The sequence below is a fragment of the Pteronotus mesoamericanus genome, unplaced genomic scaffold (assembly GCF_021234165.1).
Source record: "Pteronotus mesoamericanus isolate MK-2021 breed Mesoamerican mustached bat unplaced genomic scaffold, CSHL_Meso_final contig_65, whole genome shotgun sequence".
In the NCBI taxonomy this organism is placed as follows: Eukaryota; Metazoa; Chordata; class Mammalia; order Chiroptera; family Mormoopidae; genus Pteronotus; species Pteronotus mesoamericanus.
This window is the reverse complement of record NW_026555228.1, coordinates 5,777,312-5,849,400: the sequence shown is the minus strand read 5'-3', so window position 1 is coordinate 5,849,400 and position 72,089 is coordinate 5,777,312. Positions and strand designations below refer to the sequence as shown.

Genomic DNA, 72,089 nt, shown 5'->3' with positions numbered 1-72,089 from the left:
AATACTTTTGCCTATATAATTGAATTTTTCAAGGTAATACAATTTAACAATTATGAGAATACAGGTAAAACCTTATAATGTATTCTCATGTAGTTAACTACATTTAACTACTATTAAATGTAGTTATATGAAACTACATTTAAGCATGTAGTTTCAACACAAGCTTAAAACTATGGCACATGTGTTGAGGGTCCCCCTGTTATTGGGGTTCCCTGATTCTGCCAGATCCCTGCTCTTTTCAGCAGCAGTTGCATCCCTTTCACTGGCGGTTGGGTCTTGTTTCCCAGACCCTGATGGGTAAGAGCATGAGACCCGGGTTTGTGTCTTGGCTCTGCCACTTGCCGAGTGGTCAAGTCACTCTCTCTGGGCTTCTGTTTTTGCCATTGAAAAATGAGGATGTTGATAGTACTTAATAATACAGTTGTTCTAAAGAATAAATGAAGTGATGTGTATAAATTTTTATAAGAGTCATGGCATGTGTTAAACACTTAATAGTGCTGGTTATCATCGTCATCATCACCGTGGTTATGGTTTCTGCCTTCTCTCCTTTGCGGAGGTTAGTTGGACAGTGTGTGAATCTGTCTTTTCATCATTCTCATTGTTAAAGCCAAGAGACAGGCGACCTAAGTGGTCAGCTTCTCCTTGCTCCTTCCTTGGCTCCTGTATCTCTTCTCTTAGTAGAGGGACTCTCCAAGCCCCTTTGCAACAGGCTAAAAGGGGAGAGGCATAAAGAAAGGGATCCATGAAGAGGAAGAGAATCTCTTCAATGACTCTAACAAACACCTTGCTCTCCAGGATAGGATGAGGGCCACAGCCACATGGTGTGTTATTAATAACTCATGGCTCTCTCCCCATATCCCCAAGCTCTGCTTCTGCATGAAGAGTGCAATTGTGATGGTTGCAAGGTCTGTTAATGAAAATAAAGCTTGCTACTGTAAGAAATCACAAAATGTGGAATGGCTCGCACACAAAAGAAGTCTATTTCTCCATGAAGTCCAAGAGAGGTGTTCCTAACTGGCAGGAAGCTCCCCTTCCGCCATGTGGCTCTGCCATCTGCAACACGTGGCTTCCAAGTAGCTAAGCTCGTTTGCATCAAGCTGACAGAGAGCAAAGTGCTCGGAAGATCACATAGGGAGAGGTTTCTGTGGGCCAGGTCTGCATGCGGCACACATCATTTCTACTACATTCCATTGGTTAAAACCCAGTCATGTGACTATATCTAACAGCAAAGGAGGCTGGGATGGGTAGACTAGTTAGTTAGGGAGAAGATGATTGGATTCAGTGAACAGCTCTAGCATGGGAAGGAAGAGGAGGGATGTGCCCAATGCAAATCACGTTTTGCGCAGTTTCTGTGGTTCAGGGAGAGGGGAATGCATGATTACTTGGAAAATCATTTGCAAGGCTTAGCCCAAGGCATGGCATTCGGAAGAATAGTTTGTCCTCTGAAAACTGACTTCACTGAGCAACGCTAAACATAGGATTGCTGAGGGTTTAATGAATCCAACAGTCTATGCAGAAAGATCCAGTATGCTGCTCTAGAAAATCTGGGAGCATTTCGTGTAGCGAGGCTAGGCATGAAATACTAGAATTTCAGCTGTTTCTGGAGCTCCCTTGACTCCTCATCAGAGACTGAATATTAACACTCTGAATGGTGCTGAATAGCAGACATTCCCTTCATATTATCTGGTGCTTGCTAAGACTGGGCAAGAGGGTGGGGCTTGGCAGTAGGAGAATTTTGCATTCAATGCAGCACCTCTTTGCCAGTCGCTGTAGCTATTTTTCTTACACCTGTGATACATGGCAGCATCAGCACCATCTAGGAGCTCGTTAGAAATGCAGAATCTCAGCCCCTCATCCCAGACCTACTGAGTCATGATCTGTATTTTAGCATCATCCCTGGGGGAACTCTGCAATTTAAAATTTCAGACGTGCTGCTTTAGAACACTGACTTAAAGCTGGCTGCACAATGGGAAGCTTCAGAAATGCCAATCTTGGGTCCGCCTTTAGAGATTCTGCTCTAACTGGGTTGGTCTATGGCCTTGGCATCAGGACGCGTAAAAGCTGCCCAGGTGGTGCCATTTTGCAGTTAAGTTTGAGAACCACCACTTTAAATGGCCACTCTTTCTTCCCAAAGATTCCTCCTTGGTCAGTGTGGGTGTTTGTTTCAAGGATTGTTGCAGTTTGTGTTTGATGTCGAATCTGACACTCCAGATCCATTCAGCTTAAACTGAGAAAGACTAGGGGTATTGTGTGGACCTTGGCCAGCAGAGTGGCTGCTGACCATGATGTCACAGCTGCGGGCAGGTTATGGTCTTGCAAAAGGCTTGGGCTGGTAAACAATGCCCGTGTTATTTTTTTCCTTGAAGGCCACTCCAGGTACCCCCCACAACCACCACCTTCTTTCTTATTGGCACAGGCTTGGATACAAAAGAGGAGTTTCAAATCAATTTTTTTCTGTTCCCCTGTGTCATTTTCTCAGAACACACAATTGACACGATGCTCTGCTTCTGAGAAAAGCTGAAAGTGTGCACAGGAAAAGCGAACTTCACTGGCATTTTTTTCCTGTGTAACCTAATGAAAGGTTCTAACAATGCTAGAGGATGTTTCTTCCTTTAATTTCAGTGTCTGCCCTGATCCTATCATATGCTCAGTAAATGATGAGAGAGTAAACCTGAGTCGCCCATGTCTGCTTGGTAAAAATGGAAAACGTGCGAGAATGACCCGCAGTGCATAAAACTTGGCTGACATTTTTTTCTCATGTTGTGTTGCTCCGTGTTCATTTTATCCACTCCAAGCCAACAGAGCCTAGAGCAGCGGTCACCTGTAGACTATGAGCCAGCATCATCATTATCCCCTGAGAACTTACGAGAAATGCAAACTACACATCCCGCCCTAGGTGTTTTAACAAGCTCTCCGGGTGATTCTCGTAAACACTCAAGTTTGAGAAATGCTGCCCTAGAGGTTAAAAACTTAGCTCAGGACACAGACCAGTTTCTATTACCTTCTGTCCTATCCCGATGACTTTAGGTAAGTTTTATAGCCTCTGTGAGCCTCAGTTTTCTCATCTGTAAAATAGCAGTAATTATAATTGTACCGGATATGTAGAATTGCTGTGAGCTTTACGTGTGATAACACAAGGAAAGTAATTTGTAGACGTACGGCAAATGTCCTATGAGCGTTCATTATAATAACTTGCTAGTACTTATTTACGTACGTATGTATTATGTATCAATATGTATTTATAAACAATTTTCTATTGAGTACCTCCCACACACCAGTGCAGACGTCTCAGGCGATGCAGGTACAACCTGGGACAAGGCCCCACGGTCACCCCTAATGGGTATCGATCTAAAGGAATAATCAAACAAGAAAAGCAGAGAGCTCCTAACTGGTGTAAATATGAGCTTGGATGACCTTCTTTTGGGGGGGCCAAGCATAGCATGGAAGGGTGGGGAGGGGGAAAAGGGTCTCGCTTTGTGGTATACATGTTGGGGAAGAACATGAACAGGAGTGTAACATGCCACTCCAAAATGTATCTCTTGGGCATAGGGATTATCAAGCTAATTATTTTTAAGGCCCAGCAGACACAGTAGAGTCTCTGAAAACCAAGTAGAAATTGCCCTTTCTTGAGTGAAATATGCATTTCTGAAGGAAATCTCCATTGGTAAGTGTGTCTCCCCCTGTGTAACAGAAAGAGGATGATGATTATAAATTTCTAGAAACTCTTATCAATGGAGAAAACAAGGACTTAAATCTGCGTAACAACCATACCCTTGTTTACTGTGCTTTTCTTGGTCTGCTGTAACTGAGCCCCGCTCCCCCCAGCTCCAACGCATTTTGTCTTTAGCTGGGGATGCTATTTAAGGTGCTGGCTTAGGCCATTTCAGAGAGTTACTCAATTTTCCTGGGTCTCTCCCATGTGTACAGGAAGTTTACATGTTATTGAACTTCTGCTTTTTTTCTTGGAGGGGGTCTTAGCAAAGAACCTAGAAAGGTAGAGGGAAATTTTTTTTTCTCCTACAAACACAACTTAGAGTCTGACAGCAGAAATTCCAATCCAGGTGGGCCCTACCTGTGAGACCCAGGAAGACTTCACTTGTCACCTTTGCGCATGGAGTCCTTGACTACAAAATAAGGGTGTGGTCCAGGCTCATTTCTGACATTCCCCCTGCTGCAGATACCTAAGTTTTAAGATTCAGAACAAAGTAACCCATAGATAATTGTAACCAGTTAAAAGAGCAATCAAAAAAATATCTATAGATCAAGAGTATTAAAATGAATGTGCAAATGGGAACTGTCATATAATAAAGAAGTGGGCTGGCCTTTGATCCAGGAGTTCTGGGGAGGGAACCTTTAAAACCTTGGAATAAAATAGGACATCTGTAATAGCATAAACGAACAAACGAACAAAAAAAACTTGGCGTAGAAATGTCTCTGTTGTGCAAGGTGGGCCGTTGGGCCACACCTGAGATTATGTTAAAGCGATGACTTGGGATGGGGGCCAATCGTGTGATTATACCAAGCATAGGATTCGGGGGTTGTGGCTTTAAGACACGTGATATAAGTGCAACCTCCAGGGAGGGGAGGGGCACTGGATATTGGGTTCAGTCATGTAGCCAATGATCTCATCAATCGTGCTTCTGTAATGAGACCTTAGTAAAAACTCAAGACACCAGGTTTTGAAGGGCTTCCTGGTTGGGAAACACGCACGCGTCGAGAGGAAGCGTGCCCTGACTCCCCAGGGAGAGGGCCTGGTAGGTCTGCATTTGAGACCTTCCCAGACCTCACCCTCTGCCTCTTTATTTGACTGGTCCTCATTTGTATCCTTTATAACAAAACTGTGGTCATAAATCTAGAGGTTTCCTGGGTTCTGTAAGTCATTTTAGTGAATTATACAATGTGGAGGGGTAGTGGGAAATCCCTGAATTTGTAGCCAGTTGGTCAGAAGGGCAGGTGACTTCCTCTGAGGTCAGAAGTGAGGGCAATTGCCGGGACTGTGACTTTAACCTACAGAGTCTGCATTAATTCCAGGTGGTTGGCATCAAAATGGTATTGGTGAATTTTAGAGACCAAACCGTTCTTCCAAGGAGAAAGGGAAGTTAATGGAACTTTCACAGGGCAGAATTTGCCTGTCCATAGACAAGAATTGTTTTGCTATCAGTTATACACTAGCTCTCATATACTCAAGATGAGGTGCTGGGGAAAGGTGAGCTATAGATAACGCATAGCTTCTCAACAAGGCACTACTTTTTCTTTACATACTTTCTTTACATAAAGGAGACATGCAACTTGAGATGTCATTAAATCCCTTCCCCTCAGTCTGCCTAAAACCAGCCCAGGCTGACCAATAAACAATGGCCAAGTCCCAAATTTACAACATCAGAGAAGACAAACTCCATGTCCGCTGGCAGCCTATCCCAACCTCACAAACGTCCCGGCTAGGACATTGTTTCAAATGTGTACCTCAGCACAACCCCCTGCACCCTGTGAACACTAATAATCATGAAATTAGTAAATAACCCAAGCCCTCCTGATCAGTTCCTCAAGGGTAATCTGTCCTCCGTATTGAAGATTAGCATCTCATTCACTAAATGACCTTCCTTCATCTTCCCAGTCTCCCCTCCCCCGACACACATACTGCTCTCTGCATTGGGGTTTGTTTCCCTTTATGCTCCCAACAGTTTATCTACATTCTTTTTCTTGTTTTGCAGTCAGCTGCTGTTTTATATGTGGAACCAGAAGTTCCTGTCATGCGACTCACATCATGGGCATCCGAAGTCAGCATCTTCCATGTGACTGCAAGTCCCATGCTGACTTGACCTACTGGGGATTCAAACATCTACACAGAAAGAGGTACTTGCGTATAAGTCCCCAGAGTCATATGTAAGTCATCCTTTAAGGTTTAAAAATACCCAGAGTTTCCCTCGGAGCAGTGGTTCTCAGAGCCTGGTCCGTGGCCCGTTCGCATCTTCTGGGAACTTGTTAGAGATGAAAGTTCTCAGGCGCCACCCCACGTAGACCTGCGGAGCCTGGCACGCTGGGGGTGTGTTTCAACAGCCCCTCCAGGGACTTCCGATGCTCACTGAAGTGTGAGAACTACTATATAGATTTTTAATTTTACTGGTATTTGAAGCAGTCTGGAAAAGCCAATGTGCATAATGAAATGGAATCGCTTCTCGTTTCTGTGTTTGGCCGTGACCTGGATACACAGCATTGCTGGCAGACTTGCCTGAGGTTTTAGGCTGAACCTAAAGAGTCGTTCTCCCAGGTTTAGTCATCTCTTCACCCCAGGACTGTGACTGCCCCTTGGGCAGGAAAAGGCCCCTGTAGAACCAATGGGCAGTTTAGAAATACCATTTTCATTCTAACATACATTTTGGCTGGCCTGATGTCTCTATCTGCCTGTGCAGTGAGCTTCCGGTGGACCCAGCTGAGCGAAACCACCACAGTGTCTCCCAGGTGTTTTCCCGGCTTGCTTCCAGATCGCTGGACCCAAGAAAGTGTAGGGCAACAGGCTCATCCCACTTGTTTGCCTGCCTTTAGCCACGGTTCAGAGGGCCATGGTCCCATACTGTTGCTTGCTGTTAGCGTCCCGCCCCCTTCGTTGGTGTGACTCATCTTCTGGCACTTGTACCTTTCAACAAAAAGATGAACTTTTAATTATAGCCGAAAGCATATGATCCTCTCCTATGACATTTATTTAAACTTCTTTTCCAAATCTCCCTAAAGAGTGCTGCCAGGGTGGTGACTCTTCTCAGATGCTCATTTTGAAACTGGAAGTGCCCTCTAATGGCGGGGGTGGGGGATATTTTTAACCTGGGAAAATGTCTTCCACTACTGTGGAATCTGGAAATCAATGCAGGAGGCTGTCTTCCAACCGAGGCTGTGTAATGAGGCACTTCAGATGGAAACGACAGTCCACAGGTGGCATACCACTTCGAGGTAGCATCACCAACACCGGCCCCCTCAGGATAGAAGGTGGAGGGAGGCCTTTAGTACTTAAATTAGTTTATCTTTAATTTGCTTTTGATGTGGGTGTAACGTTTGCCCACCAGGAGGCAGAGAGTTGATGAGTTGAGAGTCACTGTTCTGCATAAGAGGTACTTGCCCGTCAGCAAATCTGTAGAACTGGCATGTCCGTGAACTCTGCATAATTCACATGGGGGACTGGGATACACTATAGCGATCTCAGCTGTGGGAGAGGGCATTTGGATTTGGAATACTGGTGTTGTCAGGAATGAGTCATTTACAAACATTCTCCCTCACACATATAAACACTTCCTGGTACAGAGAGAGAGACACCCTTACAATTAGAGATTTCCCTTATAAATATAACTCTCTTACAAAAAGGTAAGTTCTACTGTTTTCGGAGACTCTCCTATGTCTGCTGTCTTTTAAAATAGTTGGCTCAAAATAATCATCATGCCAAAAAGGCACATTTGGGGATACCATATTCTGCCCTCCCTCACTGTGTATTAGAATCCCACAAATTTGAACACTGGTGGGGAAGGAGAGAGAAGAACATGGGAAGCCATCACATTGCATCTACCTGGTCAATTTGCCCAAATCATGTTCCTCCCAGTGAATACAAATTGCTGAATCTCTGGCTAGGCATTATGCTGGAACATAAAACATTCTGAGAACAGGCTGCATTTTCTTCTGTGGTGATTGACTGTGGAGCCAGCCCTCGATCAGAAAGCCCAAAGTGAGCCCCTTCCCTTATCTGCCTCCGGGCTTTGCTTTATACATTCCTGCTAAGCTATACCCTTTATCCTGGAAGAACTGTTCGTAACTTTGGCTGAATATTCACATCATGAGGGGAAATTTTAAACCCTCAAAGCCCAGGCCACACTCCAGTCCATTGAAATCTGGAGGAGTTGGGAGATAGGACAGGGTGGTTGTGGAGTTTTTTAGATTGAGGTTTGTGTTGAGATAATTATGGAGTCATGTGCAGTGATTTTATTTGTATTTCCCTAATGACTAATGATGGTGAACATCTTTTCATGTGTTCATTTGCCATAGATATAGATATAATCTCAGTGAAATAGCAGAAAATGTCTTTTGCCTATATTCTAATTAAATATTTGTATTTTTATTGTTAAGTTTGAGCATTCAGGGGTATGCAGTCTGCAGCCCGCGGGCCACAGGATGGCTATGAACGTGACCCAATACAAATTCGTGCATTTACTTAAAACATTAGGAGTTTTGTTTTGGGTTTTTTTTGGTGATTATGTGTTGCAATGTATTTAATGGATGGCTCATGACAACTCTTTTCCTTCTAGTGGGGCCGAGAGATGCCAAAAGGTTGGTCGCCTGATAGTCTAGTTACTTTGTTAAGGTTTGCCAATATTTTCTGCCAGTCCATGGTTTGTCTTATCTCTTCACAGGGCTTTCCCAGAATGCAAACTTTTAATTTTAATGAAGTCTGGTATACCCATTTTCCCTGTCATTGCTTGTGCTTCTGGTATGAAGTCTAAGCACCTGCTACCTAGCCCTAGATCCTTGAAGAACTTCCCCCTTTGCTTTCTCCTAAAAGCTTATAGGTTTACATGCTACAGTTAAAACAGTGATCCAGCCCTGGTTGGTGTGGCTTAGTGGACTGAGTGCCAGCCTGTAAACCAAAGGGTTGCTGGTTCGATTCCCAGTGAGGGCACATGCCTGGGCTACAGGCCAGGTTCCCAGTTGGGGACACGTGAGCGGTAACCACACATGGATGCTTCTCTCCCTCTCTTTCTTCCTCCCGTCGCCTCTCTTTTAAAAATAAATAAACACAATCTTAAAAAAAAATAAAAATAAATAAAACTGTGATCCATTTTGAGTTAATTTTTGTACAGGATGTGGGACTTAGGTCTAGGGTTTTTGTTTTGTTTCTAGCTATGGATGTCCAAGCATCAGTATTTTTTTAAACAGCTCTCCAAGGTGACTTCAGTGTACAGTCAAGGTTGCGAACCGGTAGCCTGAAGGATACCTGGTAGAAATCTGAACCCTAAGATCTTTCCATGAGCATCACATAAGATTAAAAAAGAATGACAGAAATGCATGCATTTATAATAGCACTATCTAATAGAGATACATAATATATATTTATATTATATATGTAATTTTAAATTTTCTAGTAGCTCCATTAAAAATAAAACTAGGTAAAATTAATTTTAATATATTTTATTTAACCCAATATATCATACAATTATTTCAACCTATAATCAAAATACAAATACCTGAGACATTTCCCATTCTGTGTTCTGGAATAAGTCTTTTGAAAAAATTTTTATTGTTATTCTATTACAGTTGTCCCAATTTTTCCTTCTTTGCCCTCTGCCCAGCCCACCCTCTGCTCCCACAGTCAGTCCCCACACCATTGCCCGTGTCCATGGGTCATTCATACATGTTCTTTGAGTAGTCCCTTCCCCTTCCTTCCCTCCTTATTCCCCCCCCTCCTCTCTGGTCACTGGCAGTCTGTTCTATGTTTCCATGCCTCTGGCTCTATTTTGCCCGTCAGTTTATTTTTGTTCCTTAGGTTCCTCTTACTGGTGAGATCATATGAGCCAGTCGGTGGAATAAATCTTAATTGAACTCACCACATTTCAAGCACTCAGCAGCCACATGTGGTCTTGGCTACCAAATTGAAAAATAGTTTTAGACCAAGCCAGTCTCGTTTCCTACCCTCTTTTCTTTGCATGTTTTCTGACTCAGTATTAAATTTCTGGACCATCCTACCTGGTACAAATGTAAGGCTATTCACTCCAAATAATAGAGACTGTATTTAGAAAACCCATTTCTGCTTACGGCAGTATGAAACCATTCTCTTCCTGACAAATGCACTTATGGTGGAATATGCTGGTATAAACGTTGATGTTGGACTGACAGTGATGGGCTCACAGCCTTGGAGCCATGACGTCCTTCCCCAAGTAAAGCTACTCAATTCACATGAGCTTGCGCAGAGTTCTAAATTCACGAGGGCCTCGTCTATAGATGGAACTGTACGGCAGTAAGGGTGGGACAAGGTAAATCTTACATGTCGTCATTTAGACTGTCGAAGGAGCAAAAAGCTGAGCAGGCCTGATTTTCATCCACCAATGAAAGGATGCCAGTTTAAATAAATGAACTTGTAGCCACATGGCATGGACTGGAGCAGAATTGCTCATCCTCAGCGCTGATGCCATTTTGGATCGGGCCATTTGTTGCTGTGGAGTGTTGTCGTGTGCACTGCAGTATGTTTAGTATAATCTCTGGTTTCTAGTATCCACATATTCTACAGTGTCACAACCCCCAATGTCTTAAGACATTGGCAGATGTCCCCTGGAGGTCAAAATCCCCCTTGCTGAGAATCACTAGGCTAGAATAAAATCGATTTCTGATTCATATGTGTTTTAAAAAAAATTTTAATGTTTTGTTTTCGTAGAGGGTATTTTTGTCCTAATTTGAAATTTGACACAACTAACTGCACTTGAACTCTTAAAAATAAATGGAGGTAATTCAAGATGGATAAAAGACTTAAATATAAGTTGCAACCCATAAGAGTCCTAGAGGAGAACATAGGCAGGGAAATTTCAGATATTCCACGCAGCAATATTTTCACTGACATGTCCCCTAGAACAAAGGATATAAAGGAAAGAATAAACAAATGGGACTTCATCAAATTAAAAAGCTTCTGCAAAGCTAAAGAAAACATCAGCAAAATAAAAAGGGAAACATTCGTATGGGAAAATATATTTGCCAATGATACCTCAGACAAAGGTTTGATCTCCAGAATATATAAAGAACTCACAGGACTCCACACCAGGAAGACAAACAATCCAATTAAAAAATGGGCAGAGGACCTGAACAGACACTTCTCCAAGGAGGACATACACAGGGCTCAGAAACATATGAAAGGATGCTCAGCATCACTAGCCATCAGAGAGATGGAAATTAAAACCACAGAGAGATACCACTTCACACCAGTCAGAATGGCCTCATAAACAAATCAACGAACATGTGCTGGCTAGGTTGTGGAGAAAAGGGAACCCTACTACACAGTTGGTGGGAATGTGGACTGGTGCAACCTCTATGGGAAAATGTATGGAATTTCCTCGAAAATTAAAACTGGAACTGCTTTTCGACCCAGCAATTCCACTGCTGGCATTATACCCTAAGAATCCCAAAACACCAATTCAGAAGAACCTATGCATCCCAATGTTGATAGCAGCATTATTTACAATAGCCACATGCTGGAAACAGCCTAAGTGCCCATCAGTAAATGAATAGATCAAAAAACTGGTACATTTACACAATGGAATACTACACAGCAGACAGAAAGAAAGAGCTCCTACCCTTTTTGACAGCATGGATGGAACTAGAGAGCATTATGCTAAGAGAAATAAGCCAGGTGGTCAAAAACAAATACCATATGTTCTCACCTATAAGTGGAACCTAATCAGCAAAACAAACAGTGAGCAAAATAGAACCAGAGACATAGAAATAAAGAACAAACTGACAGTGACCAGAGGGGAGGGGAGAGGGGGACAACAGGGGCAAGAAGGGGAAGGGTTGTCAAGGAACGTGGACAAAGACAATGGTGGGGAGGGGGAGGATTGAATGTGGAAGATGGGAGGAAGGTAGGGCAAGGGAGAGTAATGGGAAAAATGAGAATAACTAACTGAACAGCACTTAATAAAAAAATTTAAAAAATGGAGTCATATTAAACATTTTTAAGAGTTTATTTGAGGAAAAATCAACTCAAATTGTGCAGTGTCCAATGTAGCAGATAGAAAAGGGCTCCAAGGAGCTGTACAAAATGAAAGACTTTTATAGGCAGAAGGGAGCAGAAACAAGGAAGTTATTCAAGGCCCCCCAAAAAAGGCAGGTCAGTTTCTGCAAGGTCATTTCCCTTTAGGGGATGGCAGAGGTCTATCAGTCAGGTGGCCTAACTAGTGCTGATCTGGTGATTCATGATTGACTGGATTCCACTTCTGAGAGAGTTGGAGCCGTGATTAAGTCAAGGTTTGGGGATGTGGGCCTTAGCATAAGCTACTCCATTTTGGGCCTGTTGTCTTGCTTTCTTTTTAACCCTTCAACATTATGGTATATTTTACTCTTCAATTTGTTTTCCTTATTGGGGGGAAATTAATGCTTCTCCAGTGCTGTGACAATCTTTAATCAATTAGAAAATGTCACCCTTAGGTCCAGGCTATGGTACTTTAAACTCCTTGAGACAGAAATAAGACACAGAAATTCTCATCCATTCTTTGATACAAGATTTATTTTCGAAATAGACCTCTATTCTCTGCTTGATGGATTCCCACTCCTCCAGTAAGGCCAACTCAGATGCCTCCTCATTTGTAAAGTCTTTGCTAATTTGCCAAGAAAAATGATACCTTTGTTAGAGGCCTCCTTACTTTTTGCAGAAGCTCCACTAAAAGCATCTATTCATTATGACTGTCATCCCTGCATAGTGAGTGAACAAATGAACGATTACAAGTGACATTACAGGTAGAAGCTGGAGGTTGAGGCATAGCCAAATCTTATTAAACCAAAAAGCACATTTCACGTACAACGGACAGACCAAAAGTAACCAGTAAATGGATAATGCTTTGAACATGGCCAGGGAAGCTCTCCAAAAATTTTTAAAAATTAATAAAGGGGACTGACAACATCTGTAAAGAGAACACTAAAGAGCAGAGTAGTTATGAAAAATGGTACTGCTCATAACATTAAGCAAACTGGAATCAGTGTTGTAAACTCATCTGATCCTGTGATCAGTGACTTTCAAGATGTATGAAGCATTCATAGTAAATGTCCTTTGTAGTCAAGCGTCTGGCAGGAAAAAATTATTAGGTAGCTGCTGCTGGTTTAGAGACCGCTTTTTGAGGCTATCTTGTGAGGGACCGACAAGTAACTGACTCTTTGATGTCATTCTGTTCTGCCATTTAATTTTGGGGGGGTCTGCTAAGCTACAAATAGCACTGATGACATGAAGAAGGAAAGAATCTTTAGATACTTTTCCTTAAAGAAAAGAATGAAATGCTCAGCAGGACAATCATAACCCTTGTTCAGCCTTCCTCCCCTCTTCTTCCCAAAGGGGAGCCTAAGGTTTTCCACCCCAGAGCTGACCTGCAAAGCTGTTCTGGGTTTTATCATTTAATTTACCTTGAACTTAAGCTCTCACTCTTCCTTGCCAAAGATGAGGAGGCATGTAGAGACAGAGACTACAGCACAGATGTGTGACTGGCTCATGGGATGGCATCAGAGGCTATTCAGGGAGAAAATGCATGATTTTGCAGCAGCTGGTTCCAGAGCAGATGTACGAATCAGAGGGGTGAACATGGGGCAAGTGGAGGAGGACGGGTATGTGGGTGCCCAGCTTTAGTATGGGGCAAATCTACCAAAACCCACTGACCTCTCGTTCTATGAGAGGTGCGGTAGTGAAACACTACAAGCCTGCGGGAGAAACAAGGATAGGTAAGATATAGTCCCTAAAGATACAGAACTTACTTATGTTAATTTCCACATGGCTCTTCTTGTGACCAGTCTGACAGCAAACAAATGAGAGTTTTCCCTTTCCTGCTCTACTTGCATTTCTTGTTTACCTATCTTTACAAGAGAGTGAGCGTGGGTAGGATCACAGCTTTTGGATCCAGCAGTCTTGGGTTTGGATCTTAGCCTTGCTGCTCATGACTTTTATAACCTTGGCTGAGTGACGTGACCTCAATGTGCCTCACTTTCCTCACCTGTAAAGGGAGGACAATGATAGTACCTATTGTGCAGGTTTGTCATAAAGATTAAATGAGATAATATATTTAAAGTACTTAGAACAGTTGCTAGTACATAGTAAGCGCTCAAAAAGTATTAGCTCTTATTGTATATACTGATCAGCATTTTTACTTTGGAATAGAAGCTTTATAACCAGCATTTTATTAAATTAGCACAATAAAAACAATCATCTTTTTTTTTTTTTAATAAAAAATACCAGGCAACAGCAGGAGAAGGAAGGTTATTTTTAAGAACGGCTTCAATAAATATTGCAAGGACCTCATTTACAAGATGTTCAGGAAATATATTGGGTTCAATTCATTGTTCACATGCGGATATTATAGTAGCCTAGTTGCCACTGAGCGTGTGGATCTGCAAAGAGCCAGCTGACCCTGCCAAAATGAAGAAAAGGATCAGGTCATGGAATGAAAACTAATGGAAATTAAATGATTTCTAGTAGCAATGCAAATGCAAATAAGCAAAAACAATAATAAACACATGGCTTTATATTTTTTTCTCCAGCAAAACTCATTCGAACTTGTTTACATGTGTTTGAAAAGTTATCGTCAAGAAGCTTGAACAGCAACTTCAAGTCCAACAAGAAAAGAACTTTAATTTAGTCCTCTTACAGATGGTTGCCAGAAGGGTCAGCAGAGAAGTTTTGATATGTGACCATCTCAGCATTGCTTTCAAATGAGTGCTATACCGTGTTCTAAATGCGAGGAATCAAAGAACCAGCTGTCAGAAAACTGACGAAAGGGGAAAAAGGTCATGAGACCCTCTTGCAGCAAAGTAATCATAGTGCGCATCTCTTTTTGTTCCGCCATGAAGGAATCAAGAGTGTTAGGAGGAAGAGGGGACGGCTCTTTGTCCTGAAGGGGAAGAGCAGAATGTTCATATCTATCAAATCTGTGTAAGCCTGGGAGCATGTGACTTTTCTTTTTGTGGTTCTGATGGGAAGAAGCAACTCATCAGCTGAAAAGAGGCAAAAGAAAAAAATCATTTAGTTCTCCATTGGCTGCAGAATACGAGTTTACATCTTTAGGTCAGGGTTTCGCAAACTCAGCCCTATGGACATTTGGGGCTGGGTGATTCTTTGTTGTAGGGGCTGTCCTGTGCGTTGTGGGACGTTGAACACTTTCTCCGGTGTCTACTCACTGGATGCCAATGGAACCTGCCCTGACTTTTTAATTGTGAGGATCAAAAATGTTGCTAGACATTGAGAAATGTCTCCTTAGTGGGGGACAAAAATCCCAGCCAGTTGAAAACCACTGCTTTAGGTGGTCTGACTCAGATCAGAAGGTTTAGAGCAGTGCTTATCAAATTATCTGTAGGGAAATAAAATTTTGAAAAAATTTCCTGATCTGTTGTGAACTGGTACATTTTGAAACCCAAGAAAAATGAATTACTTAAAGAATAAAGTAAAAAAGGACATAAAATACAAACAATTTTTTTGGTTATATTCAAATGAACTAAAATTACCCTGTAAAGATGGCAAAAGGTTTCCAAATGCTTACTTTCCGTTTCTATGCTTACGTGGACCAGCAATGAACAGTAGACTGGCCCAGTCCTCAGTACCACTAATTTGGAGGACATCAGCCTTAAAGAGAGAGAAAACAATGCATTAAATCAAGGAATACTTGCAGCACGCAGCAGTCCCCCCTTATCCATGAGGGATACATTCTAAAAAAACACCCAGTGGATGCCTGAAACTGAAGATAGTATGGAACTCTATATATTCTGGTTTTTCCTATACAAACATGTTTATGATAAAGTTTAATGTGTAGATTAGGGACAGTAAGAGATTATACTAATAGCTAATGATAAAATAGAACAATTATAATAATATACTGTAATAAATGTTATGTGAATGTGGTCTCTCTCTTCCCCTCAAAATATCTTATTGTACGGTACTTACCCTCCTTCCTGTGATAATGTGAGATGATAAAATGCCTATGAGATGAAGTGAGGTGAATGACATAGCATTGTGACATAGTGTTCGGTTCCTATTGACCTTCTGACTGTACATCATGGGAGATTATCTGCTTCAGGCCATGATGATGTTGATAGTTGGATGTCAAGAGCAGACAATGTTGATGTTTGGGGAGATTGAATATTTTGGGACCAGGGTGGACAATGAGTAACTGAAAAGGGAAAAAAATGAAACCACAGCTAAAGGTGGCCTACTGTAGTAAGAAATTACGTTTTTATATTTTGTTCAACGTCTTGTCATCTTTCTATTACATAATTTAGGTTCATTTTAGTGGTTTTATTGGTGGCTTTTACTGAATTGTTAAAAGGAATACATGCCTTTGGAAAAGCATAATCATTTATAGCTGTTGTAGACGGCAGCGCTGGCTATGAGGACTCCAGCTGAGATACGGCATTTGGATTTTAGACAGTGCATCATTTCTTTGATTCACTTATCAATTCATTAATTCAGCTTGTATTTGTTCAACAGTCTATGCCTTACCAGGCGCTGGTCTGGGCCCTGGGGATCCAAAGATGAGTGAGGGAGAACTTTAGCCTATAAGGGAGAGTAGTGGTGTCTGGAGAACCTTCCTGGAGGAAGTGATACCCGGGAGACCCAAGGCATGAAAAACAATCCACATGGTGAAGCACAGGAGCTGAGCGTGTGTTTCTGGCAGAGAGTACAACATGGGAAATGGTCAGCAGTTAGTCATGACCCTTCCAGGGAACTGAAAGTAAAGAATGGCTGGAGCTGAGAATGGAAGGGGAAGAGGCAAAGATGATGCTGTAGAAATAATGCAGAGGTCAAATCATGAAGCTCTTGTCAGCCTTTGCTATGCCAGGTATGGCGCCAAGGTCTAGTACTATTAGCATCAGCTGGGAGCTTTTTGTAAATACAGACGCTCAGGCCTGAGAAGCACTGCTCTGAGACACATGAAGGCTGCATTGTTTATTGGAGCCTTTATTCTGAGGGATGTGGGCAACTATTACATGGATTTTAGGCACTGAAAGTTGGCTAAACCAATATCTCCTGGTGCCCTTGCCTGCCTTTGCCATAGGTGCAAGATAGGTGAGCATGTAGCTCAATATTGACCTTCCCAGACTCCTTTGCAGTGGCAGAAAGGGCAGAGCACCTCAGTGGAAATCTATTGGAGTGGTTTTTGAGAAAGCGACTGCTTTCCCAATTAAAATAACAGGTGTGATTGGCAGATCCATTTGCCATTTCTTCCTGCCTTCAATGGGGATGTGATTCCCAGAGCTGTGGCAGCCATCTTGATGATGGCAAAAAAAGGTCAGTGCTAGCCTTGATTTGTTGGATTTTAGAGGTTCATCCAGGAGCCACTCCCTGCAGACGCCATTTGTTGGGTTTTTTTGTTGGCTTGCCACTGAAAACACTCCTGTGACAAGTCCAGAATGATAGATCCTTACAATATCAGTTAGTGTTATGTTTGTACACACACACACACACACACACACACACACACACACACACCCGCCCCAAAACGACATTTGTTTGAACAAGAGAGATATTTACTACCCTCTCACATACAGAAAAAATTAGCAGTACAGAGTCTAGACTATATTGGCAGTTACCACAAAACACCAGGAACTCTGCTCTTTTTGCCGTTGTCAGTGTATAACTTCCAGCCTCATGATAGTTGTTGGAATTCCACGCATCCCTTCTGCACTCCAGGTCAATGGGCTGTGGAGGAGGAAGAAACTTTCCTCTACCCTCAAGGTTCTTTTGTCTGGTCTGATGATTAAATCTACATGAGACAGATCAACAAGGGAAAATAAACATTTAATTACATACATACCTTTACATACATGAGAGGCCCAGAGACAGAAAGGGAAAATGAGGTATAGATGGCATTCAGAGCTAAGGATGAGGTAAGGTGCCTTGCAGCGTCAGAAGGAAGGAAGGTCATTGCAGGGTGATAAGAGCAGATGTCATAAAAAGTTATTTCTGGCAATGGCCCTTATTATGGGCCAAGCCCCTAATTTAAATTCCTTAAGGGAGAGGTAAAAGTTTCATGTGAGCCTGCAGGGTCTCGGTTGCCTTTAGGTCAAAAGAACCTGCATACCACAAGGGTACATCTTGGGGTGACTCATTCTGAACCCCCACAAGGCCACTTCCTAGTTTTTAATGAGCCTTCCTTGAAATCCCGCACCACACTAATACATACAGTTCATGACTTGTTACATATTTACACTTTGCTGGGAAGGAGGCTAAGGAATGTGTTTTTTTTCTGTGTTGCCATGTCCGAAACTAAAAACCAGAACTCTATGACAAAAGTAAGTGGGAAAGAATAGACATTTAACATCCACGTTTCTCTGGAAGATTCCACCACAATCAGGTTTGCATTTCAGAAAGATCATTCTGATAGTAGTGTGGAAAGCAGGTTGCAGGGAAGAAGTCAAGTGGTAGGCAGACCAATGATGAGGCAATGGAATATTCCAGGACTGAGATTGGGAACTACAGACCATAAGCTAAATCTGGCCTGCCACTTGTTTTTGTAAATAGTTTTATTGCAATGTAGGTCACACATTTAGATATTGTCTATGGCTGTGTAGAGCAGGAAAAATCATTTTCCTTCTACCCTTCTAGGTTCTCGACCAAGATCCCTCCTGTAATCAAAGACAGATTAATAGGAAAAAAACAAACTGAAGTTTAATAACATGGAACTGCCTGTGTATAAGGGAGAGACCCAGGAAAACTGAGCAACTCCCTGAGCTGGCCCAAGCCAGCACCTAATTACCACCCCCAACTAAAGTCAAAAGAAGTTGTTCAGGAAGGGGGGGGGGGCCCCGCTGGTAGGGCGATGACCTGACCACAAAAGGGAAAAAACAAAGGCAAGGTTGTTATGCAGATTTACGTCCTTGCCTTCTCCACTGATAGGAGGTCTTGAAGACCCAGCATCACCTTGTTCTTCCTGGTAAGAGAGGGAGACAAAAATGGGATTGCCCTTAGAAATGTAAATGTCTTACAAAAGGGTAACCTCTACTCTGTTTACAGAGATTCTCCTGTGTCTGCTGTTTCTCAAAAATAATCAGGTCAAATGTCCTCACCACAACTATGACCAAAAAGATGTTAATTGTGTAATGTCATGGATGTGTTAAAAAAAACTTACTGTGATAATCATTTCAAAATATATATGTGTATCAAATCATCGCATTGGATACCTTAAATTTACCGAATGTTATATGTCAATTATAGCTCAATAACCTGGGAAAAATAGAATATGTTTCTATTAAGTGTATTAAATGCATTTTTGAATTAAGATATTTCCAACTTACAAGGGGTTTATTGGGATGTAAAGCTGTCATAAGTCGATGCACATCTGCCCTCTGGCAGGAAGTGCAGCACTCAGCAGAATTTCTGTCTTCATAGAAACATCAAGATGGAAAATAAGATGCAAAAAGGAAATTGCCATTAACACAGAGAGAGAGTTGGGCTGAGATGAAAGGATTATATGTAGTTATATCCAAGTCTGCCAATACTTTAACTTTAAACATACTTACATGCGATAAAATCCCCTAAGTTAAGATTCTCATACTGCCCTTGAGGTCTGCTTGGATTTGCCCTTTGTGAAGGAAAGCCAACAAAGGCAGTGTGTTTTCCAGAGGTAGTAACTGCTTACTGGCCAGGAGCTCAGGCTCAAAGCTGCTCCTGCGGAGCAGAGAGCAATAAAGCTGGCTCTCATGGTGAGCTTTCATCTCAGGGAATGGCAAAAGTGTTTCACATATTTAGCTGATCCACAGATAACACAGATAAATATTTGCCCAGATAGGAATAAGAAGGAAGAGTCAGACATATGCGATCTGGCCATGACTAAAATATAAACTAGCCGTAGGAGGTAAAATAGGATATGGGAAATGCAAATCTACAGAAAGTTCTTTGAGACTGCATGCATCTTTTATTTTTAAATTTTTAAAATTGATCAGGGAGAGAGTGGGGGTGGGGGGAGAGAAACAAAGAAACACTGATTTGTTGTTCCACTTCGTTATGCATTCATTGGTCGCTTCTTCTATGTGCCCTGACTAGATATTGAACCCGCAACTTTGGTGCATCGGGATGACTCTCTAACCAACTAAGCTATACACGCTCTGTCATATTCAATTAATTTTATAAATGGAATTTAGAAAATGAGAATATAAAGATCTATACTGGGCTTTATCAGTAAACCCCTTCTTCCTTTATTTACAAGGATCTTGGCATTTTAACTTTGAAACATCATCTTTGGCTCTGACTTAAATTCCTGTTGCAGGCTGGCTTTACAGGCAGGTACACAGCATCCCTTGAACGTGTATTAAAACTCCCTCCACAATGTTTTCCAAAATGAGTTCTCAGTATACCTAGTCCTCAAATGTATTGCTTGGAAAGAGATTCCATGGTTTTAGAAATTTGGGAAATACAATACATAATATTCTTGGAGATTTGTCATGCATATTAGTACATTAAAGATTCTGAGAAATCTCTCAGGGGAAACTTTAATTTTGTTTAAGAGTGCTTCTCAAAATTATATGACGATGGAAGCCCATTGGCCCAGAATAAACTATAGAATTGGTATTGTAAGGGATCTCTTTGGGGAAAATGCAGACGTTTAGAGATAGAAAATGGCCCTTGAGAAGCCTCTCGGTCATGATATTCACAAAGTCATAGCGTTCTCTGCTCTGAGGTGAGGAGAGGAAGAAAAGCTGGGGACGCTCCATTTGACATGTGGGTGAGCCTGCGCCCTGCCTGCTCTAGCATCCATGACAAATGACAGAGGGAGCATCTTTCCTGCTGGCCTGTAATTCCTACTGGGGCTGCGGACCAGGTAGTCTAGGTTCTTCGAGAACAACCACTGTTTCTTTTGCCTGCTATTTTTTTTTCCCTACAGTACCAAGAGCTATGCTTGGTTAATGTTACTTGAGTGACGTGCATGAGGAAAAAAGGTAGAAACAAAGAAGAAGGCTAGAACCTCAGAATAGTCTGTTTTTTAAATCCCAGGAATGAATTCCTTCAACACATAGGCTCTACCTATTTGGCACATATGTGTTAGGGGATGGACACTTGATAGTAAACACCACCCCTTCCCATTTGGCATTTATAGTTTAATGGGGAGAAAGAGAGAAAGACATCAATTTAAAAAATCCACAAATATCTCAATATATGCTGCAGTAAGTGCTATGAAGAAAATGTGGTGGCATCATGAGAACATCTAATAGTGGGACCTGATCACGTCCTTGGAATGAGAGATACTTAACCTTTTTAAAAAAATTGAGACATAATTGACGTAGAGTATTGTATTAGCTTCTGATATACAACGTACTGGTTCGATGTTTGTATCGCAAAGTGGTCACCACAATAAGTCTAGTTAATATCTATCACCTCACAGAGTTACAATTTTTCTTTTCTTGGGATGAGAACATTTAAGTTTACTCTCTTAGCAACTTTCAAATATGCAATACAGTGTTAGTAACTATAGTCACCATACTGTATGTTACATCCCTAGCTTTATAACTAGAAATTTATACCTTTTTGGTATAAAAATTCGTGCCTTTTGATTCCCTTTCACTCATTTGGCCTACCCTTCTCCCTCTGCTTCTAGCAACCACCAATCTGCCCTCTGAATCTATGAGCTTGTTTTGTTTATTTTAGATTCCACATATAAATGAGATCATATAGTATTTGTCATTCTCTGTCTGATTTATTTCACTTAGCATAATGTTCTCAAGGTCATCCATGTTGTTACAAATAGTAAGATTATTTTTTTATGGCTGAATAATATTCCATTGTGTGTGTGTGTCCGTTGGTAGACACATAGGTTATTTCCATGCCTTGGCTATGGTAAGTAATGCTGTAATGAACATGGGAGTACATATATTTTTTTCAACTAGTGTTTTTATTTTCTTCAGGAAGCAGAATTGCTGGGTCATAGGGTAGTTCTATTTTTAATTTTTTTGAGGAACTTCTATACTGTTTTCCACAGTCACTGCACTAATTTACTTTCCCACCAACAGGGCCCTTTTCTCCACATCCTTGTTGTCTCTTGTCTTTTTGATAATAGCCATTGTAACAGATATGAGGTGTTATTTCACTGTGGCTTAGGTTTGCATTTCCCTGATGATGAGTGATGTTGAGCATCTTTTCATGTACCTCTTGGCTACTTGTGTGTCTTTCTTTGGAAGACAGTCTATTCCGGGAGTGTCCAGCCTGTAGCCCGCGGGCTGCATGAGGCCTGGGATGACTATGAATCCAACACAAAATTTTAAATTTTCTTAAAACATTATGAGATTTTTTGCTTTTGTTAGTGTTTGTGTATTTAACGTGTGGCCCAAGACAACACTCCTACTTCAATGTGGCCCAGAGATGCCAAAAGGTTGGACATCCCTGGTCTGCCCATTTTTTAATATCTTTTGTTTCCTTTTGTTTTGCTTTGCTAGTTAGCTGTATGAGTTCTTTTTAAAACCATTTTTTAATTGAATTTATTGGGATGACATTGTTTAATAAAATTACATACATTTCAGGTATACAATTCTGTAATACATCATATATATATTGTATTGCGTGTTTATCATCCTGTCAAAGCTTACAGTATCAAATCCAAAAAAAAAAAAAAATCATTGTCAAGACTGATGTTAAAGAGCTTACTGCCTATGTTTTTGTCTAGGACTTTTATGGTTTCAGGTCTTACATTTTGGTCATTAATCAACTTTGAGTTAATTTGTGTATGTTGTAAGATAGTGGTCCAGTTTCATTCTTTTGCATGTGGCTGTCCAGTTTTGCAAACACCATTTATTGAAGAGACTATTCTTTCCCCATTGTGTATTCTTGGCTCCTTTGTTGTAAATTAATTGATGATACGTGCATGTTTATTTGTGAGTTCTCTTTTCTGTTACATTTATCTATATGTTTGTTTTTATGCCAGTACCATGCTGTTTTGATTACTATAGCTTTGTAATATAGTTTGAAATCAGGGCACATGATGCCATCAGCTTTGTTCTTCTTTCTCAAGTTTGCTTTGGCTATTTAGGGTCTTTTGTGATACCATACAAATTCTAAGATTTTTTTTTCTATTTCTGTGAAAAAAATGCCCTTGGAATTTGGTATGGATTGCATTGAATCTATAGATTGTTTTGGATAGTGTGGCATTTTAACAATATTAATTTTTCCAATTAATGAGCACAGAATATCTTTCTATTTATTTGTGTCTTCAGTTTATTTCATTAATGTCATAGTTTTCAGTGCACACGTCTTTCACTTCCTTGGTTAAATTTATTCCTAAGTACTTTATTCTTTTTGATGCAATGATAAATGGGATTTTCTTCATTTATTTTCTTTTTATTTTTTTAAGGTTTTTGTTTATTTTATTTTTAGGGAAAGGAGGGAGAAAGAGAGGGAAAGAAAAATCAGTGTGTGGTTGCCTCTTGCTCACTCCCCACTGGGGACGCAGCCTGCAACCCAGGCATGTGCCCCAGCTGGGAATTGAACCAGCGACCCCTTGCTTCACAGTCTGGTGCTCAATCCACAGAGCCACACCAACCAGGGCTCATTTATCCTTCTGATAGTTCATTATTAGTACATAGAAACAAAATTTTGCATATTGATTTTGTGTCCTGCAACTTTACTGAATTCGTTCATTAATTCTAATAGTTTTTTTTTTTTTGAGGAATCTTTAGGATTTTCTCTATATAATACCATGTTATCTGCAAATAGTGACTGTTTACTTCTTCCTTTACATTTTGGATGCCTTCCATTTTTATTTCTCGCCTAATTTCTCTGGCTAGGACTTCCAGTACAATGTTAAATGAAAGTGGTGGCAGTAGGAAGAGGGGGCCATTTTCTAAGCAAAGGATGAACTGAGAGCAGTGTGAAGAGGTGAAGGTGGGTGAAGGGAAGAGAATTACAGGCAGACAGATAGGACCAGACCGTAAGAGGAGGAGAGGGGGGGATTAATGCGACAGAAAAGGGTGAGAAGTGCCAGATCATTCAGGAGCTTGTAGGCCAAGTTAGGAAACTGAATCTGGGGAGTGATATGATAGGATGTGCATTTTCAGTGGGTCCTGAATGTCCCGAATGCAATATAGACGAAGGACTGCAGAGAGTCAAAGGGGATATCCAAACACTTTCTGAGATTATTGCAGATGTCCATGTGAGAGATACCGTGGACTGAAGAAGGGGTGCTGGCAGAGGAGAGGGAGAGAATTGGAGAGGGGAGGGCCAAGCGTGACGGTCAGGTTCGTAGATGCTGTGAATGGAAGGAGGGTGGTGCCACCCATTGAGATGGGGACCGGAAGACTTGGGTCCAGGGGAAGACCATGAGTTGTTATTGATATTTTGTGATGGATACGTGGAACTGCTGAGTTGACGGTAGATGCACATGTCTAGACTTAAAACAGGGAGGTCTGGTTTGAATATCCAAGGGTTAAAGGCTTACTGATGGTAACTGTAGCCCTGGGTGTGGAGGAGATCACCTATGGAGAGAGAGGAGAGTCCATTTCTAACTTTAACATCTTAAAGACTTGGAAGAGGAAGATGAGCAAGTAAAGGACACTAGCGAGTGTTGGTGGAAGAAGAAAAGTAGGAGTTCGTTGTCTTGGGAACCTAGTGGTTGGTATAGCCAAATGCTGCTGCAAAAAATCTCTTCAAATTTAGGCTCAAACAGGTCCATTGATGCAGTGACAAGGCGGTAACTGCTGGACTTTAGCAAGTACTGTTTTGTTAGAGTGATGGAAAGAGACATTGGAATGGATGAGTAAACGGAGAGGGATGGAAATGGAGGTACGGTGAGGACTCTTCCTAAAGAGGTTTGTCTAAGGAAGACCAGGTTTCAGTTCTGATTTTGGTCCTATATGAGCCACCATACTTATATCTGGCTCGCAATCTTAGAATCAAGAGGGTCTAATCCACTCAATTATGTAGAATGGCAAATATATGAACGCTTTTCTTTCATTGTCAATTCTTTTATGCCTCGTAAGAGACTCTTGCTGATGGTTATTCTAGTTTAAAAGACACAGTACGTATATTTATTGTACTACGTAACATCCTCCCCAAAATACAAGTCAAATACTTTATCCGGTATCAAAATTAAAGTTTGGATTCAGCTCAGGTATGGTTTACTATGTCCATCTCTGTTGTGGCATGTTCTTAATGAGTTTCCAGGGGAAATCCTCACAATATTCAAGTCTACCGTAAGCACTGACTTTAGAATGCAACTCCTCTAAAGGACATACCTCCACTTTCAATGACTGAGATGTTAAGCAATCTCAAAGGCCTCAGCTCAGTAAATGCTGGATTTGCAAGGAAGCTTTGTTTTTTGTTTTTACATCAGTTTCCTTTTACCTTTCCTTTTTAGCAACTTATCAGTCAGCCACATTTAAAAAATTAAAATTACTAGACTCTGTCATACTGTTCTTATTGCCCCTAATAATAACCTCGTCTCTGTCCACCCTGCTAGTAGCTGGAGTCACAGTTAGATTATTGGAAAAGTACTCCAAACACACTTTTGACATTTACTTTATGACTGAGAGGAGTGATTTGGTATTTGACTCAGGTTGCTTAAGCACATTTGTCTCTTAGTGAGTGAAAACAGTACAGGACAAATTGAACTGCAAATAGTAAGGTATCATACATAGACTGAATCTGTATGATAGCATTAGAGTGGAGGCTTGATGTAGGAAAAGATAGCAGAATATTGGAATGAAAAAGACAAATGATTCACTTTTTTGTTTTTATAGTCCCAGGCCCAGCAACAGGGGACAGGCATACTGTTAGGAGTTTTGAATCTTCTTGCAGTTAGAAACAAGAATACAAATCTGAATTTGTTGGGCCATAAGAACATGCAGGACAGTTTGGGATGACTTTTAAAAACTAGTGAGATTTTCAACACACATACGTATATATAGAACTCTAGAACGACCTGACAATTTGCAGGGGACTTTCTGGAGAAATTCAAGGCACTGGCATTTGGTCCAGAGTACATTGGGCTGTATAAATGCTGGAAATCATGACGCAAGTCTCTGTAAGTATTTTTTTCTTTTCTTACAGTTCTAAACTGTTTCTTTAGCTACCTTCACAGGGCCTATTTTTGTCTGAGAAAACTAATTTAAACAAACTAACTAAAGTGAACGGATTATTCCAACAGAAAAGGGAAAGTTTAAAAAAACTGTTTTTCATTAGAGCTTTGTTTACAAAAGCACATAATTAGTGGAAGTCCCCTTCGCCCCAGCACATCTACTTATCACGAGAATGGTTTTGAAGCGATCTTTATGATTAAATAAACATTTAAAATAGTGGTGGCATACTTTTTGTTAATAGTTTATTTACAAAAGTTTGAATACTTGTGCGCACCGACCTATGAGACTGAAGAAAGCCAACTGCGATAGAGACATACTGTTCAGCATGCCTGTCATTTGGTGCTTAACATAGACATTCCAGGGTACTTCCTCTCCTGTGGAGGACATTGGCGAATTCCAAGCAGGAAATCAGATTGGGTAAAAAGTTGGGGCCAGCTCTCTGACCCTCTGTCTCCTGGTCTGTAAAATGGAGAGATGAGGCTGCATGAGCTTGCAAGTCCTCCCAACCCCCTGCATAACCGTCACCGTTTGCTTGGGGGCCACGGCTATTGAATGTGATGGGAAAGCGCTCCTACGTAGGTTACCTTATACAGCAGGAGGGATTTTGCAGAGCACATGTAATTAAGGCTCCTGATCCATTACCTTTGGAGTCATCAGAAAGAGGGTTGTTCTGGGGGAGCCTGACCCCATTAGGTCAGCCCTTAAACAGAACTGGGCCCTTTCTGAAAGAAATTTCAAGTGGGATCAGCCATGTTGTGAACTGATGATGAAAGAGTCCACAGAGCAAGGACCTGGAAGTGCCCTTTAGGAGCTGAGAGCCATCCCTGGCTAATAGCCAGCAAGCAGTTTAGGACCTCAGTCTAATGGCCACAAGAAAAGAAATTCAGCCAGCAACCAGAGGGCACTTGGCAATGGACAGTGGATCTTCATCCACTTGAGGCTTCAGAGAGGATGCCGATGGCTGACAGCTTCATTTTAGTCTTGTGTGACCTTGGGCAGAGAATCCAGGCATGTTGTTCAGGGTCAACCCACACAAATTGTAATTTGTGTTCAGGCACTAAATGTGCAGTAGTTTGTTACAAGGCAATAAAAAAACTTATGTGCTCTGATTTTAGTAAATACCATATTTTGCCGTGTAAAAGGTGTGCTTTTTTTTTTTGCCCACACTTTTGAGGGCAAAATAAGGATGTGCGTTATCCATGGGTATGATTACATACCACAGGTATAATAATGGGTCCCATGTATAATACACCCAAAAACATGGGTGTGCATTATACATTGCAAAGTATGGTACATACTTCGTTGAAGTCACTAGACTTATGACCGAGACAACTAGGAACAACACACCCTACTAGATCCCCTTCTATGGTGATGAATAAACTTCAAAGAAGGTTGATGCTGTGCTCCAAATTCCCCATCAAAGAAAACAGTAAATTAACTCATATGTTTCAAAACTTTGTCAAACTAAGGTCTATTTGTAGCTTAGAATACCAAGAAACTTATTTTTCTAGCCAAAGGTCTTGAGTGAATGTTGTGTTTTGTCACCTCCACATCTCCTCAGAGTTAGGGGTGTCAACCCCTCACACAGTTGAAAATTTGTGTATAATTTTCACTCCTTCAGAACTTAGCTACTAATAATAGCCTAGTGTTTACTGGAAGCCTTGCAGATAACATAGTTAATTAACACATATTTTGTGTTATATATATTATATACTATACTGTTACAATAAAGCAAGCTAGAGAAAAGAAAATCATGAGGAACAAAAAAATATATTTTACAGCCCTGGCTGATGTGGCTCACTGGTTTGAGTGATAACCTGAGAACTGAGGAGTCACTGGTTCGATTCCCAGTCAGGGCACATGCCTGGCTTGTGGGCTAGGTTCCTGTGTGGGGACATGTGATGGATGTATTTCTCAGATATTGATGTTTCTCCCCCTTTCTCCCTCCCTCCCCTCTCTTTAAAAATATATAAAGTCTTAAAAATATATTATTTGTTGAAAAAAATCCATGTATAACTGGACCTGTGCAGTTGATACTCGTGTTGTTCCAGGGTCAACAATAGTCTGTCTTCTTTTTTCTTCTGCTGTTTAGTGAAGGTAAAGCCTTTAGGCCTGTCCTTTCAACACTTCAACCTATTAGTCAGACGTGGCAGCTCTGGATAGTTGTAACAGACAAGTATTGGATTTGCAAACCTAGTTCGACTCTGCTTTGAAACCAACTGGCCACATGACCTTGGGAAAGAGAATTACTTCTCAGGCCCTTGAGAAATTTCTTATGTATAAAACACATCTTATGACATATTCCCAGAATTTTCAGGACAAAGGAGCGTGCACTGGTAGCTTCAAGGACACTCAAACTCTCCCTCTAGAAATACTTCAAAATGTGCACATATCTTGCTCCTATGGGTCAGGGAGCTGTTCCTCTGTATTCTTGCCGGTTGAACCAATAGTGTCAAATATTTCAACACGCACAAGAGATCAGTAAGGGATGTGATGAATAGTGTAGGGAAGGGCAGAAAATGTTTGGACATTACAGGGAGGTAATTTTATTCAATGTAAGACAAAATTATGAAGATGTGAGAGATCCTATGTGATATTTTAATTGAATTGTTAGAAACTCAAGGGGTAATGGTTACAGGTGGACTATTGCAAGATCAGTTCTGTGTATGTAGTGTTTTGAAGGGGTTGTGCTGGTACTTGAAGAAAACATCTGAAGAAAACATCTCCCTCAGACTGGAAGGGGTCCTCCTTCACTGGAGTCAAGGCAGCCAAGTGTCACTGGCCTAGGTGTGTCCCTTGGCCTAGGCAGCAGAATTCAGAGTGAGGTGCCAAGAAGGCAAGGTAGGAGTGCAAAGCAGGGTAATGTTTGGAGAACTGACCTTTGTCTCTGAATGAGGTGGGATGTTCGGGGAGATGAAGCGAAGGGAGAAAAGCTCTAGAAAGGCAGGCCGGAAGGAGGTGGAGACATCAGCAGAGCCAGGCCAACCTCTCCATGCTTTAAATGCGTTCTTTTCTGTCGACCTCACATCAGTCGCTAGATGTGGTACTATGATTAGCAGACTCACTTGGGAACAAGGAAACTGAGGCCCAAAGAGGTCAATTCGTGTTCCCAAGTCACACAGAGAGCAAGTGGCAGGCAGTCTTACTTCAGAGGCTTCCCTGCTAACCACCATTGCCTCACTTGGAACAAATGGGAGGATTTCCATTCTGCCCTCTCGGGCCAGGGAGGAGAGGGCAGCCCTATGCCAATGGGGTCCCATGTTGTGACATCAGGACACCTTGAGCTGCTGGTGAAAATCAGGAGGAGAAAGAGCTGCAGACTGTGGTCAAGTAACCAGAGCTTTCCTAGCTCTTCTGTTTCCTAGAAAACCATCTTTTGGGAAAGGAGACCACACCCGCCACAAAGACGTGGTGCTTCTTGTTGGGTTGCCTTTGTCTTTGTAGCTCCATTTTTATTTGCTCCGACGATTTTGTACCTCCACCTCTTTCTCTGTTTGGAAGATAAATTGGTCCCATTTGTTCCTAAGGAGCAGTAGCTGCCCTTTGGGCCTATTCCCTCCCACTGCACCTCGCCAGCCGGGTGGTGCGGGTGCTCCGGGGCCTCCTCACAGGGGCTGCATTCCCTGACCCAGCGGCCGGGCAGGTGTGGGGGCCTGGGGGGTTGTAGGGCCGCCCTGCTGACGGGTTGCATCTTGGAGCCCGCAGCCGTGACAGTCCAATGCTAAGTCTGAAGAAAACACAGCTTCAGGGAACAGCAGCCAGACCCTGACTCAGGCCAGGAAACGGGACACACTGTGGACAGGTCACCTGCTAACATAATCGCATCTTTGGAAGCTTGCGGGGCTGTCCTTATAAAAATGCAAAGCAAGTCTAAGAGAAATTAATGTGATCCTTAAAAGGTCAAAGTGAGGCTCAACATTGGTTTTAAGACGCTTTATCAATGAGAGACCAGAGATTTTTTCCTGATGATATTTATTTCATAAATGCAATTATTTTTCTAAAACATATTAAAATAGAAAACATGTTCTTTTGATCAATTTATACAAAGAAAATACCAATATAGTAATAAAAATACTGAAAATATATGAAAAGCACCAGAACATTAGAGAAATTACACTGACAACAATTCTAGGAATATATCTTTTGCAATTGTACAATAAAGTGCTATTAAACCCAGTCAAAATTAATGGCAAGATATAAAAAGTTATGCTATTATTATGAAATTTGAGGCTAGGTTTACCAGCAATTGCATTTTTAGGCTACTTGCAGATCAAACTAATGGTATCGCATTAATGTTTTCATGCAAAATCTATTAATTTCCATCCTTAAGTGAAAACAATCTAAATCTGTATGTCGGTTCTTGGTAATTTGGTCATAAAAGCATAATGACTTGATTCAAAATAAAACAGAGTACCAAAAATAATCAAACAAATGTAATTAAATAAACTCAAAGGAAGACAGAATAAAATCAAATGTAAATATAGTAATTAATCAAGACAAGTACAAAAGTTTAGATGCCTTTGATTTTATAGTAAATTTTCAGTAATTTCATTTAGCCACATTTAACAGACACACAAATGTTAATAAGATATGTTATTAAATTCAACTGACCAGACATTAGGGAAGAACATGTTAGTAAGTCAATGTAATTTTCATATGAAACATTAAAGGGACACTGTTAGGACAATGCATTTCCAATTTTGACTAATGATTTCCTCGTTTACTGGCCAAGGAACAGAAAGCATACATTCTGGGATTAGATTTGATTAAAGCCAGGAATCTAACATATAAGGGAAAACCGCTGTGCGCAAACACAGAGGGTTACTATGGATAGTACTTAGGGCGGACTGCAGTCACTTTCACGGCTGGAGATGGCAAACTGAAACAGAAAAACCCAAATTAAGACAAAGTAGCAGACCAGTGTCCTTTTAAGGTTTGATTTTGTAGGCCAGTTTTGAAGGGACTCTTATATGGTTCCTCATAACTCAGTTTTGGGATCATCCACCTCTCCAGATTCAAGCCACCAACACTACACTGCAGAATCAAAGAAAATCTCCAAACATGGCTCAATTGAAATTCAAAATTTATTTTACAGGAAGACTATTTTTTCTTTCATGTACAACAGGTTTATGCCTGAACCCAGATGGACTGAAACCGGTTATGTAAATGAGAACCAACTAGTTCAGTAGCCTCTGCTCCTGGCAAGGTGTTTCTTTTTAGGGGTTCGGGGACCCTCCTGGGTATTACTGTTAAAAGCGCAGAGCATCAGGCAAGTCACTGAACCCTGGTATGAAGGTTTTACAACTGATCACGAGTTGTTTCTCACTCTTAAATGGAGAACTGACACTTGAGTTTTGATTTTTCTTTTTCTCCATCCTTCTAGATACTCCAGTCTTTGTCAAGTTCCCTTTTCATAGCTGACTTTAACAAGGAACCAAAATGTAAACGAATTCTACTGCTATGAATCTCAAAAACTAACTTTTCCAAAACTTATCTAATTCCTTTCATTTAAGAAAACAGGGCAAAGACAGTGCGATACGGGATGATCAGGCCTTTAAATAAATGAAGCGAACAGGTCAGGGGCCAGGCACAGTGAGCGACATGAAACAGCGTAACAAAGGCTGAAAAGTGCGACCAGAGAGATTTTCCCCCTGGACATCACTAACAGAATTCAAAGAAAATGCAACCGAACTTAGTTTTTCAAATTCGACCTAAATGAGAGTGCTCATAAAAAAGTCCAAGGTTAATACAAGACAGGCTGTTAAGGAAGACGTAAGAAACAAAAGTGAAAGGTTGTTTGGCATTAAATAGTTTTACATTCCGAAAAATTATTGACTAGCATCTGGAAGTAGTTCTCAAAATTACAAAGTCATGATTACAGAAATTACTCTGCATGTTTTCCCCCAATATACATGTCCTATATACACAGTATAGAAAAGCTAGTAAGTCGGCTCAGCTGCTATAATCACATCATAAAAAAGCAGGTTACATTTGTTTGGCTGCAACAATGCATGTTATACTTTTCAGTTCTGCTTATATATATACACGATAAAACTTACGCTTTGGAAGTATTCAAATCAAAAGAAAAAAATAAGTTATATCGAACCTATTAATTTATACAATGGATAGGCCTTTACTTATTTTACTAACTAGCTACTCTTATCAATTTCTTCAGTGTTTCTTTTTTTTTAACAGTTTATTTTCAAGACGTGTATCTGTTCCCCTCTAAAATGCTGCACATTTCCTTTAGGAAGCACAGATATGTGACGCTGTTAGTAGCACGGTGAGGTTCTGGGTCTTACTTTTTCCAACTAATGGATGAAAGAGCCAAGTTTCCTACCGAGCACCACTTCTTTAACTGTACGACAAATAGAAGAAAGAGATGACAAAAGCAAGCGAGAGCACTGTTAAGGAAAGCAGCAGCTGCTGGAACCAGATACAACGCTGAACTTGGTCTTCAAGCTTCCTATTGCTTTCTAGTAAACGATTGAGCTAAACAGGGAGAAAAGGATGAAAGATTTTTATCAATCAACTGCACATTAATCATGTGAATGACAAACAGGAATATGAGAAACCCACACACTTCTAGGATGGGGTCCATCTACTCTGAAGGCTGGTGGCAGGAAATGCAATGAGGAATTAGATTCGTCTGGTGAACAGATGTGCATCTGCTGACTTTCATTTTGAAAAGATCTAATTTTTAGTTGAGAAAAGGAGCAAAGCAATCACTTCCTGGAAGTATCGAATCAGCTACTCAGAGGAGAGCCTTCCACCCTCTGCCTTTTTTGAATTTAAATGCACTACACAGTACCTTTTTCATGAGGTCAAATTTTTTTATTACTACCCAAAGCACCATGCCACTGTGCGATATGGTTCCTAGTTCAAATTAACATGGCCAGGGGTTTTTGAAAAGTTAGTAGATCTCCAAGAGTGACTCGCAGCTTACCATCTCTGATTTGGCTTCCCTTCGCAAAGAAGAGAGCATTTATGTTCTGGATATGCCAGAGGTTCTTATGTCAGTGGGAAAAATGGATTTCTAATGTTAATTAGCGTTAACAACACTGTATCTGGAAGAACGAGCACTTACTTGTAGACACATATCTTCACTGGCTTTATCTGACATGTTTAAAGCACCGTCTTTTAATGTAAGAGTCGTTGGTTTACTGCTCTCAACAATATGGCATCTTAACCTATGAAAATCCAAAGGAAACATAACTTTTTAAGTTTTAATTAAAAAAAAGTAAAATATAGAATGGAAAAAAAAACCTCATGAGAAGTGTATGTAACAAAAGTGAAAATATTCATTCTTCTTCCCAGATTCACCTAAGGTAGCAGCTCAATATTTTTATCTTTGAAGGGGACAGAATTTACCACCCTAAAAATATGTGTGTGTGTGTTTTTAAAGAAACAGGCACTGGAAAAGCTCTGAAAACCAAGAAGTTACCCTTTTGTAAGAGTTACTTATAAGGGAAATCTCCATTTTTAAAAAATTATTTATTTATTTTTAGAGAGGGGGAAGGGAAGGAGAAAGAGAAAGAGAGAAACATCAATGTGTGGCTGACCTAAATCTACATAACAGCCTTATAACCCTTGTTTACTACGCTTTCCTTGATAACCTCCCATAACTGGCTCCTTTACCCTGACACCTCTTTTATCTTCAGCTGGAGATGGTATTTGAGGTGGGAACTTGGGCCTTCTGGGGGGGGGCTTTACTGTTCTTTTGGGCCCCTCCCATGTATACAAGAAGGTATACATGTTATTAAACTTCGGTTTTTCTCCTGTTATCCGTCTTTGAGAGGCAGGGAGGAGGCTCAGCCAAGAACCTAGAAGGGTAAAGCAAAATTATTTTTCCTTCCCTACAGCTTGGTGGTCTACTATGGGACCTGCTGAGACACTATACTCGCTTTGGAGCCTGCAGGCTGGATCCTGGAAAACTGGCAGAAGCCGGTGAAGGGGTAAGAATTCTTACCAAAGCCAGCTCTCCCAGATGTCACTCTAGTGTCAGGCTGAGAGGGTACGGTCCTTGTCCCCTGCTTTCTAATTTAGATTCGAAAGAGAACTCTTTGGGTGAACTAGTTCCTTGGGTTTAGTGATTTCGGTAGAGATTTTTGTTGAGTACTCTTGTTTTCTATTGATCCATTTTGCTCTCAGAGAGAGATGGTCACTGTTTTCTTTTCATTTGTCGTGAGAACAAGAACCATAGGCACACTGACGTTTTCCTTTCGTCTAGTCCCATGTCCTAAGAGCTTGGTTTTGGGACCACTGAGAATCTTTTCTCTGGAAAGATGCATGCAGCTGGCAACCAGCTGAATAGCTTGGAGATCTGAGACATACAGTGACAAGCAGCTTTCTTTTTGTCTGATTGTGCCAGCTCCCATGAGAGTTTGCCATAAGAGGTCCCAGTCCATAAGGGGCCTTTGTTGTTTCAACCTTCCTTGTCTTGTAAGTGCTGGAAAGGTCCCAAGCCAGTAAGCGCCTGTCTGGTGTCAGATTAGCGTGTCTGTGACTGGAGGCACCTCACATTCTCGTGGGAAACCAGAGACAAGTTTGCACTAGACCATTTTTACTGCCTGCGACAATGCACGTTTACTTTCTCATGCTAACTTTTGGAGACAGCTTGTGAGGACTGCATTTTTTGAATCCTCTTTTGGGATACCTCTTGCATCCATGTTTAAGCCAGAAAAAGGCTTATTAGTTTGAGCTGTTGTTGAGATTAATGTAAGATCCTATTCATCAATGGCCAGGTGAGAGACGCTTTGATTTGAAAAAGCTTCTATGTTTGAAAAAAATTTTTAGAGTGTTCTCATCCTCAACAATTGTCTTCTTGGTGCCTACGGAAAGACCAAGCTGAAGGGAGGACACGAATGAATATGGTGAAGTCCCTAGCCTTAGGGACTTCCTTAGGAGATGAAATTACAAGGCTCTTTCCACCTCAACTTTCACAAGGTGTCTACCAAATTTAAAGAAGAGTTAAAAAATCAGTGGTCATGCAGTCCCTACTCACAGGGACCTTGATTGGCTGCTGAGTCCTATTCTTCCCACCCGTGATTATACTGTAGCAGGCAGGATCTGGGCTTTGACACATCCAGATTCTTGCACTGGCCAGAAAGCAACTGTCTGCTGGTAGCAACCACCTTGAGAAACTGCAGGTCTCATTCACGTGGGCACTCCCACAGCCTCACAGAACTTGGCCCACACTGCATGCCTCGGTGTCTGCCAAACCCTGGAAGGAAGGTATGCCTGCCTAGCCCATGTAGGCGCATTCCTCTCTGATTTCTTCCCACCACACTGGAACGGAACGCCTGTGAGGAAGAACCATACCTGTGCTCCATCACTTTGTTTCTGGGGACTTCTTTCCAGAACTGAGTCAATTCTGCTGGGCCCGTGCCAGATGGCTGTTCCATTTCTGCAGCCATTATCAGAAACCGGTCTTGGGCAGAGACTGTTAAACCTGCATCCCAAAAGGGCAGCTGATTATAAAAAGGTTTACATATGCGGCTTAAAAGCATTATTCCAGAAAGAAATTAAGGAAAAAATAAGGATGTGGAACTACCTTAAAAGAAAAAAAAGTTCTAGAAATGAGAACTTGCTTTTTGAATTTCGATTTCAACTGGCATCAGTTTAAACAATCTTACTCGTTCAAAAACAATAAAAAATTACTTAATGCTGGGAAGGACTTCAGAGAGCCATTTGCCTCTCTCATTTTACACGTGGGAAGAGAGATGCCTGCAGCGCTGGGGCTGTCACGTGGCAGCTTACCCCCGTGGGGAGAAACGACTATATCAACCGATGCACCCGGGTCACAGCTGCTGTTGCTAGGCTTGACTCTGTATTTTTCTGGAGCAGTTGTTCTCACCTGTTTATAAACACAGCAGTCACATAATAACCTTTATGCTTTTTGGGGGAAATGGCTTAAAAAAGGGCTTTGAACAAAATCAGCAATTAATACCAACCCAATTTACAAAATAAGCTTTGGTGATTATGCATAGAACGTATCTTTCCGTGCCACTAGGAGAAAGGCATCTTAAGCTATTTAAAAAATATTTACTTATCTTTTAAGTCCAATGGTCACTTAGCCTTCCTCTTAAATAAAATAATTACTCTGTCAAATATTTATCATCTGCTAATCACCTGAATTGAATAACACGAATTCAAAAAACTGTACATGGTACAATAGTGTTCGGAAATTTAAAAAACAGCAGATAATCAAAGGACATCCAGACATCCTAGTGGTTACATTTAAATTCTATAGATGAATTAAGTAGTAATGCCTACAATGTACGGTGGTGGCAGACTCAGTCTTGTTACAAGTAATGCTCAGTATGAGGTCAGCATCCAGTATGAACTAGTGCTCCTGAATATACTACACTTGGAAGAAAATGCACATTTGATTTTATAGTTTTATTTTTCACTGTTATTAAGAATTATTCATATAATGAAGAGTGATTTTTCTTGGGTTTTTTATTTACAACAAACGTTAAACCCTGGGATTAATTTGTGCATTAGCCTATTGCTGCAAATAAAATATCAAAATACGGATCCCAGGAAAAATTTCAGATAAGCTATGCCATATGGTTAGAACTAGAAGGCAATATAACATGCCTAAAAAGATTATAAATAAATCCATTGTGCAAGTTCAAAGTTATCAACCTTTCAAGTAAAATGTCTAAAATCACTTCCCATGTCAAATTTTCACACATAATTAAATCCATCTTTCAGAAATTTACCTTAAATGCCACTATGTTTTTAGTTACATTTGTCAACACTATTAAAGTTTTCTTCTCTCCAGATTCTGCACTTCCAAAATACAGTTCTTCCGCTGGGCTAAGTGATGACAAAAACATAAAGCCTTTGTGTTACTCAGAATACATGACAATCTAATCTAGCTTGAAGAAAAACGTTTGGTTAATATTTTATGCACATTTGTATAAAGAAGCTTTATCAAAAAAAGACAAGATTACAAAAATAATTACCTAACATTTTGTATTTTAATTTTACTGATTCAATGCATGGTGTTTAAAAAGTCCTATGTTTTTCCCAAGATCAAAAGCAAAATAGGAAGGAACAGAGAGAGGGAATTAGGAAGATTATGAATTAGTCCCATAATCAGCTCCAACTTAAGATGCATTTACTTAAACTCTTTAGAAGGTTATAGATAATAATGATAGCAAAGATGGAATTGCTGCTTCAACTTCATCTAATTACAAACAGATTAGAGTGGGGCATATTTTATATACCAACAGAGAAGAGCATAACTTAAAAAGATCATTAGAGATGTATTCAAGTAACAGAATCATTTCTTACTAACACAGGCTTTTTCTGTGTAATAGGGAGGAAGAAAAATAAACCAATAAAATCTGGGGTGAGAAATGCAGGAAGAACTTGTCAAACAGTAAAATCAGAGAGCCTCAAAATGCAAATTTCACTATTCTTGACCACTGTAATGCCCATGACCTAAAATGACAACAAAAAGATTTCAGCAAAGTTTGTATAGTTTAGTTACATTGACCAAATTGAATGAGGTGGCTCCAAACAATGGAAAGAGTGTTTTTGTTTTAGATAAAAAGGTGAATTTGTGATAGAGCTCTGGAATGTGCTCTTATCAGAGATGTTTATTCATCTAGAGAACACACACTTTCAAGGAAGCGCTCTCCCAGCAGGTATTTGCCCAGCTTTGGACACGTCAGTAAATGAACAGGGTTGCTGCTTTCCTTCTCAGACTCTATCTGAAATGTGCTACAGAAAAGACAATCTGGTTTTGGATCTCAGAACTGCTCTCAGCAACAAGCACAGTATTTGTGAGAAGCGCCAGGGAGGCAGACCCAGGTTGGGTCCTTGGGTGTGTGTAGGAAGGAGCCGGTGCCTTGCCCTGGGCAGAGGCGGAGGAGGGCGGAGCCTCAAGTTCCACTTTGGCTTTTTCCCTACCAAACTCTTCTGGCCATGCCTTGATATTCATAAACCAGGACCTATGTTTTTGACAGGCCTCTAGTGAAAAAAACAGAGGCGTAAATTCCAAACCAGTTAAGGGAAAAATGGGAAACAAACTCCAAAGAGGGAAAATGGCTAAGAAAAACCATGGAAAACAGAATATGCATGTGCATTCCTGTTTCCCTCTCTCCCTCTCTCTCACAGGCACAGACATCACAAACCCAAATATATTAGTAGTCAAAACATGTGTAATCACACTAATCTTGTCCATTAGAGAATCTCAGATTCAGTTTTTAAAACTCTGGCTGTATTGTTCATAAGAGACATACCTGAAACAGTTTCAGAGAAGGTTTCAAGTAAAGGCATAGGAAGTGATATATTAGGTTATCATTAAAGAAAGATGGTATAGCAATACTAATATAAGGCTAAATAGATTTACCAACCAAAAGCATCATTAGTGAGAAAGAGGTCTTTATATCATGTTAAAGAAACAATCCTGAATCCTTTGGATTGTATAACCTAGAATCAAAAACAAGAGATGGGCTGAAATTTGGCTCCAGTAAAAAACCATTTTTCTGCTTCAGCTTTAGTTTTTGGGGGGTCAAACTGATAAATACCTACATTTCCATGTTGTGTCTGGCATCTTTGGACTTGTGCAAGTCTAACAGTATCAGTAAAATGAGAAAAATACAAGCCATTCAGATTTCCTGTTAATATATGAATATTCACTTTTATTACCTGATATGATAGGATGGCCTTTTAAACACATTCAACAGAATAAATAACGAAAAGGTAGCTAAAAGTATCCACGATGCCTGGAAACCAAGGTGTGTCTTCAGATAACCCTTAATTTTGTATTTCCCCAGTTTCAGAAACAGTATAGAAGTTTTCTTACTTTGTAGTTCCCTCAAGATGATCAAAATATATTATGAAAGCATAGCTAATAAAATCTCCCACTATTACCTGATGTGTAATAAGGGCCCTTTAAACACACTCAATGGTTTCTTGAAAGCCTTTATCTTGGAATCAGCTTTTTCACTTTCTTCTCCTTTGGAAGTAGGTTCAGATAGGTTTATCTAAAGACAAAGAAAATTATGAAGATAGAAAAGATAAAGAAATTTAGTTTCATGCTTGACAGTTGGACAGGTCATTAGGTCAAAAGTAAGCATTATATTGATTCAATCCAAATTATAATCTTTAACATAGCTTTATTATATCGAAATCGTATATTTAATATATGAACATTACATTAACATATAATTCAGTGCCTAATATAAATGTCATTGTGGAAAATATAACATGGTCCTTCCCTTAAGAGTCTTTCAGTTTGTCCTAAATTATAAGGTATTTATCAAGCCTCTGATTACAAGATGGCAACTAACTGCTTTTTAAATATGAAACAAAGAGAGGAAGCAGATGGAGGTAGTTTTAATGACTTTTATTTCAGATAAATAAAAATATTTTAGAAAAAAACAATTTCTTCCAGGTGCATTTTGCCAATTTTTATACAAAAGTATGGAAGCAGCCCGTCCGATCCTCCTTTCTTTTTACGTACAAAGATGTAGAAGGACAGAAAGTCAAGTAAATTACCCAAAATCACATAACAAGCTATTAGAATTGGGAGGCTAGGCCACAGTTTTTGACTCAATTTCATTTTATTCTTAAAATTACCTTTTTCAGAAGTGCTGTTTGTTCTTCATTGGAAATTGTTTCCAAGGTCTCTTTGCCGTCACTTTCTATATCTTCTTTACTTGAAGCTTCATCCTCACTGGCAATAGGCCCATTTTCACACAATGGTGTCTGAAAGTCATCATCTACTAGTGGTGGATAGCTATACTTGAAAGGATCCTAGAAGAAAAGAATTTAGGATCAGTCTGCTAAAAGGTGGGCAGCACAATAATTGTCTCAGCAAAATTGAAATCCATTCCTTTGGCCAAGGAAACAGACTGAATTAGACAGCAAGATTTAAAACAAACCAGAAAGGGACAAAGTCATCAGTGGTGTGGGACAACCGGCCAGCCATCTGTCAAACAACCCAGCCGGATCTTTAGCTCACGCTTTACACCAAAAAGAATTTCAGATGGATGAAAGCTTTCAGTGTGCCTGCAAGTGTGTATTTATTTTTTTAAAACTATATGCACTCCAGAACAACACATAGGAGGATTAAAAAGAAACCTAAGCAGGGATAGCCTTTCTAAGCATAGCACAAAACCTAGAAGGCGTGCAAATATTGATAAAAATTTGGGCACACAAATATTTTTTCTAAAAAGGCCACAGACTGGGAAATGACGCACCACACATATCAGAAACAAAAGGCAGCTTTTGTTAATATACACAAATCAATAAGAATAATGCAACAGAACAAGGAATAAAGCAATGATACAGTTCATTGAAACAGAATGAAGACTGCCTTTTAAATCATTAAAGCATGCTCAGTATCGCTTACAATAAAAGAAATGCAAATTAAAACTATAATGAAATTATTTTTCACCTGAGACTGGCAAAAATGAGAATACACAGTGTTGGCAAGAATATGGTTCCAGCATTCTCACACATTACTGGTAAATGGACATAGTCTCTTTAAGAGGGAAATTGGCAAGAGTTACCAAAATTAAGCACTAAATATACCCACTGACCTAATGATTTTATTTCTAGACATATTCTGGTGCACCCGTGTACCAAGGGTTATTTACAAGGATAATTACTGCAGCACTATTAGTAACAGCAAAAGATTAGAGAATAAGTAATGCACCTTCAAAAGAGAACTGATTAAATAAGTTATGTTATATCCACACAATGGAATGTCCTGCAATGGCTTAATGAATCAGGCAGATCTCTGTGAATCAATATGGGATAAACTAAAAATAACCAATGTAAAACAACACAGCAGGATATATATATGCTATGTGACCACTGTGTAAAATAGTACAATGGAAGGATATCTCCAGAAGGAGCGAGAACGTGGAAACAGTGCAGCCTCTGGGCAGCAGCGGCGGGCAGGCACCTGGAGAGCGAGATGCGCTCTTCACTGCACTGTTACACTTCTCAGTCTTTGGTACTGTTTGCTGTTTTAAAAAATCATGTGTACGTATTACTTTTTGAAAACAAAAAGAAAAAATCTGTGGAAAAATAGTAGTCCTAACTACAATTTTGACTACAATCCTGAAGAAATATACTGCTTATATCAGAGATGGGAAATAAGATGTTTTATACCTCTAAAAATAAATATAAATTTTACTAAATGCTATCAATTTTAAGATATAACAATTATATGGGAAAACTATAAAAATGGCCAGCCAATCAAATCACCATTTTAACTAAGGGTGGTACTTGAAATGAGCCATACACTGGTTTTTTGAGGTTAAAATATGAAATATAAAGTTTCAGAATAGGAAAGCAGCAAACTTCAAATTAAAAAAAAATTTGTTGAAGTTTTTTCTTAATCAAAGATAACAAAGGACATACCAAAACTTTTCATCTTGCTATCCCCTTGGTTCTGGTTGAATACAATTTTGCCAGGAAGGCAATAAACAAAGTAGATTATAAAAATCAAATAAAAATACTATCAGTCAAGCTAACCCAAAGCATACCAATTCTATAGGTTTCACAATTTATAAAGTCATTATCACAATATGTTTCATTGTTATACAGTATTAAGAATTTAACACATACCTACTTATTCCTGGTCTCTTGTTTTTAAGTAGTAAAATTACTTCTAAAACTCTTGATCGTATATATAACCTTTTAAATTAAAAAAAGATTGTCCAATAGCAAACAAATTGGAAGCAAACTAAAGACACATCAAAAGGAAACTAAATACCTAATGGTTATTAATGAAATAATTTATTGTTCATCTCTAGACACTGGAATACTATGCAGCCAGCATTAAGAGTAAGGCTGCTTGTCACATTGATTTGGAATGATCTCTGAGACATGTTGTAAAGAAAAAAGCAGGATACACAATAGTGTTTAAACATACTACTTGTTAAAAAGAGATAGGGAGAAGGAAGAATTACCTATATACTATATTTGCTTATACATATATTACACGTATTTTACAGTTGCTTATATAGGCAATAGAGATCCCTGGAAGTAAATACAAGAAATGGAACTGGAGAGAGGAACAGGGTGGTTGGGATAGCAGTCGATTTCCTGAATACTTGTTTCTGAATACTTTCTTTACTGAATACTTTTCAGTTTAGAACCATTCAAAAATAGCAATCTAACAACTTGAAAACTTAAAAAATGTAACATTGCTTGCTACTTTGGGGGGGTGGGTCTGTGATCCTTTTTTGGATGTTATGACATTGCTTTCCCTTTTTCCCTGAGGAAAGAATAGAGCCTGATGTGCCATGACCCAGTCTTATTTTAGAAACAAGTTTCAAGTAGTGTACTTACAGTTCCACCCATGTGGGGAGGCAGGTATTCTACACTGACATAGTCTTGGACTTCGTTTTTACTTGTAAACTTCAACAAACTCACTGCTTCTGGACCAAGCCAGGATTTCACAATTTTGAAAGCAGCTAAAGAAAAAACAGTCACTTTATTAAATTCTTTTCATTCTTTCTCAATTAATTTACTGTTGATACTAACCCAGGTCTTCAGTTTGGGCTAAAATTTGTTAATATGGTTTTGACTTGAACTTCTTTAATGACTCATTTTGTGCATCCAGGTATATGAATTGTAAAGACTTTATTTCATTCTGAGAGCTGTCTTTTCACCTTCTTTGATGGTATTCTTTGGAGCACAAAGGTTTTAAACTTTAATGAAGTCCAAAATGTATCTATTTTTTTCTTTTGTCACTTGTGTTTTTCTTTTCCTGTCATATCTAAGAAACCACTGCTTAAACTAAGGTCACAAAGATTTACTCCAATGCTTTAAGTTTTATAGTTAACTCCTATATTTGAGTTAATTTTGTATATGATGGGAGGTCCAACTTCATTCTTTAGAATGCAAATATTCAGCTGTTCCAGTATTACTAAAAAGACTACTCTTCCTCCACTGAATTGTCTTGGCACTGTTGTCAAAAATCAAGTAACCATAAATGTTAGAGTGTCTTTGGACTCTCAGTTCTATTTTATTTACTTATGTATCTATCCTTATGTCTGTACCACAACATTGTAATTACTATAGCTTTGTAGTGAATTTTGAAATCAAGAGTGCGAGTCCTTCAATTTCATTGTTCTTTTTCAAGATTATTTTTACTACTCTGGATCCCTTGCATTTCCTTATCAATTTAAGCTTGTCAATTTATATAAAAAAACTCAGCTGGGATTCTGACATATGTAGATCAGTTCAGATAGTACTGTCATCTTAAAAATATTAGGTCTTCCAATCCCTGAGTAAGAGATGCCTGTTTACCTAAATCTTGAATACCCTTGAATGGTGTTTTGTAGTTTTCAGTGTATAGGTCTTGAACTCCTTTTAATTTTATTTCTTAGTATTTTATTCTTTGTAATGTTGTTATAAATGGAATTACTTTCTTAATTTCACTTTTGGATTATTCATTGCGAGTGTATAGAAATACAATTGATTTTGTGTATTAAGTTTGTATCCTGCCACCTTGCTGAACTCGTTCATTAGTTCTAAGGTTTTTGTGTTTGTATTTCTTAAAATTTTGCATATAGAAGATTACATCACTTGCAAATATGGTTAGTATTACTCCCTGTTAGCTGTGGGATTTTATAAATGCAGGTTTTAGAAAGATGCCTTTTATCAGGCTGAGGAAATTGTCTTCTGTGTATCGAAAAATTAACCTTTTTCAAAGAAATGTCTGGCCTTTCTCTTCAGCTGCTGAGAGATAATCTTCATGCCTGTCAGGAGTGTCTTAGTCTGTCTAGGAGCCTTGGGTCACACTGGAACAATATGACTTAGGGTGGGGGCTTTGCGTCACACCATATCAGTAGAGCTCTACACAGACTGGAGACTGAGATAAACATTGTGGTAAATCAGTATGGACTATGTAATGAAACTCAATAAAAACTGTCAACACTGTGACACTGTGGTTTGGGTGATCTTCCCTGGTTGGCAATACTCAATGGGTACTGCCACATACTGATGCTGGACAATTAACTTGCTCCACATTTGATACTTACCTGGATTCTGTTCTCTGTTTTCTTTCCTGTGGCTAATTTTAATCTGAATCCTTTCCCTGTAATGAACTGTAACTGTTGAGTAGAATAGCTTTCAGTGAGTTCTGTAAGCCATTCTAGTAAACCCGAATAAGAGTGGTTTTGGGAACCCCTTGAACTTACAGTTGGTGCCAGAAATAAGGGTAGTAGTCAAGTCTTGTGTGGACTACTGTGGTTCCCCTAACTTCACAATTGTTTCAACTATTTGTACTTTCTATTCCTAGTTCCTTGAGTATGTTTTTCATGAGGCTGTACTGAATTTTTCCAAATGCTTTTTCTGTGTCTATTGAGATGATCATGTGTTTTTTCCTTTTAGCCTGTTAATATGTTAGATAACACTGATTTTATGTTGAAATGATTTTTGCCTTCCTGAGATAAATCCCACTTGGTCATGGTGTATAATCGTTTTTATGTTGCTACATTCGGTTTGTTAGCACTTTATTGAGGGTTGGTCCATCTATACTCATAAGGGACACTGGTCTGTAGTTGTCCTGTGATGTGTGTTATTAGGGATATACTTGCTCATTAAATGAATTGGGAATTGTTTCCTCTTCTATTTTTTTGGAAAGAATTTATAAAGGATTGGTGTTGCTTCTTATATTTGGTAGAATTTCCTAGTGAAGCCATTTGGTTCTTGGGTTTTCTTTGTGAGAAGTTTTTTGATTACTAGCGGTTTTCAGCAGTTTAAAATTTTTTTTATCAAAAAAAGTACACAGTCAAACCTTGGTTCTTGAACGTCTCCCATTTCAATTCGGTTCGTGACCAAATTGTTCATGGAAAAAATGTCTCGGTTATCAAACAAAACCTCAGTTCTCGACCTCACAACCCTTTCATGTTGATACAGTATTTCTAATGGGAAAAAATGATCCAGTTTTCAAACAAATCGCTTCTTGAACAGCCTTCTGGAATGAATGAAGTTCAAGAACTGAGATTGCGCTTATTATAACTGTCGTAAGAGCTACGCGACTACAGAGATTTGAAGTAAATTTCAGATTCATCCCACTTTCCTCCTCAGCACATGAAGCTCATGAGAAAACCTAGTCAAGGCCTGTGTCCTTTGAAATACCCCATCTGTGGGTGACAAATTGAGGCTCCTGACTATAGTTTTACTTGAGTGGTTGAACCTCCTGAGGCTATTTTTAGAGAAGACCAGTGCGTGTCCCCAGAGATTGCTTAGGAACAGCCTTTGAGTGTTCCAGCTCTAGCCTCTTAAGACTACACACTGAGCACAATATAAACTTTTAAAAACTATCATTGAAATGTGGCTAAATTGGAAAAGGAAAAAGGAAATCAGTTTGTTTTAGAAAGTATAAGTAATATACTCACCATTCATTATCCAAGGCATATCAAAGATCACTATTTTTGCTGAAAAATGAAAAACATTAATTGTGATTTAGTACCACTATAGTAGTATCACTTATACCTGACATAGAAAAAATGATGATCTAAATATAAGTGAGTAGATGGAGTCTTTGGATGTGGCATGTCATATTATTGCTGAAGTCCACTGAAATTTAAAACAAGTTCAACTCTAATTTATGGTTTCAATAATAATTTTCTAGAGATTTTTAAACCACTCTTACAGTTGCCTCCACCATTTAAATCATCATGTTTTAAGACACAAAAATTATTTCCACTTTTCTTAATATTAAAAGTTCCAGAAAGCCAATAATTCCAAAGTATACAGAAGTATTATTTGCATACTTTAAAACATGATTTTGCTTGTTTACTTATAGAGAGAGGGGAGGGGAGGGAGGGAGAGAGGGAGAGAAGCATCAACACATGAGATGCAATGATTGCCTCTTGCATGACCCCAGCTGGAGACCTGGTCCACAACCCAGGCGTGTGTCCTGACTGGGAATGGAACTGGTGACCTTTAGGTTTGCTGGCTGGGGCTCAATCCACTGAGCCACACCAGCCAGGGCATTATTTGCATACTTTAATAAAGATATTACACAGCCCTATTGTGGGAAAGAACCAGAAACCACAAAGGGGATTTTTGATATCCAATTTATTCTATTTCAGGAGAATCAAAATGTAATTTCATTCTTCTCTGAGCAGAGAACTTGCTAGAATGATTATATTAATGTAGGACAGTAAAGTCATGTGGAAAAACAAGGTACCTGCCAAGAGGTACCCTGGTGCTTAATATTTCTACTTTTCAGTTTTTATCTGGGATATGTGTAAAAAGATTTGGATTCAAAATATTAAGAAATAATAGTTATATTTCATGACAGATTTTGAAGCATAATCAATTTAAGGTGCTGTAAAATTCAGTGTCTGCAAAATTACAATATATAGGTAGACTATATACATTATCTTTAATTAATTGGAATAGCATTCTAATTTGCCTTTTATTGAACCATGAATTTATTAATAGTCTTCTCAAAAAAATCTTGGATGTGTTTTATAAGGTAATATTGATAATACCATTTATGAATGGCTCTTCACAAACTCCGTAAGATGGTTCAATAAACAAGTGAATATTTTATTTCATTCTGCACACAAGAGAAACAAGCTACTACCGTGGGGTGGGGATTCCCTATTGCCCACTGACTGGCACTGCTCAGCAAGCTGTAATGAATCAGGGTACATGCCCGATCTAGGAAAAATTCAGAAGAACAGCAGATCCTACAGGTTCCCCAAACCAAACATTCTTTTTTCCTCTAAATGTTCATGAATACGCTCTCTGAAGACATAAGAGCCAACGTTTCAAAGGTGTAAGAGACAACAGTTCCGATCCATGGATCCATGATGGTTCTTGTCTGTTCCTCACTTCACGTTAATACTAATGCAAAGGCATGCTGCAGTCAGATGACTTGGGGACTTTATGCTTTAGTATCACCTGAGTCACAAGACCTAAAAGACCCTATTCATGGTATGTGTCAGGGTGTGCCCAGGGAGACCTGCGAGTTTCCATTTTCTGATGTCCCTGTTGCCTCTCTTTTGTCTTTTCACATTCAACCCACTGAGGTTAAAAATATTTGACTATTTATGTGGGAAGGCATCTTCATTTCTCTGGGGGAAAACCATCATATGAATTCAATAAATCAAAGATGAGCACGATTTAGGAGTCCTTCATTCAGGTAATGGAATAATCACAATTAAAAACAAACTTCAAATGACAGATTCAAACGTAGTACACCATAGTCAAGTGCTTTCTCAGTGACAATCTGTAAATATCAGTCAGTAACACAATGTACTGTAGGAGTATTGCTTATCACTGTCCACTTTATCAATATTGCTTATCTGTTTCTATGTAGGAAGTTCTATATAATAAATGAATTTCTCAAGTGAAATATTAGTAAAAATGAGATGATCTTGGAAATAAATGTATGTTTTTATGTTCCTATATGTGTTTATATATACATGTATGGTATAGGATGCCATATGTACACTTTAGAAGTTAACCTCTTAAAACTGAAAAAGGACAATGATTATATATGGAAAATTTCCCTGTACCTACTACAATATGTGTTTAAATTTCCATGAAGACATTTAAGCTCTTCGTCAGAAAACAATGTTTCAGCTATCAAAGACCATAATACACAATTCTCACACACTGTTTACAGTTTCTACATTTCATATTTTTATAAAGGAATAAGTTACTTACAGAGGTATTTAGGGTAATAAATCTTAAAGCAGTTGATGATAAAGCGTACAAAATCCATGTCCTTAAAAAAAAAATACATTTAAATATTTAAGACTGGTCCACATTAGAGAATTTTAAACTGTACATTTCTAAAGGTAAGAAATTATTAAATACAAATGAGACAATTATTAAATTATTTAAAAATAAGCTCTTGTTTAAATATATAGATTCCCAAGGATTAAGGTTTTAAGTCATTAAGCTACTTATAATAATCAGTCCTAAAATTGAGTTGAAAAAAACTCAGAAGCTTAAACATTATTCATTTTACCTCAAACTAGTAGATACCTCAGGCTGCTAAGGTAGCATGGCATTATAAAATGGATCTAAAAGCAATACCCATAGAGAAATTCTAAAAATCTGTTGAACAATTAAAGAATTATTGAAACAGATACACAGTTTACAACCTGACTACTTGGCATAACAATACATATATATAAATTCTGCTATATTTACTTTTTAAAGCTAATTTCTATACCTCATAATAGCTTCAGTAAAATATTTTTTATTAACCTTTTATTCAACAATTATTCTGATCATATTGGCCTGCTGTATCTATTTTACTTCTAGCTTCTTTCCTCCTACTGAGGGACCTAGAACTACAATTAGAATGTCTCAGTTTACATTCAGGTGTTGTTCGTTGACTTCAGTTTCTGGCAGGCTTTATAAACACAGCTGTCTGGTTGATTCCACTGCACTGAAAACAGCAGCATGAAATCAGGTTATCAGGGTTCTTATTCATAGGGATCATTTCATTCCATGTTATTCCATAGCCAAAGGCTGATTTACTAATCCTGATCAGCCATCTTATAAGGACTACAGGATGAAAGATGCATATGACCAGGCAAACTTAAACCCATCAATTACTAAAAGACAGGTTGTCTAGAGAGTCTATAAAGGCATTCCTAGTGTGTGAGTTGCAGGATCTTTAAATCTAGTAAACTGTAAGCAAGCATCCTTACCTGTTTTAAGTATTTATTATGGTATAAATCCTACTATGTAATACTTTCATAAACTAATCATTATAGCTACTGTGCACAGAGCTTAATAATTTGTAGTTAAGTAAGAGTCCAAGAAATATCTCAATAGCTACTTACATGTAAATTTGGTGACCTAGTATATGATCTGTGGGCCCCAGAGACTTTGTCTAAAAAGCCTTCGCCCAATATTCTTGTTTACATCTTTTATGTAATTGAATGGCATTGCTTAATGAAATCTCAAGTTCCTGTTAATTCCAGTGGATTTGATGGGATGCCCATGGTATACATATATTAGTGAGCACTACATAAAAAAGCTCCATGAAACTACTGCTCTGCATTCTCTGAGAATGTTTTCAAGGATGCTATTCATTACGTTGTAAACATACTCCTTCTGAGGACCCATGAACAGCTTTTCTCTGTAGTTTAAGTATCAGGAATGCATATATTTCTCCTAAGACACTGGTTTTAAGGTATGGCCTCTGAACAAGAGTAAATGATTTCCATTGCTTTCAGGTGGGCAGCTGAAAGCTTACAGGCAAATTAGTGGCGAACTCAAATAATTTTTAAAATTTCTTGCTTTGTACTTCTGTATACATCCTTTTAAGTCAATTTAAATCCTATGTGATTCATTAGGGTAATATATGAAAATAATTCACTAAGAGTCAATATTTTAAAACAATAATGATTTAAATAGTCATGCAAATAAATCTTATTTATAAATTAAAGATAATAACATATCTTTAGCAGCTGAAAAAAAAATCAGTTCAAGTCAATTCTTTGCCCCTGTATTTGGCAACAAAAAACATTAACATTTTATCTCTCATGATTCTGGGTTAATAATTAGAAAATTATTATACATAAAATGTAACAGAATCATGACTTATTTTTATGAAACATTATTTATACTGGCATTTTAGTTTAGATTTTGGGCATAAAATGATTTACTCTGTAATCTAAAACTCAATGAAACAGAAAGTCCATTGGAAAAAATCCAGGGAAATGAAGCCTTGAAATATAGATATATAAAGATGAAAGAAGAAAATCTGTGGTTCCACCAGCCAAAACTCATCTCTAGTTTTCTCTAGTGATTTTTCTCTAGTCTCTTTTTCTTAAATGTCTAAGGTTTCCTTTTTGGGGGCTAGGTTTCCCTATGATACAATCCTGTTCCACCAGCCAAAACTCATCTCTAGTTCTCTAGTCCAGTTATTTTTTAAATGTCTAAGGTTTCATTTTTGGGCGCTAAGTTTCACTATGATTTAAAAAAAAAAAAAAAAAAAAAGATAGTTTCTGCCCTGGCCACGTGGCTCAGTTAGTTACAACCTCGTCCAAAAGGTTGCGATTTGATTCCTGGGTTGTGGTCCCCAGTCTTAGGGCATGTGGGGGAGTTGACTGGTCAATCTTTCTCTCTCACATCTCTCTCTTTCTCTCCCTCCTCTCTCTCTCTTTCTCTCTTTCTTTCTCTCTCTCCCCCCTTCCTCTCTCTAAGATCAATAAACATATCTTCGGCTGAGAATTAAAGCCATTTTTTAAAAGAGGTATTTTCCAATATTGCTACAAATTCATTATGAACATCATTACTCATACTCCATCAGTTAGTACGCCAGAGTTTACCATTTCCCCATGCTGACATAAACATTTTTTCTAACTTTGCACTATTTTAAATCACATTGCAAAAACATTTTGGTGCCTAATGCTTTTTCTGTACTTAAGATTCTTTCTTTAGAATAGACTTTCATAAGTTAGTTACCAAAGAGGATGAATGCAAACACTTTAAGATTCTTAACATACTTTGCCAAGTGGATTTTCAAAAAGTTTTAAACACTGTCCCAGGCAGGTGCGCAAATCACTTCACTGCTACCAGAACTAGCCAGGGTTTGCAGGCAAGAGACAACAGTTCTAAGAAATGTGCTAATTGGTCCCCATCCCTGCCGAAGGGTTTGTCGTTACCACTAAGGTCACAAGGGCCCAAAATAAGGACTGGTAGGTTTTACTTATTTTTTAAGCTTGGGAAAATCACCAGGAGAAAACTGGTTTCCAAAGCTAACCATATCAAACAAAAAGCAAATCTATACAAGCAAACGAGCAACCCCAACAAAATCACCAAGTGCTGTATGTGCAAAACTCAGGGGAATATTTCGCAACTGTAAAGCACAGTATGAATCTAATGGTACAACAGAGAGCAGCTGACACTTCTTAGGTATTTATTGAGGGCGTCACGCTGTGTCAGGCACAGGTTAGATGCTGCAGGATACGAGCTTAGATAGAAAAGTTCACTGTTACCTCATCGACTCAGTACCCCACCAGCCTCCACATCCTGCCTTTATAGCTTGTGTATCAGACAAGGAACGTTTCTAGGAAACCTACAGTTTGAATGCCAAACATTGAAGCAAATTTCTGTCTTTGCAAATCCTGTTCAATGCTTGACTTCACTTCCAATGCAGGGGGAAAAATAAATCCCAGGCATAACCTGATTAGCTCAATTTTATAGCAGTATTTGGTTGGGGAGAATGGCAGGGAGGACAGGAAAGAGGAAGCACACCATGATAAACAATGACTTAGAATTGAAAAAAAAATGCTTACTATGCTACTGATTCCAGTTTCTGACAGGTCAAACATCACTGTTATAGGTTTTCCGTTTTCCCTTTTAGCATAACGTTCCAACCAGAATGCGATAAGCTTCTTTTTGTCCAATATGGTTTTATGGTCTTTTATGTGATACTTCACCCTGATCCATACTTTTAGCAGAACATAAGGTAAAAATAAGAAAAATGTTTATGGCATTATAATGTCATTTTATACATATACCATTCTTTCCCTTTTCATTTCTCCATTTATAATTCATTTTGTTTGTCAGATTAAAAACACCTTTGCCTTTTTTAAAATGAGAAATAGTGCGCACATGGGAGCCTTAAAGAGTAGCAGAAAGGAAACTATTGTTTTCCCATCTTCTAGTAAGGGGGAAAGAAAATGCAGGCGAACAAACATTTGGTAATAACCTGAGTACTCTTCAGTATGATTAACAAAAAAAGCCTTGGTTCTGTCAAGCACCAGAAAATATGTTCCTTCCAGAGGAGAAGCCCGACGGAAGCGCTACGGAGGCATGAGTGGGTGTCCTGCATGAGGGTGGACTGTGGCAAAGTGTTCAGAATGGTGGCAGCTGTGACAAAATGTGACTAATGATGACAGGAGAAACAAAATTGACAGGGCTGGGCTTGAAGGGCCCTGAATGAAATGCTACTAGGTTTTGATTTTCCTATTGGCAACATCTCAGGCAGAGGGGAGACTGGGAGAGGCAGAGAAGAAAACCAGCAGGTGAGGCCTTGGGAAGGGGCGGGGGGGGGGGGGGATAGTGAGGGACTGAACTGAGACCGTGCTGGGGAAACGGGGAGGGGCTGGCTGGCTGCAGCTCTGTCTGCGGGAAAAGCCGATGGTTCCTGGCCTAAGCTGGGCAGTACAGAGACCGAGCAGAGGCGCGGACTAAAAGCAGCCGGCCGGCAATGCATCGGATGGCACAGGCTGGCGGGCAGCTGGACAGGTACATGCATGTGGCCTGGGGATGGTGTGGGTTCACTGCCGCTTGGCGGAGGCAGGGGAAGCGGTCAGTGTAGTTGAGGTTGCCCACAGAGGCCGCATCAGTTGGAAAGTAAGAGGCCAAGAAAGGAACGAAGCCAGGAAAGCACATTTAAGGGACAGGTGGAAGGAGAGAAGTGAGAACACCGAGAAGGGGGAGCCAGATAGGAGGAAAATGCAAAGAGCTCTGTTCAGACAGGCGCAGACCACGCGTCACGGAGGGTGGATAAGTTGCCCTGACTCTGCTTGGGATGGGACTCTGACACTCCCGCCGAGTGGTGGCCTTGGTACAAAACCAAGCTGGATTTTGGGCCAGGGGGAGAGAAGATTCGTCAGGACAGCAGGGATGAGCGTTACCATTTCTCCTGCTATAATACGGACTGAGGAAGAAGCTAAGGGAAGCAGACTAACTAGGAAACTTGAAAAAAGTCTGTTTATCAACTACTAGGGACTGGCGAAAAGGTTTTTTGTAAAAATAAAGGGTTGAATTTTAATATCAAATTACAAAGAAGGTAATGACCCTGAATGCTACTGTTTTGGCTGTGTTAGCAGATGTAGTATTTGCCTTTGTGTCTGTTTTATTATATTGCAAACAGTAGTATAACTACTAATATCTGACGCTAAGTCAAGATGGCCCTAACAATCCTGTTATAGGAAACTTGCTGTCTGGTACATACGGAGAAAGTGCTGCTTATTACTTATTCTGTTGAGATACATAAGAACATCGCAAAATCATGAAAAGCCAGTAGTATGGAAGTTAAATATACTTACACAACTTGTTGCCTTCTTTGTCATAACCATGGAGATAAATACCTCCAATTTCCAATAACCATCTTGGAATAGAGTATTCAGTCAGATCTAAAAAGTGATAAACTTTGATGAGAAATTATAACATAGGCCTTAAAAAAAAAAAGAAGTCACAATGTAAAGGTTAGTGATATAATAGTTCTGATGTAAAAAAAAAAAAAAAAGATAAAGCTTATTCAAACACCTGGATAGAATGGCAATAAAAATGGTGTTTCTCACTAGGTAAACCATATAAACGCATAGATGAGAGAAATAAAAAACATCCGTTGCCCTTTGACACGTCGCTCCATATTTATGTAGACACATCTCCATGTTCTGGTTGTTAAAGACTTGCAAACAGATACTGTCATTACTGGATAATTTCAAGAAAACATGCCAGTAAATATCCATATTACAGCCCCAGAATTAATGAAAAAATCACTGTGGTTTCTTTTGCAAAGTAATACATTTCTACAAAACTTGATATCCAGTAGGATTTAATACATTTTATAATCTTGGGGCAAGTGGAAAATACTTCAAAAAAATGCTAGCTCTTTTAGTAGGAGGACCAGCAAGGGCCTGTACAGTCTCTAGTGAGGCTGGTGACCAACAGAGCGAGGTAGCCAGTGCCAAGGCTTTCATTCAATTCACCGGTAGTTAGTTCCCTGAGAACTTGCAAAGATTTCGGTATCTTTCTCCACCTCCTTTTATCACCTGTCTGCTGTTTGCCACACTAGAAACAAGCAATTCTATGTAAGAAAAACTATTATTAGGTTTAAAAGTTCATTCTGCACTTATGTGATCTAGAAATAGATTAGTATTTCTTTGCTTGATTAATAAATACCTGTTTGTTGAAATGACCTACAGTTTTGACATTTCCAATCAAATTATTTCTTAAATACTCCCCTTCGGAGGGATTCCTTCTACAAGTGCAAAGACTGGGGGCAGTGTCTGCTCTGGATTTATCTGTTGACTACTTTGTATTAAGTCTCCAGACTCAGTCACTCCACAGTTTTATGACCCTCAAGATCAGGAAATCCTTCTATATACTCCAGCAAAACCAGCAGTTACAGCAGTTTCTTGTTAAATTTTCCGGAGGAGAAAGATAATGGGTAACTTTTCCTGAGAAGAGTTCTTTATATATTTGGAGACTATTATAAAACCCCTACTAAGATTTAAAATTCCAGTTTCTGGAGAAAATTTCAATCTTGAAGTAGGCCTTGAAATTAAGCAGTTAAAAGAAGGCTGCCAAAGGCATCTTTGGGGATAGGCTTGCTCTTTGGGGACCGTTGCTCATCAATTCTATACGGAATCCTGATTAGCACAAGGAACTCTGGGGAGAGAGGACGACGTAAGTCAACAACAGAGGAAAAACAGGCAAATAGTATGTCCTTGTCTCCAGGCTTGATAGTGAAGATGCTGTCTTGTTATTGTTTAATGGTACCAAACTAAACAAGCACAGATTAGGAGACTGCTGTGAGCAAAGACCCTGAGTGTGATTCTGCTCCCTGGTGATCTGATCGCCTTCCGAGGGATCCGGCTTAGACTTGGCTGTGTGACACTCTTTTCAAAGTATTATTGAGACTGTTTAAAACATTATATTCTGATGTTTGTGATGATTGCTAAGGATATTTGCAAATATACTATTAGATCAAAGTAAAAGAGTAACATTTATGCAGGAGATTGTATACTGTTCGAGGTAGACTGAACAGCTTACCGTTGACAGCCATTTCTTTCCTCCATTGAAAACTCTCATCGAGCATCTTCAATGTATCATCTACAACATCATGTCTCCAAAATAAGTAATTTTCCACCCAGTTATCATCTTGTTGTAGCCTTTCGACATCACGTGGATCATATTTATCTGGCTTTTCTAGGGAAGAAACAGTAAGAAATAACTAAGTCAGACAAATTCTTCAGTGAATAATAACAAACACTTATGTCAAAGGAGAAGACCTGGAAGACGAACACTAATGTCAAAGGGGATTTGATGACAGACACAGGGATACAGTTCAGATGAAAATGCAATTTAAGGGATTAATGAATTTCTAAGTGTGAAGAGAATAAAGTTATCTAAAGAGAGCAGATTTACTTTAAATAAGCCACCAAAGATTTAAAAAAATAAGACCATAGTAAAATATTTTGTATGACATTCTCTATAAGTATAAACCAACATCTGGGATGATCAGTTATGTTATCTGAACATGAAATCCTTACCCTAGTCAATGAAAAATGAAATTTTATACACAATGAACTATGTTGTACTTAAAAAGACCTGTCTGGCAAATGTGATTTAAAAAAAAACAAACAAAACTAAATACGAAGTGGAAAACTGACCATTATGCAGCAGTTAACATTTCCTGTAATTTATTGGAATAATTGTTTTCAATAATAATTTCTCATTATCTGATTACACACATGCTATGTTCTTCCCAACCTGTATATCTGATACTCCCCCTCCCATGCCTTCTCTCACTATTTTTCTGTAACTGAAATTTCCTTGTATCCTTACAACCACCTCTGTACAAATTCTACTGTCTGGCAAGACTCCCTTTTCCTTTCAAAGGCTTCCTCTTCCATAGAATTTTCCCAGAGCCCAAAGGTCATTCCTTCTCACCTGTGAACAGGTACAGGGCTTGAAATAAGCCTTTCTTTCTTTTTTTTGAAAGATTTTATTTACTTTTAGAGAGGGGAAGGGGAGAGAGCAAGAGAGGGAAAGAAACATCTACTGGTTGCTTCTCACAAGCCCCTCAACCTGGGACCTGGCCCGCAAGCCAGGCATGTGCCCTGACCAGGAATCAAACCGGTGACCTTTCGGTTTGCAGGCCAGCACTCAGTCCACTGAGCCACACCAGCCAGGGCAAACTAAACCCTTCTTAAGGCACTTACCACTTTCCCACTTGAATCAGAGTTACTGGCATGCATGCCCTATCTTCTCATAGAGACTGTAACAGCACTGTATCCATTCTAAGAACCAGGAAACATTTGCTGACTAAATCTATTCCTTCTCAATTTTTGTTTTCTTAGTTAATGGTACCCTCCCAGGGGCCCAAGCAAGAAATTTCAGAAAATTTTCTAGTTGCTCCATCTCCACTTTATTTTGCACCTATTCGTTGCCCAATTTCATAGATTCTATCTGCTCTCCATTTTCTCTGCCTTATTTCAGACCCTTGGAGATAATAGCTCAAAGGGCAGGAAAATACAAAGTGCATTCAGAGAATTATCTTTTTTGAGTCTCAATTTTCTTATCTTTAAGCTGCTTTTATACTCACAGAGTTGTGTGAGGATCAGATGAAAATGTATATATGAAAGTACTTGGAAGTTTAAAGCTCTATAAAATAAAAGATTAGGCCATAAATCATGCATTTGTAGAGCGTTACCGTGGAAATGGCTTTCAATATCTGGGCTCTATTTTTCTGATCTAAACAAGTGGTTCTGTAGTAAGTAGGTGAACCTTGGAAAATGTTTTTTAGCTCTGTTATTTGAAAATTCATCAGCATTCAAAACACATCTTTCCTTGAATTATAATTTATAAACATGAGTTGGCTATAAAAGAGCTGTCGCTCTTTAGCATGAAGGGGGCCCGTGGGAGGACCTGTCCCCTGAAAAACCACCACCCAGTGTGGCTGCTAGACAGCCCTCCGCACTGGACCAATACGCTCTTTTCCTTGAAATTACAGGCTGACTTTATTCATTTTCAAATTTTGGCCAAATACCTAAGTCTAAATAACCACAGCTTACTTGCCAGTTCTTTCAAATAAAAGTGACTAATTCCGCTCGCAACTCAAGCATGTAGAAGTACTTAACGCATACGTCTCGATTTTGTCACACAGAACGTTAAAAAACATGTACTCAAGGGTCGAGATTTAATAAAATGTGCTGCTTTCTGGGACTTTCTAAAATAAAACTGGCTTTTTTACAAAAATGGAGAAGGCTGATGACGAAGGCTAAAATGACCACTGGTCTGGGTTCAGGGTGAGGGGGCAGCAGCTTTGCCCCCCCCCCCACCCCCCGTGCTTCTGTGTAATCGGTACAAAGGTCAACACGACGAAAAAGGCAAATGGTCGCTTAATATTACGATGAAAACAGTTTTGAGCTCACAGCTCCTCAAAACACTACTGGGCATCCCCAAGAGTCTTCAGACTAAGCTCTGAGAATCACTTACCTGGAACAATATGTGGCAACTGGTAAATCTCTATAAATACTAGTCATAATAAGAGTAAAACATTATTGTTACTTTTATTATTGCTGCCACTGCTGCTATTACCATGGAGGATACCATAAAGAAGTCGGTGCCCGTTACTAAGAGATTTAAAGCCAACCGCTCTTGGATGGCTTGTAGGAATATAGATCTTTGAAATTAGCAATCTGATTGTAATAAAGTGATTAATTATTGTTATTAATAAAACATGTACTTACATATGAAATACCTGTTAAACATTTACCCATAGGTAGAAATGAAAACAGGAAGGAAAAGACAGAGAAGGAGGGGCTTAGGGAGGGACTCGTGCCTGCGGTGGCCGGGGGAGGGGGGAGGAAGGAGGAGGAAGGAGACCAGCAGGAGAAAAGTGGGGGCAGAAGAGGATGGAGAAGAGGGCTGAGGGGGGAGGTGGGGGAGAGAAAGAACAGAAAGGAGATGGAGCATCCAAGGTAAGGAAAACTGGGCCTGGGACCACAGGCCAAGCGTAATCATAACTGTGCTTATGATGAAAAACTTGCTGCTTTCAAACACATCCCCCAGGCAGCTGAACGCTCAAGTGCTAGCAAGTTTACGGAAAACTAGTCCTTTGGTAAGTCCAGATGTTACAGAAAAAAGCTAAAGATGTGCGCTCACCAGTTATCTGAAGACATTAAATCACATTTGCGCACACACATCGCCCCTACTACTCAGGACAACATTTTGAAAGACTTTATCTTACAATAATTAAAGCATAGAGATTAGGAAGATATTATTTTGGAGAATAGAATGAAGAAATAAAATGGAGTCACTACACTCAAGCTGCTAAATTACTAAAATCCAGTAGGTTCAGGCATGAGGAAATTATTCTTGTTTTAACTAGTCTGGGAACTTAAATGTGAACTTTCCAGCATGTCACTGCTTGGAGAACCCTCTGATTACCCTTTAAGGGACTGACGTATGTATCTAGGCCACCAGAAGTGACCAGACCTCCTGGCGCCCATCATCCAAACTGCGAACAACTGACTGGTAACTATCCAGGACCAATCCTAGGGCTAAGAATGCAAGACTAATTCTTCTCCAGGATGGGACTTTTAAGAACTCTTTTCTTTCTCTGGCTCGACTGTGTACAAGTCAACAATGGGAGTGAATGGGTGTGATCAGGTGCCTAATTAACAAAATATTCCCTTAAGGGCATCCTATTAGCTGGCCACACCTACCTACCCTGAATCTCAGAGGGAGACTGGGAAGGAGGTGGTTGGTATTTTATGGTGGGATTGAGCCACTGGCCCACAGCAGCGATTCTCAAACTTCATCAAGTATCAGAATCACAAGGAGGGCTTGTTAAAACGGGGATTATGGGGCCCCACGCTTAGAACGACAATTTATGAGTGGGATTCCAGAATCTGCATTTGTAACAAGTTCCCACAGAATGCTGCTGCTGCTTCTCCCGGTACAGGATAACACATAGAGGACCACCAGTCTATTGCAGGGGTTGGCAAACTTTTTCTGTAAAGGGCCAGATGGTAAATATATAAATATCCTGGACTTCAAAGGCCACATATGGCCTCTGTTGCTGATTCTTCCTTTTTTGTTGCTGCTTTTAGCAACCCTTTAAAAATACAAAACAAAACAAAACAAAAAACCCCAAAACATTCTTAGTTCTAGGCTTGTACACAAACAGGACTTTGCTGACTTCAGTGTAGAGAAGGAAGATGCTTTTCTGCTTCAGCTCCTATCCTTCAAGAGCTGGATATGTAAAAGATATATCTTAGATGACACATCTCTTTGCTGATCTATTCAGGTCTTCTTTCAATACTCTTTAATAACATTCTATAATTTTCTCCATCAAAGGAAAAGTTGTACATTTCTTCTGTTAGATTACTATGCAGTCTAGAGATTTTTGTGTTGCTATCACTGTTGCCAGGCCCGGGCCTGGCCTTGAGCGGGTCTGCCCAGGGCCATCTGTAGTGTGCGTGCGCGTCCTTGCCTTTGTGTAGGGAAGATGTCACAACGTGAGTGCAGGTCACTATGAAGATACATTTATTAAAGCTGGGGACGATGAAACAAGGCAGGGCTTAGCATCAAAGAAGCAACAGGAGAGCCTAGGCCGGGCTGCCTTCCCTCACTGGGAAGGCAGAGTAAAGGGGAGCCTGGGACAAGCTGCCAGCTGCCCACTGCCTTCGAGTTTAAGAGATGCCTGCCTGTGAAGAATGAAGCGGGGGAAGACAAAGGGGAAGGAAGCGGCACAGGGTGCTAGCCGGAGGGAGAGCAGGAGGGAGAGCAAGAGCGGTGTGCTGGGTCTTTTGTCTTGAGGCTTTTCTCGGAAGGGGAACCTTAGGGGAGGTCTCTGGGGAGGGTTTCAGCAGACTCTCCATCACTCCTCCAGGGGTGCCCTTTCAGGGTCATGGTCGCCACTGATTGGTCAGTGGCGGGGGGTGGGGAGGGGGGCATCTTTAGTCATTGAAGCTGGCTCTGGTGTCACCAACCTGGTTTTGCTGCATTTCTGGGCCTGGAGCTAAAGTCCAACTGATGCGTAGATGTCGTCTCCAGGGAGGAAAGGTCAGGGAAGAGGAGGTTACCCTGGGAGCAAGGTCCTTGTTTTCCCAGTTTTGCTCTCTGCCAAGCACTAGGGTGCCTTTCTGCACCCTGGGGACCTTCTGCACCTGGTTGTCAAGTGCTTGGCCACTGTGTTCAGCTCTGTCTCAGTTTCCCTGTTCACTTGCCAAGGAATTTTCCTAGCTTCTCACTATCCTGTCTCATCATGAGACAAACCTCGTACCTATTATTTGTCTTGCCATATTGGTAACTAGGTAATTTTATATACTGTACAGTGATAAAATAATAGTGGAGATCACTGTGTTTTCTCCTGACTTCATGGGAAGTATTTTAAAGTTTCACAATTAAATATGACATTTAGTGTAGGTTTTTAGAAGGTACGCTTAGAGTTAAGAAAGTTTTCTATGTTTGTTGAGTTTTTGTTTGTTTGCTTTTCATCAAGGTGAATTACATACAGCCAGTGTGGTTTCTATCTAAATAAACATTTTCCCTCATTTAATTTTGTTAATGAATGTACTATATTTGTATTGGCTTAAACAAATATAGAAACGACCCTTCTCAATGTTTATCTTCTTAGAGTTTTGATGGTTGAACTGTACATATTCAACAATCTCAATGAGAAGCATTATGTGAATGTGATGAATACCTCTGCTGCATTTTCTCATTATGAATCATCTTCACATTCCTGGGACTAACAAAACTGCTTGCACCTTTGGTACATGTGAGACCTCATGGTGGCAGAGCATGGAGAATCCTAGCGATCTATGACTACCAATTGAATTTAACAGTCACTGATCTATTGAGATTTTTTCATTCTCAGAGACAATTTTACTTGATTTTTCTTTGCTCCAAAAAGTTCTACATTGAATCTAAGCTTATTAACTTCATGTGACAAAGCTGGTTATTGTAATCCTATGATTTTAAAAACCTCTGACACATGTATATATAATGATATCTTGCTTTTTTTCCTAATGTATGTCTTTGCCTTCTCCCTTTCTTCTTTATCGGTCATCTGAGGTTTGTTCATTTTACTAGTCCTTTAAGAAAGCCAGCTTATGACCCAGGCAAATTAGACCCATAGTCCTTTGTTCACCCCAGCGTTGGTGGTGGCAGAGCTGTTTCCTGCCTGGGGCACATAGAAAAGAAACAAACCAACCCAGTTTACACCTACTACCTTTTTTTCCTACACCACAAATATCTGCTCTTATCTTATTTCCTTCCTTCTACTTTCTCTGTATTACCTTGTGCTCATTTTGTAGCTCTTTGAATCGAACTTTAACTGATTTTTATTTGGGCCTTGTTTTCTAATGAATGCTCCTAAGATATTTTGTTGTTGCTCAGCTTCAAGTGTTTTGTTAATTTCCACTGTGATATCCTTGTTAGCCTGCAGGTTATTTAGCAGAAGTAAGAATTACACACATTGCTAGTAAGTTGTTAACCTATAGGTTATTTAGAGGTGTGTCATTTCAGTTTCCTAGCACTTGATTTGTTTTTAAGTACCTGATTATTGTGACTTCTAATGTAGTTGCTTAATGATGTGAGAACGTGGTCTGTATGATCTAGCCGTTTTGGAATTTCTGAGACTTCCTTTATGACTTAATATGTAGTGAATGTTTGCAAAAGCTCCAAGAACAAAATACATATTCAAGAAAATATATTCTCTATTTGTTGGGTAGAAGAGTCTATATACTCACACATACACCCACACATATTGTCAACTTCGTTCACTGTGTTGTTAAAATCTAAAATCTTAAGGATTCTTGCTTGCTTCTCTTTCTGAAAGGTTTGTTAAAATCATTCAGTAGTTTGTAGATTTCTTCCGTTTCCCTTATAATTCTGGGAGCTTTTGCTTTATGTATTTTTGAGGTTATATTGTTTGATACTTTTTATGTTGTTAGTTCCTAATTGTTACACCTTTTTAGGGTTCATTTTATCACTAGTAGTATCCCCTTTTATATGTATTGTTTTTCACCCTAAATAACATTTTTGTCTAATGAAAGTACAGATTACACAGGATTACTTTGGTTAATATTTGTTTTGTACATCTTTTTCCATCTCTTTATTTTCAACCTTTTTACATTATTTTAGGTTAGTCTATTATAGGCAGCATGCAATTAAGATTTTTAAAATTTACTCTGCTAAGTATATATTTGTTTATATTTGTAGTAACTGTTGATAAGATTGGATTATTTCTGCTGTTTTACTGTTTTCTAGTTACTAAATTGCTTTTTTTCTCCTTTCCTGCTTCCTGCTGGAGAGATGATGTTTTCTTCTTTCTCCTTTTCATGGCTCCTCTGGCTTGGAAATTAAATATCTTATTGTGTCTCTCAAGTGGTTACCCTAGTTTTAAATATTCACAGTTAATTGACAAAACATACAGTTAATATATGTATTCTCCTTCATAACAATACAAATTTTTTTTATGTTTCATCTCCTACCTCATGAAAACTACATAATCTTGATGTCAAAAATGCACAAAAAAAGTATAGAAAGGAAAATTACAGGCCAGTTTGTAAAGAGATTCAATACTCCTGAATAAAATATGAGTTAGCTAATTCAACAATGTATTTTAAAAAACCAATTAATATAATCTACCACACTATTAAAAGAAGACCATTGAGTGAACATCTCATCAGATGCAATTAATGTGTTCAATAGATGAACACATGCATTTAGTAAAATTCAACCATCAGTCAAGATGGAAATGAAGAAAACAACAAACAAAAACCCAAACCAGCAACCAGGGATAGAAAGAAATGTCTTTATTTTGATACAGGATTTCTATAGAGACCTTCATGGTGACAAGTTCGGTGCTCTCTTTATAAGATCAGGAATAAACCAAGAAGGCTGTTAGCGCTGCTTTTACTCAACACTAAAGGTTCCAGCCAGGGTAAAGTAAAAGCATTTAAAGATGTAAGAATTGGAAAGTTAGAAAGAAAACTGTCATTTCCAGGTGATTTAATTGTCTATGCAGAAATCACAAACTCATCTAGAGATGATTAAGATTAACACGAGTTGATAAGGTTTCTGAATTCTGTATTAATGTAAAAAGTCAAATGCACTTTCTATAAACCAGTGGCAATCATTTAGAAAATAAATTCTTACCACTTAACAAAAATAAAATATTTTCAAAAATGAACTTAAAAACCATGTAAACTAGGAATAAATTTGACAAAAATGGGTTCATCTTTATGGAGAAAATTATAAATCCTTCAACAAGAAAGACTTTAGCAGATAGAAAATTATACCAGGTTCTCAGATTGGAAGTTTCAACCATGACGACATCAAGTCTCCCACAATTGACTTTCTGATTTAACACCATTCCACTCAATATCCATACAAAAACCTTTTTTTCCCCGGAAACAGAAACTGATTCTATAATTTATATGGATGAACAGAGTGTGCCAAGAAGAGCCTGAAGAAGTGATTTTCACAGTAATGGAAACCAAATGGCCCATAGAGATGTGAAGGAATGTTCAACTTGATTGGTACTCAAAGAAATGCAAATTAAAACCCTAATGAGATATTCCAACATCCCCATAAGATGGGCAAAAAACACTAACAATGCTAAATTTTAGGGTGTGGAAAAACAAGGACACTCAAATACTGCTGGTTAAAATGAAAATTGGTACAATCACTTTGGCAAATAGTTCAGTATTACCTCGTCAAGTTGAACACACCGATTCTATGACCCCACCCATTTCAGTGTTGGGTACAAACTATACAGCAGCAGTTCTCGAACTTTCTGGTCTCAGGCTTCCTTTTACACCCTTAAAAATAACTGAGGACCCCGAAGAACTTTCTTGTTTATATAGGTTATATTTATTGGTCATTACTATATAAGGTGTTAAAATTGAGAAAAATTTGACACATGAGAACACACGAGCATTCATTCTATCAGCTGTCAAGCAATGACATCATCACATGCCCTGTAATGTCTGGAAAACACCACTGTCTGCTTGTGAGAGAATGACAATGAAAAAGGAAAATGATGTTTTAATGTTATTATGAAAACAGTTTTGACCTCTCAAGCAACTTGAAATGGTCTCAGGGAACTACAGTTCCTGGACCAGCTTTGAGAACCACTGCCTTAGAGAAAGTGTAAGTACCTCAGAAGCATAAGAATGCTTACAGCAGCATTGTGTATAATAGCAAAGCCTAGAAATAACCCCAAATCCATCAGTTAGTATTCATTCTATGAACTACTACACAGCTCTAAAAAGGAATAGATTACAGTATAGTTACGCTAGACAAGATGAATCACTTTTGAGCAACAGAGGCAAGCCATGGAAAAATATATTCGGCTATTACTTAAAGTTTAAAAACAGGTAAATTTAGTAAAGTACTGGTGAGGAATACATTATAGGTGGTAAAGCTAACGAAAAGCAAGAGAATAAGACCAAATACAGAATAAGCAGCTGCCTGGGGAAGGGGGATCATAGGAAGTCTTATTTCTTTGGCCAAGTGGTGAGTACATGAGTGTTTATGTTATTCATGTTTTATATATTTTGTACATATAAGACATTTCAAAATTCAAAAAATACTAAGCCAAGACAAAAGAATTACCCATTCCTTTCCAAAAAATGAAAAGTAAAATTGACATAAACAAGAAAACCCCAAACCAATACAAAGCCTTACTATTAAAAAAATTAAACTACAAATGGATGAAACATATGAAAAGAAGTTTAATCTCACTAGTAATCAAATGCAATGCAAACTAAAATGGAACTATCAGTTAAGAAATGATGAAACTAAATGTGGGTAAGACAGTGGTGAAACTAACACGTTTTTTACCAGCTGGTGGGAATGAATCTTGGTGCAATTTCTAGAGAGGAAAGTGAAGTGTCTTAAAAATACACTATTAAAGCGAGTAATTCTACTTTTAGACATGGGTCTTAAGTAAATAATCTGAACTACTGTTCCAAAAAATTGTATGAACAAAAAACTGGCATGTAAATGTCCAAAAACATAAGATCAAGAATAAGAAAATTATCTTTAATTTATAGAACTGAATATTAATGGCCATCTGAAGCGTTGCTTTCTTCATAAATATGGGGAAATAAGATCATGTCAGTAAAAAAATGCAACAAAAATTACATTTAGAATGGTTTTTAACGATGTTTAAATGTACAGAAGAGAGGAAAGAACGCATCCACTATTAGCAGGGCTCTCTCTGGATGATTACCTTATGGGGGATTCCTCAGACGTTTTAGGTAGTACCAAATTCATTTAAATGGATTCATTTGCTTGTGAAGTCAGAAAACAAACCTAAAATGAATAAGCCCCCAACCGCCTGACTAGGTAGGTCTCCAAACTCACTAAAGCCCAAACACACCGCTTAGGTGCCCAAGGCTCTCTAACACTACGGTGCCTGCCAGTGCCCTTATAGCCACGTGTGCCTACCCTCCCAGGGCTCCTCAAAGTGGCCTTCCTCTGGCTTCCCAAACATGTCCCCATCCCCTCACTTGAGCTTCTTAGCTCACTCTATCGGACCCGTCCGGGCTGAGTGCCACCATCTTCCAAAGTCCATGAGAAACACCACTTTTTCTGTGGAAATTTTTTTTAGCTCTGCTAACTCAGCCACCCCAACCAGATGTGATTTTTCCTTGTGTTTGACTCTTACAGAAAGGGTTGTGGCACTCTTCCTACAATTTGTCTTTAACATTTAGCTCTGTTTTAACGCCCCTACTAGATTCCAGTAGCGCAGGAAGGGGTTTTACCCTTCTTCAGCTCTTTCTCTGATATCGACACACTGTTTCACAAGTAAGCACATATTGAGTATTTGAGGAAGTGAATAAATTATTGTCACAGGGATTAGTCTCTCACTTTGGCCACAAGAAGAAGGAACAGAGAACAGGAAATGTTACTTATTTGAGACTCAGCATGGAATTTCTCACAGAAAAAATGAGGGAAAAAAAGGATCATTAATAATGAATAAAACAATGACTGACTTGTATTGTTTTCTTTTTGCCAGCTACAAATCTATCCACAATTGGTAACTTAATTTCTATGTTAACAAAAATGTCCTTGGAATTCCCAGGAATCTACCTCCCAAGAGTTTCTGGAGCACAGCCAATGCTGAAATGGATACACTTGCAGATAATATTTTCCTTTAGAAAAACATCTAGTTTGCTTAAATCTGCCTTAAGCCTCTTCTGAAACAACAGAAAGGGTGAAATGAAAGAGAAAAAAGGAAAGTGGATGTTCTAAACACCTAAGTTAACTTCTAAAAAGTAAACTTGAAAAGGAGAACACAGGCAAATCAAAACCCGTTTTTAATCACTTTCCTATGCTACCTTAACTTGATGCTGTATTTCGGGAAACAGCTGAAACTTTAAGAAAGTCTTAAAAGGTTTTTATTTTCCCTTTCCACGCAAGTTTTTATATTAAAATTTTTTTGATTTTATTTTTAGAGAGGGGGGGAGGGTGGGAGAAAGAGAGGAAGAGAAACATCAATTGGCTGCCACCTGCACACCCCAACCGGGCACCTGGCCCACAACCCAGGCATGTGTCTTGACCAGGAATTGAACCTGCGACCACTTGGTTTGCAGGCTGAAGCTCAATCCACTGAGCCTCACCAGCCAGGGTGCAAGTCTTGAAATTAATTAAATTAATATTTACAAAGGCTGTGCAGATAACCCACCCATGTGCATTCACACATACCCGAATACGTATATTTAAGGACAAAACCCTATATTTAATGCCATACAGGGCTTTACTTAGAAATAACACTGTCCTTATCAGACATATTGTGAGGGCTGCTCTTTGCCAGATTTTGGTGTGGGGGTGGGAGTAGATTGTTAGGAAAGCTCTTAATAATGACTTTGACTAATTTCCATATATACACACACACAGACACACACACACACACATATATATTTAAGCATTGCTATGGTCATTCATTCAATGAGTATGTATTGAGAAATGTGCTCGGTATACAGATGTGAGTCTGACCTTGCCCTCAGTGTCCACAGGTTGCCCCTGACTATACACAGTGTACTGGAGAGAATGAACAATAAGAAGGTAAACAAATGAATGAGATAATTACAGGTTACAGTAAGACCTGCAAAGGAGACAAAATAAACAAGACAGGGAGGTTATTTAATAACCTCTCAAAGGCCTCATCAAAGGCCTCTCAGATACAATTAAACCAAGATGGAAAAGAAAAGAAGGACCTAGCCATGTACACAGTACCGAGGCAAGAGCCTTCCAGGCATAGAGAAATGGAAAGGTCTCCAGATGGAAACAGACTCAGTTTGTTTGAACAACATAAGAGAGGCAATGTGGCTGGTCATGTTTTTCAAACACTGGATTATGTTTGTAGGTTGTGATAACAATTTTGTGGGTCACTGCATCAGGGAGTCATAGGTTTTCAGAGTAAGTATTCTTTAATAAACTTTTGCTTCAGTTTTGTGTGTGCACAGGTAGTGGACTGCAATGTACAGTACACTTCCCACTGCAGGCAGTGGCGAAATCTGTACTAAGCAAAGGGAGCAGGAGCAGAGGGGGACGGAGGGGCGGGTGAGAACTAGGGCACACATGGCCTTACACTGCAAGCTACCACAAAGAACAGGGATTTTTATTCTAAACAAAGTAGGAAGGTACTGAAGGGTTTCAAGCTGGGGAGTGACATGATCTAATTGGACAGGATGGTGTGGCCAAAAGATTACTATAGTGAAGTTCAGAAGACCTGTGCACCAGCCCTGGCCCAGACACTAACACTAGAGATTTTTTTTTTGTTGTTTACTTTAGATAGGAAGGGGTGGGAGGGGGAGAGGAAGAGGAGGGAGAGGGAGAGGGAGAGGGAGAAAGAGAAATACTGCCATGAGAGAAACAGCAGGGGTTGCCTCCCGTATGCTCCCCAACTGTGACCTGGGGACTGAACCTGCAGCCTTTTGGTGGACTGAACGGCGCTCCAACCAATTGAACTGCCTGGCCAGGACCACACTAGAGATTCTGGGAAAATCAGTCTCTCTAACTTGACTTTCTTCATTTTAAAAATACGAAGTTTGGAGGAAGATGACCTTTGAGATCTTGTCTACTGCTACATTTCTGTGGCTATATTCTGCTTCCTCTCTTGTAAATGACTACTGGGGAGACACAAGTTCATTTAGGTAGAGTTCTGGGTTACTTCTTAAAACATTATAAACCATGTACTATACACATTTTCTAGAGAACAAAATTTCAGAATTAGTTTTTTTACCGGAACCAGCTGTATTATTAGAAATGAGATCTCTGGACTAAAAAGGAATCAAGTGCTTTTGCAACCCTCTGGTGCAAAGTCTAGGACGTGAAGAAAATTGACAGGGAGGGATGAAAAGATTTACTGACCAGTTTGGGTTTTTTGGGGGCACAGATTTCCTCATTTGTTCTAGGTCATCAGCTAACATAATCTAGGGCAGTGTAAACTTTCTGGCAACCTCTATCTACTTAGCAGTAAAGTCAAGATGTGAAAACTTAGCTCCTTTCATAGTAAACAAAATGACTATTTAATTGAAATATTCATTGAGGGACTTCTATATGCTAACCTCACGCTAGACTGTTTGATACATGCTTTTTCATTTAATCCTCCTAACCTAGGTATTTGCATTTCACAGCAATGGGAAGAGAAAAAGACAATTAAGCTATCAATGTCAGGATTAGCATTATAATTTATATTACATTTATAATTATCCTGCATGTTTTAAAAAATTACAAGGATTAAATCATCAATTACACATCGGACAACTCAAGTATCAGTGACATCTGGACACAGAATGTTGAAGCAGTAAATCAATTCTGGACTCTCAGGCAGGTACCTTGCTAGGCGCAGTGTGAGATGAAAAGATGAAAACTTGTTCCAGCACTGGAGGGCCCACTCCGTGGGTATCATGCTGGGTTGTATGATGTGGAATTAGGCAAAATATCCAAGGAATTCGCATCCCCAGTTAAGTACACGTGAATAGTAGTATGGCACCTTCTAGGTTCAGTCTTGCGATTGCTGCTGGTGAAATGTCAGCAGAGGAACCATGGACTGGCCAGTGTCACCAGTGCTGTGGGCCTGGAAAGTGTCCTGCAAGTTTCATAAACTCCAGATGCTAGAAACACTGATTTCCAACTTATATGAATCCTTTAGCAAGCAAAGGACGCATCACCTGCCGAATTGGAGCAGTGTGCATGCCATGTTACAGAGAGGAAAACCTTGGAAACGTGCAGGGCACTGTCCCTGTAAGGGTCGAAGTTGTCCCTAATTCTTCCCAGAGATGCCACCAAATACTCCAGCAAAGTTGGGGTCGGTCATTGCACACCTGCCTGAATGCCAAGAATGCGGTACCCACCTGTCACATACTCGGCTTCGAACCTCCGTCGGGTCTCAGAGATGAGCTTGGCTTTATTCTGGGCATGACACTGGAAGGGAGAAAACAGACGCTTAGATAGCAAGCGCACCATCCCGCTTCTCTGCTCAGTCCACCTGCACCTGGGAACGCCCCCTCCTCCCCCCCCCGCCCCCCGCCTCAGAGGAGGATTCCGGGTCCAAGGAGAGGGCTGCCGGCGCTGCGGTGCGATCAGCTTCTCACCTCGGCCATGGTCGCGGACGTAGACGTGATGGCAGTCACCGTCCCCACTTCCAAGGCTGCTGTCCCAATATATCCTCATCGGCCAGGCCAGCCCCGCGGTAGAGAGGGAAGGGTGGGAGGTGGAGGCGGTCGCGTGACACCGGAAGGCGGGCGGAGGTGTAGCCAATCTGGCCAATAAAATACAGCCGCCTGAGACTGGGGGCGGGACCAAACCCCTGGCCTGGCTTACCATTCGCTTCTTGTTCTTGCCCCGCCCTTGCGTCCCCTGCACTGCGGGTCCACCCCCGCCAGCCTCGGATAGAAGGCGCTTCCCCCGCGGAACTCCGCCCTAGCAAGCTCCGCCTGCCATTCGCTTTCACCAGTTCCCCGGAGGACCCGCCTCCTGTGCCTAGGTCGGCAGCTACTCCGCCTGCCTGGCCGGCTCCACCTACTCAGAGTTTGATGCGGACTCCGGCCCAGCCCTCCCAGGATGCAGCGCGCGGGCGGGAGGTTTGGAGCCTCGGGGACCTGGCAACCACAGCATGCGGGACGCAGCGCGCTAAGGTAGGGTCCGCGTGGGTTCCCTTACCCAACCTTCCCGGAAGGGGCGGCAGGACCGGGTTGCTTCCTTGTCCCGGCGTTGCAGGAGAGCGGGTAAGAAGTGGCCGTCCCGGGGCCTGTGTCCATCATGCTATATGGATGTGCATCATCCTGTGGAATGATAACTAGATCTTAAGTGCTTGCTATATTCGGGGATATTTCACTTGGAACTTTCTTCACCCCTGCAACATCTTATCCACTTGGAATGTGAGATACTTAACAAGGAATATATCTCTGAAGTCTTTAAACTCGAACAGTTATATAAAGTTAAGAGATGCAAATTTTAGTTTATTAAGCTTGTTCTCAAAGCGCGAGGGTAGTGGTGGTGGTAGTAGAATTTTGCCTCCCAGGAGGTATTTGGAAGTGTCTCCTACTGGCATCTGGTGGGTAGAAGCCAAGGTTACTGCTAAATCCTACAACGCAGAGGTCAGCCTCAACAAGTTAGCCAGCGCAAAATGTCAGTAAGTGCCAAAGTTGAGAAACATTGATTCATAATATGAGTTACTGGAGCAAATTTTATGATTGCTGGTTAAAAAATGAAAATGAAATCATTTCCCATTCAATGATACTGGCTTTTTAAAAAATTGAAAGATACTGAAAACTACAAAGACATTGTAAGAAGAACAGTACCCTTGTTTCCACCATCCGTAGTCGACCATGATTGACACTTTAGCATCTCACACCCCAGGCTTTTTTTGTTTACATCTTTATAGAGAAAAAAATGAATACATTGTTTAAAATTATTTGGCTACATTCTTAATAACATTTCAGATACAGGTACAGCTCGTTTTATTGCGCTTCGCTTTATTGCACTTGTGCTTCACAGGTGTTGCGTTTTTTTACAAGTTGAAGGCATAACCCTCCAGCAAAAGGAGTATGACTTGCTTTATTGTGGTACTACTTGGTTTATTACTGTGGTGTGGAACCGAACCCGCAATATCTCTGGCATATGCCTGTATAGCTAACGTCTTCCTCTGGCTCCATTCCCCTACCCTGAAATCCATCCATTTCTCCAGAATGAATAGTCGTTAGGAATGTGGGATCGATCTTAACAGCTTTGCTTTTATTTGTTATTTTTAGTTTGGACTGGGCTGCCTGAATTTGAATCTTGACTGTTACTTTCTATCTGTAGGCCTTTGAGAAGATCCTTAAACTCCATGCCTCAGTTTCCCCATCTGTAGAATAGAATAATAGTACCTGTGGCAGCAGGATGTTGTGAGGAATAAATGAATGACTCCAAAATCCAATAGTCTTGGTACACAGAGAGCACTTGGAATACAGCCATTGTAGGTAAACAAAATATATGATGCTGTTTTATGTGTTTTGATTTAGATAAATAATGTACTGCCATATACATTTTTCTGCAACTTCATTTTTCCCATTTTATTTTTGAAATCTAGCCATGGTGATATACATAGATCTAATTTCTTTTAACTATGGTTATGATATTTCATCTGTATTTATTCACTCCACTATTGGTGGTCATTGAAGTTTTTACTATTTTTTTATATTACACATAACAGCACAGTGAACATTCTAGAGCAGTGTCTTTGTGAATTATGTAGAATTATTTCTCTTGGTTCATATCTAGAAATGAAATTGCTGGATGTATACATTTCCATTTAGTGCCGTATTGCCATCCAAAGTCACCTCTCCCTTTAATGAAGTACTCATAATTACCTCCTAATTTATGGTTCTCCCTCCAGTCTCACCTGGTGACTGTCTTCAACACTGTAACCAGGATATTTATAATTCAGAAGTATAACACTGTGACTCCTATATTTTAAATGTCTCACTGGTTTATCATTACTTAGAGAAATGTACACATCCTTATTATGCCATAGAAAGTCTTGCCTTTAATCTTGCTTAACTCTCTTAATGGGTTACCATTCCTTCACAGTCACCTGCATTTCAGGTCCACTAGGTATTGCTGGGAAAGGAAAAAGGGAGATTGATTCCGGGGAGGCTTCAACAAATGACTTCTCGGCCTATTGGTAGAAAGAAGTTTTAACAGTGGATCTTTTCTGTAGCCAAGTTAATTTACTTAGGTAACAATGTCCTATATGTTGAAAAAAGGGCATCTGTCAGTTTTATGCTCATAAGATTGTTTAATATTATTCGGTAAAGTTTTTTTTAGTTGTCTTAATTCTACCTTTTTTCCAAAGATACTTTGTATTGGTTGCAATCGATATGGTTTCTTAGACACTTTTTAGATTTCATATTCAGATCATTTGGTGCTCTTTTTGGATCCTCCTGAACCAGACCAGCAGTAATTTAAAGAGTTCTGAAATTCACAGTGCCCAGATGAATTTAGTAGCATTTAAAGGCAACGATGTATATATGCTTAGAAAGCTGCTGGAACAGAGCTGGTGAAGATGGTAATTTGTTGGCAACTTACTATATTTATAT

General features: G+C 39.6%; 1 protein-coding gene across 2 annotated transcripts; it reads right to left on the bottom strand.

The window, feature by feature from the left end:
* Positions 1–29,719: 29,719 nt before the first annotated feature.
* MOSPD2 (motile sperm domain containing 2) lies at positions 29,720–69,203 on the bottom strand. Of its 2 annotated transcripts, none has more exons than XM_054581077.1 (15): positions 69,102–69,203; positions 68,862–68,931; positions 54,526–54,681; positions 52,794–52,880; positions 51,033–51,187; positions 47,437–47,497; positions 45,150–45,188; positions 42,091–42,215; positions 39,364–39,540; positions 38,656–38,768; positions 36,492–36,588; positions 35,524–35,620; positions 35,086–35,215; positions 32,852–32,954; positions 29,720–32,256 (listed from the first exon to the last, which is right to left on the bottom strand). In XM_054581077.1, exons 1-15 carry the CDS (start codon positions 69,108–69,110, stop codon positions 32,119–32,121), a joined length of 1,557 nt encoding a protein of 518 aa, XP_054437052.1. In that variant the 5' UTR covers positions 69,111–69,203; the 3' UTR covers positions 29,720–32,118. The 2 variants fall into 2 exon arrangements, with proteins under 2 accessions (XP_054437052.1, XP_054437053.1); XM_054581078.1 differs by having other exon boundaries at positions 29,720–30,643.
* Between the last annotated feature and the right edge of the window lie 2,886 nt (positions 69,204–72,089).

Excerpts from the sequence above, each read along its gene's own strand:
- MOSPD2 (XM_054581077.1), bottom strand. Across the intron at positions 47,498-51,032 it reads AAACTGGAATCAGTAGCATA|GACATGGATTTTGTACGCTT; the intron begins GTAAGCATTTTT and ends TTTTTTTTTAAG. Across the intron at positions 45,189-47,436 it reads TTATTACCCTAAATACCTCT|CAAAAATAGTGATCTTTGAT; the intron begins GTAAGTAACTTA and ends TTCATTTTTCAG.